Source organism: Prionailurus bengalensis, chromosome E2 (assembly GCF_016509475.1).
Source record: "Prionailurus bengalensis isolate Pbe53 chromosome E2, Fcat_Pben_1.1_paternal_pri, whole genome shotgun sequence".
In the NCBI taxonomy this organism is placed as follows: Eukaryota; Metazoa; Chordata; class Mammalia; order Carnivora; family Felidae; genus Prionailurus; species Prionailurus bengalensis.
In genome coordinates, this window is record NC_057352.1 from 37613102 (window position 1) to 37685190 (window position 72089).

The window sequence follows — 72089 nt, forward strand, 5'->3', positions numbered from 1 at the left end:
GATCCTCACTGTTGTTACCTCCAAAATGGCTACAACAATAGACACATTCTGAATCCTAAGAGTAGATATTTCTCCAAAGAAAAATGACCAACAGGTATGTGAGAAAACACTCAACATCACTAAATGTCAAGGGAAAAGAAAAAGTAGTAGATCAGATTGAAGAACAGGAACCCTTCTCACTTTGGTGACCATGTAAAATGGTACAGTTGTTATGGCGAATATTAGGGAAGTTCACCCAAAAGTTGAAACTAGAACTAGTATATGATCTGCCAGGCCCACTTTTGAAATCTGGTCGTCAAGGACATATCTGCATCCCATGTTCATTGAGCCTTTAATCAAAACAGCCAGTATGTTAACCCAAATGTCTATCAAGAGAAGAATAAAGACAATGTAATAGTTATATTTACGTACACATATATATAATTGTGTGTGTGTGTGTATAGAGGTATATTCAGCCTTAAACAATAAGGAAATCCTGCCATTTGTGACCACATGGATAAACCTGTAAGACATTATGAAAAGTGAAATAAGTCGGTCACAGAGGGACGAATGATTATGAATAATTCCTCTTCTGTGAGGCATCAACAATTGCTAAACATACAGAAGTAGGCAATAAAAAAAAGACTGGTGGTTACTAGGAAGATAATAGGAGAGAGTATGGCTATAAATTTATACAAGATGAGTAAGTTCCAGCGATCTGCTGTATAATGTAGTGCCTATATTGAACATTAAGTTATAGTGGGCTTAAAAATTTGCTGAAGGAATAAATCTCATGTTGTGTTCTTATCACCCCTCTCCTTTTAAAAGAAGGGACACAAGAAAACTTTTGGAGATGATAAATATACTTACTACCATGATTTTGGTGATGATAACATGGGTTTATGCATATGTCCACATTGACCAGATGATAGAAATTAACTAGTTAGAATTTATTGATGTATAACCTATACACAAAAAACCCAGGGGAACAGAGAACAGAACTAAGAAAGAAAAAAAAAAGTTGCCAAGAAGATAAAAATGGAAAACCTGTATTAAATCAGTTAGCATAGTACTTAGCAAATATGTAATAAGTTGATTTATATTTTATATCCTCCCTTTCTTTTTTCCTTTTTACCTTCCCTTCTTCGTACGCTGCTTCTACTTCTCTTTGCTCTGCCCATAGTGAGAAAAAGAAAAAAATAAAACACATCATAATTTACAGCATCAACTTGTTTACAACACGTAAAAATTTAAAAAAAATCTAGGGGCGCCTGGGTGGCACAGTCAGTTAAGCGTCCGACTTCAGCCAGGTCACGATCTCACGGTCTGTGAGTTCGAGCCCCGCGTCAGGCTCTGGGCTGATGGCTCAGGGCCTGGAGCCTGTTTCCGATTTTGTGTCTCCCTCTCTCTCTGCCCCTCCCCCGTTCATGCTCTGTCTCTCTCTGTCCCAAAAATAAATAAACATTGAAAAAAAAATTAAAAAAAAAATCTAAAAAACATCTTTTGGAAAGTTTGCAGATAATCTAAAGCTACTTTTTAAGTGACAAAGTTCATCTATGATCCTGTCAAACATGATTCTTACAATATATTCAGTGCAAGAAAATAAATGACAAGTGACATAATGAATAAAGACACACTTATCCTTAGAAAACACAAGGATAAAGCAGATTTGTGAGGAGGCTGCTAATGACTGCAGTCAGTTGCCTGCAAATCAGAATGGCCAAGGTCAGTAGTGAAATAACGTTCAGTGAACTAACCTGGAGATACTTCAAGTCGGAAAGATCAAGTTTGAAGTGCCTTGATCACTGGTGGTGTCCATCAAAAGAGACTGTTCTTAAAATATGACCTGAGTTCACCCACTGGCCAAAACCAGGATTTTACCAGTAAGAAACAATACTAATCAAAGAACATTTTGTAGTTCACCCTAATGATCCCTCATTTTCAAAAAAAAAAACTATTATTCATTACATTATGATTAGAACTTTTTTGTTAAATTTCCCTTTACCCTAAACCCCTTCCTGTGTGAATGCATTGAGCACATGATGAATTTAAATTAGCCTTTATTAAACAACATTATCTCTGTACTCTGGGGCTTTCATTTTACATAAAAGGCCAAAATTGACATATATTCCTTTTTAAAAGAATGAGCTCTAAAATCTGTTAACCTCAACTTCAATTTTAGTGCAATATTTTACAACATAAAACAAGACTCTTAAGAAAATGTCATGCTGCTCTGAAATATGCACCCCAAAAATAAAATGACCCTTCTAGACTTTGGATGGCATTTTTAGGAAGTGTTTAATTTGGTTTATGAGTCAGATTCCTGAGTTGAAACTTCAAAGATTTTAGAGTTTCTCAACTTTAAAAATGTAGTTTTTAATAATGATGTTTGTGAAGTTAAACTTAACGTTGGCTCAAAGTTAACCGACAAAAATTTTATGTATCTTAGAGTATTCTAATATAAGTTAATGCTAACATTGGTGCCATTGTGATAGACTCTGAATATCTCAAAAGTACATGAAGGATGGTATACAGTTGTGGAACTCCAACTATTCTGCCTGATGTTTGAACATTCTCTGCTCTGGCCCTAAATTGTGGTTGCCTACTCTCTGTTTGAACATCCCAGTGTCAGGGGTGGCTAAGACATCCTCTACTTTGATAATAGATGTTTACTGTGAAAAAAAAAAAGTTTTTCCTTACCTTGGGATGTCTGTAAATTCTATGTAAGATAGTAGTTAAGAGCGCAAACTTTGGAGTACCTTCTGTAGATTAAACCAATGCTGCGTAGGTTCATGATTAACAACCTTAAATGAGTTAAAGTTACAGGGGAGAGGTTGACTTGTTGCATCTGGCAACATTTGTGGTGTAAATATTTCTCTCAGGTTTAATTTCAGGCTATCAGCATGACTTTGCTAATAAGTGTACAGGATTGGGAAGAGGTGTATACAGTCAGTTGTTGGGAGACTCTTGGAGGTGGCACCAGCACACCACTAGTTAAATTTCAACTCTACCATCTGGAAAATGTGTTATCTGGGGTAATTTATATAAATATTAATTGTGTTTCACTTTTCTCAAACGTAAAGTGATAGAAAAAAGCACCTGTGTCATAAATGTTCTGAACAATCTAGCACAGAGTAATGCTAAGTGCTCACTGTCATTACTAGTATCCTGTTCATCTGCTGATGCCCAATACAGAATACTTAAGATCCTCCTTCTACTTTATGATCTTGCAAATACTTGAATCCAGATATTATACTCCCTCTAGATCATCCCTTCTGAAATAGAAATCTTAGTTATTGTTCTCCTAAATTTTTATATGCTTTTCACATTCCTCTAATTGGTTGCTCAAAGACAGAGTCTATATTACAGCCTTCCCTCCACCCCCAGCTTAGATGCCAAAATTTTTGTGATAATGCAATTTCATCCTTATCTTGATGAGATTGTCAATAATCAGCTCGACTGTCCTTTTAAGTCAGGATATGCACCAGGTGTCTCCAACACTGTTGACTTCATCTGCAATGCTGGCTTTACCACTGATTTTCTCTGCTTTGTTCTCATTAACAGATCCAAATTTTCATGTTGCCAATTTAGTAGATATCTGTCTTAATGTAGGCCACTCTGAAACAAATACAGCATTCTTGGTTGATGTAGGGAGGTGAAATAAAGCAGAATCATCATTGGCTTCATGCTGGGCCATGTATTTGTGGTGGCAGGACCTAAATTTACTCATATTTTACCTTTTTGTTGCTAAGTTTGTTTATTTTGAGAGCGAGAGCAAGCGAGAGAGAGTGAGAGAGCTCACAAGTAGGGGAGGGGCAGAGAGAGATGGAGAGACAGAGTCCCAAGCAGGCTCAAATTCAGGAACTTTGAGATCATGACCTGAGCTGAGACCAAGAGGTGGACGCTTAACGAACAGACTCCCAGCTGCCCCTAGTCATATTGTACTTTTGAATCATCTGAAAAAAAAAATATTTCAGAAATAATTCTCCCTTTTTCCTGGAAAATTATGAGTTATTTTAGAAACACATTTCTCCCCCCTAATATTCCTCAAGTTTAGCATAAGATGGTCCAAAGAAGAGAATGTGTTTTCTTAACCCAAATTCCTTCAAAAACACAAATACTGAAACTACACCAGAAGAAATCTGAAAAGCTGTGTTTATTTCAGAGGAATTGTGTTTATAGCCAAGAACCTTTCTAGGAAGAATGAAAACCTGGGTGGCTTCATAAGTGAATTCAATCAGACGTTTAAGGAAGAAATAATAGCAGCCCTGCCCATTGTTTCTTTAGAAAATAGAGAAGGGGAATCTTCCCAACTATTATTTTTTTTTTACAAGAAAAGCATAACAACCCAGATGCTAAAATTTGAAAAAATCATTACAAGAAAAATAAAATGACAAATTAAAATCCTTGAACATAAATGCAATAATCTTAAAAATAATTGGTAAATAAATCTAGGAATATATTAAAAGTGAATTTATTACAGGAATGCTTCTGCATTAGGAAAAAAATGTAAATGACAAAATACAACAGGATAAAGAAGAAAAATCATAACCTCTCAATACATGGAGAAAGAGTTCATCCATTGATAATAATCCTCACTGATTTGCTAAAAAAGAAAAATTCTCAGTTTGACAAAGTGCATTAGGAAGAACCTACAATTAACATTCCTAATGGTGAAATAAAACCGCTTAAGTGTTGGGGGAAAATGCTGGCACAAATAATTCAAAGTCTGTTTCCAAAGCTGGACAAACTAGACCTGCAGTTTTAAAGAAATGAACCAATTAATTTCAAAGAATTGATGAATTCCTAGAGAAATCCTTTCGATATTTACTACAGAGAAGGCAGTGTCCTGCATTTATTGAGGCAAAATTAGTAAGAAAACTACTGCTGGCCTCAGACTTCTCCTCTGAAACACTTAAATTCAGAAGGCAGTAGAGCATTGCCTGGGGAGTTTGTCAGAAGATTCAATCAGACGTAACAAAGGCATTCTGTGTGTTCAAAATTAAGGGTACAGAAAAGGTTCTTTGAAATATGCAGAAGTGCTTTAAAAAAGAACAATGGAGCAATTTAATATAGAAAGGATATCTTGGTTTGATTTCGGGCTTGGATTTACATTAGAAAATATTTACTTATAACTAAATCTGGATAGGAGTGTCATTTATATAGAATTACCATATTTGAAAGCATAAAGGTCATTTTTGCATAATAACTGCACTTAAGCTTGAGAATCAGACGCTTGTCATTTAGATATGGCTCCTGTGTGGATTTGCTGAATTACTTCCATCTTTTGACTTGGGCACCAAAAATAAGCGTATCAGCTGGGGGCACTTGTGATGAAGGCTGTATTCTCAGCAAGCATATGTAAGCGTTTCTCCCCCCCAAAATGATTCATCATTTTCTATCAATAATAACTTGTTTACTTGAAGAGACCCAAGTTTTTTATTCTAATTATTTAAACTCATTATAGTATATCTGACTAGTTTGTACTATTTATCTTACATCCCTCACATACATGGCCTTCAGAAGCCTTCACTGGCATCTAATCTATCATCTGTATAATATGTATTTTTTATATTACAGACCAAACACAAGTTTTCTTGAGAAAATTTATAAAATATTTAAAATGTAGGAAAAAGAACAAAATTAAAAATACATATCCTAGCATCTAAAAAAAGAACAAAGGAAAGCAAAATAAACCTGAATAATTTTGGCATATTTATGCCACATATTTTTTTCTCATTGATCATTAAGTGGAAGTATTCTTTTTTTTAATGTTTATTTTAGAGAGCTCCCAAGAGCAAGCATGAGTCAGGGAGGGGCTGACAAAGAGGTGGGCAGAGGATCCAAAGTGGGTTCCGTGCTGACAGCAGAGAGTCTGATACAGGGCTAGAACTCACAAACAATGAAATCATGCCCTGAGCCGATGTCAGACACATAAGCACCTGAGCCACCCAGGTGCCCCAAGTGGAGGTATTTTTCTCAGCATGTAAAGCAATATTTCCAGTATTTCTCCAACTTACTTCCCCTCATTTTACCTGATTCTTCCCTATAATCCGCCTACATGTTTTTTTCAAATATGCAAGTCATTTCTTGCCACAAATCTTTGCCTAGGATTATTACTCCCATGTGATCTCTGATTTGCCCACTGAGCCCCATATAAATGTCTTTGTAATCACCCTATCTAGTCTTAGTAGACTTTTATATAATAGTGTTGGGGTAACTTGTCTTCCTTCTCCTACTCTACCTTGAGCATCTGAGGAATAGAGGCTATCAACCTTCCTAAACAGGACCAAGACAGAGGCTTGGCACATAGTCGACATGCTAATCAATGTGTATTAAAGGATAAGTGAAGACGATTCGAGTCAAATACAGGCATGCACACATCTCAAACTAAGACAAAAATAAATAAAACCCATACACATGTTTAAATCTATCCACTAAAGCCCTCTTCCCATGACATTTCAGATCCTGGCTTATGAGAAGCCTTTGCATATTTCTGTGAGAGCTGGCATCATGGACTATGATTCCCTTCCGACGGAAGATTGAGAATGGTTTAGGTTTTTTCAAACAGGATGCTGTCAGAGAATGCTCATCTGAGCATCAGACTACTGGGATCTTTATATATCTCTTCTTCTCTCTCACCTACACCAGATATGCAATTTTAAAGAATCCCACACCCCTTGTACCATGAAAAAGTATCATAAATTTTGTAAGAAACTTAGTCTAAGAGCTCTGAGAGGCTGGATATGGTAACAGAGAATTTCATTAGAATTTCCATATTTGTGTTCTTTCAGGTCTCTGAGCCTCGCTGTGGGTAACATTGTTGCCTCGCTTACTGGGCATAGAGTTTTACATTAGGCCTTTGCTAATTGCCTCCTTTTACTGCTCAAATCTCAACTCCTATGAATGGGTGAATCCCTCCATGTGCGTTCCCAGAGCATCACTTGTGCGATTTTGCCAAACCTCTTGTCACACAGTCTTGCAGTTACCTCTTCTGTGTATGTGTCAGTCGGCCCCCCATGAGACCCTGAGCTCTCTAGGACAGGTGGGTGGGTCTTACTCAGTGCTCATTCTCTAGCATCTCACATGGCTGGTAGAACATAGCAGACATTCAAGTCTCCATATCTCCTTTGCTACTCATTCCCTCAGCAAAAATTTCCTGCTTGGACTTCTTCCATGGAAAAGTGAAATTTAACCACAGTTCACTTAAGGCAAAGTTAGCAGACCTACTGCTTTGGGAAGAAATCCCCAACATAGCTGAGCAAAACGACAGAAGGACTTTGGGATTTTGTCAGCTCACTGTTCTGCAGACCTTTTCCCATCTCAAAAGGAGTCAGATGTTTGATGAGTCTAGTTTGATGGTGATATTAAACACACACACACATAAAGAAGAAATTCTCTTCTAGAGGGAAAATCAGTGTTTTACAAAACTCTTGATTAAATTAAGCTAATCAATTTGGTTAGTAACCGACTATATGCTTTGATATATAGCTATACATATACATTCTAGCTTTGAGCTATACTGTTTCCTATCGCTAGATCTGTTTTCTCATTTATAAAAGAAAAAAGGTTGCGCTAAGTGTCTTTTAATCCATTTTCAGCTCTAACTTCTTATGATATAGGGCAAGTAAATTGCCTACACAAGATATACATAATTACTTCTTTTAAAGTTAAGAGTGTATGAGTTGTAATAAAAGAAACTTCTCCTCCCCACCTTTTAAAGTTCTTTTGATTTTTCAAATAAAACCAAAGCTACATTTTCTCTTTACTGTCACAAAAGTCACTGTAAAGTAGGAAAGAGAGTTTTTCATTCACGCATGATTTTCATTCACTTAGCAATTATTGAGGACCTACTATGTATCAGGCACTAGGTTAGGTACTAAAAGTATAAAGGCAATGGAAAATCAAGCAAGTGAGCTCTGCTCAATAAATGATGAAATCAAATGGTAAGCCAGGAGTAGAATCTATGAGAATCAAACCTGATCTCTTTAAGTCAATCAACAAGTCAACTATTATTCCATAAAACTTTGAAGCTCCTTTCATTTCTGGGTTCTGTTTTGGGAGTCAAGATTTAAAAAAAAAAATAGATATTTTTAAAGATGGTACTTAGCCAGAAATATATGTACTCGTCTGAAAACTTGGCCTAGAAACAGATTCCACTTGGAAACTGGCTCTACTCCCCAGTTGCCAAAAGAGCCTCATAGCAGGAATGTGACCCCAGCAAGAGAGACATCGAGTATGTGTGAGTGAAATCACTGAGGGGTTGGTGCGAAACAGCTGTGTGATTAAGGAGCCAAACTTTCAAGTAAAAAATAGAATTAATGGGATAGTTAGCCTCGTTGAAAAGAAATTGAAAATGAAACATGTAACAGGCTTGATTTTCTTTTGTAAATGCCGGAAAATGAGTACGTTACACCTGGTACAAGGGCAACATACCAATGCTGTGAGCAGTGTACAAATTCTGCATGCATTCTGCTCCAGGAAAAAACAGAAGGTAGAATTTTGCCCCTTCTTTGTTTCTCACCTTGCTTATTTCTTCTTGACTTCACTTCACATTCATCCTGCTGTATTTTTTCTCCTCTATTCCCTTTTTATTTCTTAAAATGAACATTGAAAACCTATTGCTAGACCCTATATTAATCCTGTAGAACAAATGTGTAACACCGAGTCAGGAAGAGGCACCTGGGTGGCTCAGTCAGTTAAGCATCCAACTCTTGATTTTTGGCGCAGGTCATGATCTGAAGATTCATGAGTTCGAGCCCCATGTCAGGCTCTGTGCTGACAGTGTGGAGCCTGTTTGGGATATTCTCATTCTCATTCTCTCTCTCTCTCTCTCTTCTCTCTCTCTCTCTCTCTCAAAATAAACAAACATTAAAAAAATACTGAGTCATAAAAAGACCCTGCCTTCAAGAATGTCATGATCTATAGAACAGATGAAACCTATGTATGCATAAGTATGGATGCAACCTGTATATAACTATGGCTTCTCATGGTCAGTCTTTGACCACCTGGAAAAAAATCTTGATATCTAAAAACTGTAAGTGAGTACACATATTTTAAATAACCTTAACATCTAAGAAGTTACTAGAATTACTATAATGAATGATTTACTTCCATCATTCTCAAAAACTGGTAAGAATTTATGCATTTGGATGTAGGAGATCTATATTTAGTACCCAGAAAAAACTTTTTCTAGAATTTTCTGGTGAATCTGTTTCATTTTCTCCAGTCCTTTATGTTCCCTTCTTTAGCATTCTACTCATCAGTTTCATACTTTGCTCTTCTACTCTGGTTTTGGCCATGAGGATTTTTTTCCCCACTTACCAAACATGTCAGGTTGCTCTAGGAAGAACAGATACCTTAAAACTTGAGCTCCCCTGTCCTTCCTTGCTTCTCAGGGAGGAAATGGTGTAGGATACTCCATAATTCTCTCCCTGATCACCTTTTCTGTGAGAATTTGCTTATACTTTCCAGTGATTCTCCACTTATTTCTCCTACCTTTATGTTTATTTTTCAATGTGTCACAGAAGGAGGAGAAGGTGAATGGCAGGAGTTGCAAATGGTTTCCTAGTGAATGTGGCCTTAGAGATTACAGTGGACCCTGAAAAGGGCAGGGGATGATAGCTCAGGAGAATTTGTCAATGCTTGCTTTTATTTTATGGAAACCTTATTGAAATGTATAGTGAACTGCTATTGGATTATATGACCTTGCATGTTATTTTCTGGGAATAGCCTTCACCCACTGTAGAGAATTAGATATGTGAAGTACATGTGGAAAGATACAGAAGAGAAGAGAATCTTGAGAGTATCCAGACCCTTGCTACATCTACCCGTAAAGCCCAGCCGTTCCTGGCTTTCCATGCTGTGAAACAAATGCACTTCACCATGAGAAGTGAATTCCTTATCACTTTTTTTTTAAAATTTTTTTTCAACGTTTATTTATTTTTGGGACAGAGAGAGACAGAGCATGAACAGGGGAGGGGCAGAGAGAGAGAGGGAGACACAGAATCGGAAACAGGCTCCAGGCTCTGAGCCATCAGCCCAGAGCCCGACGCGGGGCTCGAACTCACGGACCGCGAGAGCGTGACCTGGCTGAAGTCGGACGCTTAACCGACTGCGCCACCCAGGCGCCCCGAATTCCTTATCACTTTTAATTCAGAAGGTTTTAACTATTTCAAAACCAGTTAAAATAAATCCTGGTGGGATGACATTTTTATCCTGATTTTATAGGTGGCGAAATTAAGGCTGAGAGAAATGGAAATTATAAATCATGTGGAAGGATTTGTTCTGAGTGTGTTGTGTAGACATGAGAATACCTGCAGAGTTTGTTCAAGGAAAATATATCTTCATTTTAGGGAGTGTGGGTGTTGCTATGTTTGTGTGTTTCCAGGTGATTGCATCTCTGTCCCTTTCTGTGTGTACGCATGTGTGATGAAGAGGTAAGAAAGAAAAATGGGAAGGGGAAAGAGTGAAGTGCAATTTGGAACAGAAGAAATGAAGGCTATGTGTGAAATAATGCTAATCTTGTGCTCGACAAAACGAAAAAAAAATCTGTAAGTCATTGTAAAGGTGTTAGCAATGTCCTTATTTTCCAAGCCACTTGATCTTCATGTTATTTCTTTCTACCCATCGTTCAAGTACCCAGTAATCTGGAGGGGAAAAAAAAAAGATGATACACTCACTTCTCTCTGTCCCTTCTGACAAATGAAGACAGCTCTCAACAAGATGGTAATGGCAGTTCCTCCAAATTATTCTAAAAATACTTCCAGGGTATCAGCCTTTCCCTGAACTGCCTTGTTATCCTAATGCAATTATGTAACTTTCTAATCTTTCTGTCAGTGCAGTAGTCAGGAGGCAGGAGAAAAAAAATACCCTGAACTAGAAGGACTGAACATTTAAAGTGGAGGTGACTGATTAACCACTGCCTCTGCTTTCTTATCAAATCTATTAGCTACTGGTGTCTGGACCTCTAGCTTTTTAAGGTTCCGGAGCTGGTCAACAATTTCATATTCAACAAATTCGCTTCAATGCTCATGTATGTTATAACCTTCCTAAGCCAGCTTTCTACCCCCACTTCCCGCCACTCCTTATTCCCCACTCTAATCATCCTAAGTGTGGCCAGGGGTATTTGACACAGCTGCATGTTCAGTGGTCACTAAAATGAAGTCTGAGCAGGTAATGAGGAATGGATGGGATGCCACGCAATGTACAAAGAAACACTTTTGCTGACTTTGTCATCCCTGTACGGGAGGAATTGAACTGTCCATGGAAATCTGCCTATCTTTCTGTGTGGATACATTTTTTTTTCCATTAAGGAAACTAAAATATGAAAGCAGAATCAGTTGAAGGATAAAATGATAGGATTTGAAAGCTGTGAGGAACTGAAGAAACACTATGCTTTTGCTTCAGTTTAACAGGTGAGAGAAGAGAGGATCTCAGAATTTCAGTGAAGGAGGCTTGTGTACTGAAAATAACGTGAAGGATATATACGCAGAAGGCTATCTCTAAGTGGTAGATTCAAAATCATTTAGACTTTACTTTTTATCTGCAGTTCTGAAATTTTCTAAAATGAACATGTATCACTCTCTAAATAAAGTGTGTCTATTTAGGTTAAATGACATACTGAACAATTGTCATTTCCTGTTTGGGCTTCAAATCTCCTTTTACAACCAGACAGCCTATTGCAAATCCCTTGGACCACACAGGTTCAGGTAGTGCTTATGAATGATGCCGTTTTCATCACTAAGACAGAAATCCTTAACTAAATTAGACTTTATGACAGCAGCCCGCTGAAGGCCAACAGATTTCTTTTGCTATTAAGAGCTGTGTCTTCCGGGGCACCTGGGTGGCTCAGTTGGTTAAGTGTCCGACTTTGGTTCAGGTCATGATCTCGCAGTGAGTGAGTTTGAGCCCTGCATCAGGCCCTGTGCTGATAGCTCAGAGCCTGAAGCCTGCTTCAGATTCTCTGTCTCCCTTTCTCTCTGCCCTTCTCCTGCTCACACTCTATCTCTCCCTCTCTCAAAAATATAAAAAAAATACCAAAAAACAAAACAAAAAAACTGTATCTTCCTTTGCACAGAAATGGGGTGCGGGCCTAATGCACAGGTCCTCTGGGACAGTGAGTGTGACCTATGTAATAATAAAGAGGATAATAAAATAGCTGACATTTATTGAGCACTTATATGTCCTTGGCCCTATGCTTAGTACTTTAATAGTATCTGTGTAATCATTGCAATATGCCTGTGAAGCAGTTAGTATAATCTTTGCTACACTAAGGGTTAGTGAATCATTCAAGGTCATGAAACTATTAAGTGGTAGATCTGGGAATGATCCCTGAGCTCTTGGATGCCAGATACTATTATGCTCTTAAACCACCAGTGTATCACCTTAACCTTGTTGACTGTGATTGGAAGGCTTAGGGGGCAGAATAATTGGGGACGGGATTCTGAACATGACTTGCAATGTGACAACTGAGAAAAAAGATTACAGCTAATTAGAGTGTAATGTTAATATTGAAGAAAATGTCAGCATAGGGGCCCAGTTCTCATTGCTCATTCAGGTTTTTCACTTTGTAACTATTGAATGTCTACTAATCATCAAGCCTATGTCTAAGAACTGGAGATACTATGAAAAATAAAGCATGGTCCATACTTAGAGCCTACTCAGTGTCAAGGCCTTAATATTTACTTGCTGGTGTCAAAAGAGAATTGCCTGATGTATTTTACCTAAATTTCAAGTATTATTTTATTGATTGCTCATAATGACCACATGAAGGATACAGTATTGCCCTCATTTTATAGATGAAACTCTAAGGTACTAAAAATGTTGCCAGTTGACTAGGTTGGGACTTTAAGAGCTGTGTTCTCAACTACACATCTGTGCTGTCTTTTGATTTATGAAAGGAAAGGCTCATTCTTGTGCCCAGAAACTATGCTTCCTCATTCAGTCTGGAGGAAGGGATGGGGTGGGAGGGGAGGTTTTATTTAACATCAGTAACTGAAGCAGAGGAGCTGAAATTACCTGAAAGTTTCTAGCTCAAATGTTCTATGTATCTGTGGCTTCATATTAATCCATTTATTGCCAAATAGTTTATTCTTTTAATTATGTGTCATTTCAATTATAATGTGTCCATGCCCCAGATGTAGTAGTTTCAGAGGTAAGAGTAAAAAGAGTAATTCAGGGCCAACAAAGAAAGACAAATTGCAACATAATTTTGCCTTGCCTTGTCCTTGGGCTTATCTGAGTTAATAGTATCTGAACATATAAATGTGAAGGATAATGATCTAGAACAAGGGTTGGCAATTTTTTTTTTTTCTGTAAAGGGCCAGCTAGTATATTGGAGGATATCATACAAGCATTTTTATAACCTTTAAAATGCAAATACTTAAAAATGTAAAACGTTCTTAGCTCTCAGGCAGTACAAAAACAGGATAGATTCGGACATGGATCGTACTCTGCTGGCACTTGATCTAAAAGATTAAAATTTATTCCAGAGACCTTTGCAGAAAGGTTTTTGGCTTACGAAGTAAATAATATGTAGGCAGAACTGAAAAGTAGTTCAAACAATAATAAAATAGTTTAAAATTCATAATTGAAGAATTTGGAAAATGGATTTAAAAATTTAAGTGCCTGCTTGTTAAAGTATTTTTTGTTAATTCACTTGGTCAAATGAGGTCATTCAGCCTTCCCTTTATGGAAGATGTTGCTACTATCTGGACTGGAGGAAGTATGTGTGCAGCACTGTATCCCAAGTGAAGCCAGACTGCTGGAGCCTGACTCTCATAGATGATAAACCCCTTTCTTGATATGACCTTTCTAGAGACTGTTCTCCACATTCCACACCATGAGCATCCTTTCCATACACAGTTTCCTCTGTAACATTCAAGCTTTGTTATTAGAAGTCTCATGAATATATTACTTTAAAGTTTTGGGATTTTAAACAGCCTCCTGATAATCTATCACCTGGGGTAAAAGGAAAACAGTTGAAATGGAGGTCAGTTTATGCTGTGAAAACTCCAAGGGCAGATAGGAGATTTGCCTTTTATTTTTCCCTTTTTACAAATAGAATTGTTTCATTTAGGATATGGCCATTTCTTTCTTGAATACCTTTTGGGAAAGGGTGTGTGATTTGAAAGTCCTATGAATAAAGAAACTGAAGCTTCACTTAATTCTTGCATTTTTCCCTTAGGGAATGCAGAATTAATGGATTAAGACTGATGCTGAAAAATTATAAATCCTTTTGCTCAAGATTTGGTAGTCAATTGGAGAGTTCTCTATATTCACTCAATTAGCTATATTTCTATCACCTGAACTAAACCACTTTAAAATACATTCTTGGGGTGCCTGGGTGGCTCAGTCGGTTAAGCATCTGACTTCGGCTCAGGTCACGATCTCACGGTCTGTGAGTTCGAGCCCCGTGTCGGGCTCTGGGCTGATGGCTCAGAGCCTGGAGCCTGCTTCCGATTCTGTGTCTCCCTCTCTCTCTGCCCCTCCCCCGTTCATGCTCTGTCTCTCTCTGTCTCAAAAATAAATAAAATAAAAATAAAAATAAAATTAAAAAAAATACATTCTCATGTCTGAAAATAACACAAGTTCCTCCTTTATGTCTTGATTCTATTCATATATATTTGTTCTCATCTTCAAAGATGAGCTGATCCCCTCTGGGCTTTCAAAACCCATTCACTGGGCTTTAATTACCCTTTCAAAACCATCATGAGTCTCAGGCCAGTGACCTACTTAGCCAACCACACTGTGTTAGAACTGTCCCTCAAACGGGCTGCTGTCATTTCCTGCTCCTACTTAGTCATGGTGGCTACTTCCATTCCAGTGCTAAGAAGCACGAATCAGAACCTTACCAACATACCTTAGTGGGCGAGTTACAAGCAAGCAGGGCCGCATCTTTTAAGCTTTTTTTTTTCACCTCTTGTTTTTAAATGTATAAGACTATAAACGAAGTCAAATTGCAATACTTGAGAGATCCAGAATATTGTCATGGGCACTATTGTTAAGATAATAAGGAATGGAAGTTTTGGTCTCTTGTATCATAGCTTTATAACCAGCCAGGTAGTGAACCTCTCTACATTCAGTGATATGAGTGGTCTGAGGTAACGAGTACATATATTATTACTATTCTTTCCTCTTGAAAACCTAGAAAATGCCAAATATCTCCCAAATTACTATATTCTCTGTATCACTAGCGTGAGCTTTAGTACAAAACAGTCTCCCTCTCTCCCTCCTTCTCTCCCTCCTTCTCTCCCTCCACACGCACATACCCCAATAGGAATATCATCCTGCTTTGGTCTCTAAATATTTTGTGCCATTTATGGCTCATTCTTTCAGTATTCACTCCATTCACAGAAACAGGATATACAGTGCCTGCTGTGATGAGGGAAATCATGATGAAAGAAACATGCGGAACCTATCCTCATGGAATGTGAAGACCTTCTTTTTCCACTATTCTCCTTTTGCTACTGCTTGCTACCTTCTTTTCCTGGCTTCCCTTATAACACTTGTTTTCTTTTCTTCTCCTTTTGATACTTCCTGCCCCGAGCAGAGCTGCAGTGCCCAAGTACCAGATCTCTCTGGGCGTTTCTGTTGATAGGTGGTTTCACCTGCTGTGGTTACGGTGTGTGAAAAGCACACATATTTTTGAAGGAACGGAGATAATTGGAAGAGAAAGTGGAGAGCAGTTGAAGGCTATACCATTCAAAAATGGGAACATTCTCTTCAAAACTATTATTGGTTGAAAACATGAAGTCAAATAACTCAAATCCCTGACTGATTCCCTCTTTTCACCTCTCATCCTCAGTGGTGATAATAGCATAACATAATGTGTTCTAGGCTTCGAGTAAAACATACTCTAAATAGATTAAAATGTACCAATATCCTCTTGCACTGTTGGTGGGAATGCAAATTGGTGCAGCCGCTCTGGAAAGCAGTGTGGAGGTTCCTCAGAAAATTAAAAATAGACCTTCCCTATGACCCAGCAATAGCACTGCTAGGAATTTACCCAAGGGATACAGGAGTACTGATGCATAGGGGCACTTGGACCCCAATGTTCATAGCAGCACTCTCAACAATAGCCAAATTATGGAAAGAGCCTAAATGTCCATCAACTGATGAATGGATAAAGAAATTGTGGTTTATATACACAATGGAATATTACATGGCAATGAGAAAAAATGAAATATGGCCTTTTGTAGCAACGTGGATGGAACTGGAGAGTGTGATGCTAAGTGAAATAAGCCATACAGAGAAAGACAGATACCATATGGTCTCACTCTTATGTGGATCCTGAGAAACTTAACAGGAACCCATGGGGGAGGGGAAGGAAAAAAAAAAAAAAAGAGGTTAGAATGGGAGAGAGCCAAAGTATAAGAGACTGTTAAAAACTGAGAACAAACTGAGGGTTGATGGGGGGTGGGAGGGAGGAGAGGGTGGGTGATGGGTATTGAGGAGGGCACCTTTTGGGATGAGCACTGGGTGTTGTATGGAAACCAATTTGTCAATAAATTTCAGAAAAAAAATAAAATAAAATAAAATAAAATAAAATAAAATAAAATAAAATAAAATACAGTACCATAAAAAAAAATAAAAAAAAAAATAAAATGTACCAATAAAAAGTAGATCCTATGAAAAATGTTGTATCTTCAGAACTAAATGAAGTCATGGGTCAGAACCAAAGACTTCCTAGGAGTACATTTTGAGTGTTATCTATAGTTAAATTATAATTTAACAAAAGGCAGCTGGTCAGTGCATGAAAGAGAGTAATAAAAGCTACAAGACTAGTAACAAAGTTGACAAAAGAGGTAACAGACCAAAAATACAAGAATTTCCTAAACCTCTCTGTCCCTGAGGTTTTGCTCTTTGATGTGTATCTAAGTCATTTTTTTCCTCAGCAACTAAATCATTCTTTGGTCACAGACCAGAAAACCAGCACTGGGGAGTATTCATCTGGGAGACACAAAATAATGTGGTTTGGGAATGGCATTTTCTCTTATTTTTGAAAAAAAAACTATCTTAAACTATCCATCTGGGGCACCAAAAAATCTGTCAACCGTTATCAAAATGATTTACTTAAGAGCCATTTAATGAGATTCATTAATTTAAAGAGATTAAAAATAGTCTGTATTAAAGGACATTTTGACAGGAAAAAAATAGGTTATAATAAAAGCTAAAAATCAGCAGTCTCTCTTTTTATCAAAGATGATGCAGAACTTATGGCAAAGTCTTCTTCATTCAAAATGAAATTCAAGATCTGATTCAATTAATAGCACTCTTTAAACCGAAAATAAAGTTTGCAGTAGGTCAGAGTGCTAACTGTAATACTGACAAGAGCACACCATGCTTGGTTTTTTCCTACAGAGACATCTAAAATGAGATGGAAAGGGTGAAAATGGAGGAGGAGTAAGCCTATACACATTTAACAATAGAGGGAACAAACTGTCCTAGAAACAAAGTTAACTTTTGACAAACTAAAAAAAAAACAAAAAACAAAAAACAAAACGAAAAAACAAAAACCCCAACTTTCCTATTCCTAGTAAACTTTGAAGAAGCAATTGTTTAGCGACAGCTTCCTTTTCTGAGACCTGTGTCTTGAGAGTGTATTAAATACATTCAACTCCTTCAAACAGTAACATTTACTTTCTTTTAAATACAGTACAAAAATGTGTACTAAATATACAAGAATTTACAAGAATGCCTATGTGAGGATAGTAATTATGGAATAGATACATGTATGTGTACGAATAAACACATGAAACTTGAAACATACTGACATATGTCAATTCATACTCATCTAAATTACATGCACATGTATGTATAAATATGCATATGTACATAAAACTGAAAAGTTGATGTATGTGGATCTTTAAGAAAGAAGGCACTGTATTAGCTGGATCCTCTGGGAAACAGGTGCTAAAATGGAATAAGGAATGCAAAGCTGTTTTGTGGAGTCATGTTTTTTAAGTTTTTATTTAAATTCAGTCACCATACAATGTAGTATTAGTTTCAGGTGTCCAATATAGTGATTCAGTACTTGCATACATCACCTAGTGCTCATCATGACAAGTGCCCTCCTTGAACCCTATCACCTGTTTAAACCAATCCCCCACCCCCCCCTCACCTCTCTTTTGGTAATTATGAATTCTCTATAGTTAAGAGTCTGTTTCTTGATTTGCTTCTCTTCCCCCACCCCCACCCGCCTTTGCTTATTTCTCTTGTTTCTTAAATTCCACATAGGAGTGAAACCATATGATATTTATCTTTCTCTCACTGACTTATTTTGCTTAGCATCTATTCTAGCTCCATCCATGTCAATGAAAATGGCAGGTTTTCATTCATTTTATGGCTGAATAATATACTTTGTGCGCGTGTGTGTGTGTGTGTGTATACCACATCTTTATTCATTCATCAATTTATGGACACTTGAACTTCTTTCATAATTTGGCTATTCTAGATAATTCTTTTATTCACATAGGGGTTCATACACCCTTTGAATTAGTGTTTTTGGATTCTTTGGGTTAAGTACCTAGTAGTGCAATTGCTGGACATAGGGTAGTTCTATCTTTAACTTTATTTTTAGGGAAAAAAGTTCCATACTTTTCTCCAGAGTGGCTGCCCCAGTTTGCATTCCTGCCAACAATGAAAGAGGGTTCCCTTTTCTCAACGTTTTGTTGTTTCTTGTGTGATTTTAGCCATTCTAACAGGTGTTGGGTAATATCTCATGATAGTCTTGATTTACATTTCTCTGATGATGAGTGATGATGAACATTTTTTCATGTGTCTATTGGCCATCTGGATGTCTTCTTTGGGGAAATGTCTGTTCATGTCTTCTGCCCATTTCTTAACTGGATTATTTGCTTTTTGGATGCTGAGTTTTAGAAGTTCTTTCTATATTTTGGATACACTAACCCTTTATTGGATAGATGATTTGTGCAGAAGCTTTTTATTTTGACATGCTTACAATAGGTTGTTTTCCTTTTGTTCCCCTTGTCTCAGACATATCTAGCAAGAAGTTGCTATGGTCAGCGTGAAAGAATTGACTGCCAATGTTCTCTTGTAGGAATGTTATGGTTTTGGGTTCACATTGAGGTTTTTCATCCACTTTGAATTTATTTTTGTGTATGGTGTAAGAAAGTGGTCCATTTTCTTTCTTTTGCTTGTGGTCCAGTTTTCCCAATACCGTTTATTGAAGAGACAGTCTGCCATTGGATATGCTTTCTTGTTTCATCAAAAATTAATTGACCATATAATGATGGGTCCATTTTAGGATTTTCTATTTTGTTGTATTGATCTATATGTTTGTTTTTATGCCAGTACCATACTGTTTTGATGACTATAGCTTTGCAGTATAACTTGAAGTCCAGAATTGTGATGCTTCCAGCTTTGTTTTTCTTTTTGAAGACTGCTTTGGCTATTTAGGGTCTTGCATGGCTCCGCACAAATCGTAGGATTATTTGTTCCAGTTGTGTGAAAAATGCTGTTGGTATTTCGCTGGGGATTCCATTAACTTCAGATTGCTTTGGGGAGTATAGACATTTTAACAATATTTGTTCCTCCATCCATGAGCTTGGAATGTATTTCCATTTTTGTGTGTCCTCTTCAATTTCTTTTATCCGTGTTATATACTTCTCTGAGTATAGGTCTCTGACCTCATTGTTCAGGTTTATTCCTAGGTATCTTATTATTTTGGGTGAAATTATAAATAAGATTGCTATCTTAATTTCTCTTTCTGCTGATTCATTATTGGTATATATAAATGCAACAGATTTCTGTACATTGATTATGTGTCCTATGACTTTACTGAATTCATGTATCAGTTTTAGCATTTCTTTGGTGGAGTCCTTAGCGTTTTCTATGTATAGTATCATGTTATCGGAAAATAGTGAAATTTTATTTCTTGCTTACTTATTTGGATGATTTTTCTTTTTGTTTGGTTACTGTGGCTAGGACTTACAGTACTATGTTGAATAAAAGTGTTGCAAGTCAACATCCTTGTCTTATTCCTGCCATTAGGGGAAAAGTTGTCAGGTTTTCCACATTAAGGAGGATGTTAGCTCTGGGTTTTCCATGGATGGCCTTTATTATTTTTAAGTATGTTCCTTCTAAGCCTACTCTTTTGAGGGTTTTTACCATGAATGGATGTTGTACTTTGTCACGTCATTTTTCTTTGTCTATTGAAATGATCATATGGTTGTTACCCTTTCTGTTACTGATGTGATGAATCCCATTTGTTGATGTGCAAATATTGTACCACCCTTGCAACCCAGGAATAAATCCCACTTGATCATGGTCAATGTTTTTATTAATGTATTGTTGGATTCCATTTACTAGTATTTTGTTGAGGATATTTGCATCTGCATTTATCAGGGATATGGGCCCATAGTTGTTTTTTAGTGGTGTCTTTATCTAGTTTTAGTATCAGGGTAATGTTGGTGTCATAGAAACAATTTGGACATTTTCTTTCCTTTGCTATTTTTTAATAGCTTGAGAAGAAATGGTGTTAACTCTTATTTAAATGTTTGGTAGAATTTGTGAAGCCATCTGGCCTTGAACTTTAGTTTGTTGGGAGTTGTTTGATTACTGATTGAATTTCTTTGCTGGTTATTGATCTGTTCAAGTTTTCTATTTCTTCCTCTTTCAATTTTGGTAGTTGATATGTTTCTAGGAGTTGAACCCTTTCTTCAAGGTTGGCCTATTGTTTGGCATACAGTTTTTTCATAATCTCTTATGATTGTTTGCATTTCCTTGGTGTGAGTTGTTGTTTCTCTTGTGTGTGATTTTATTTATTCAGTTTCTTTTTTCTTTTGTATAAATCTGGCTAGAGGTTTATCAATTTTATTGATTTTTTTGAAAGAACCAACTCCCAGTTTCATTGATCTGTTTATTCTTTTTTTAGGTTCTGCAACATTTATTTCTCTCTTAATCTTTATGCCCTTCCTTCTGCTGGCTTTAGGCTTCATTTGTTATTCTTTTTCAGTTCCTTTAGGTGTAAGGTATAGGTTATTTATTTGATATTTTTTTTGCTTTTTGATATAGACCAGTATTGCTATATACTTCCCTCTTAAAACTGCTTTTTGCTACATCTCCAATGTTTTGGACTATTGTTTTTTCATTTTCATTTGTTTCCATGTTTTTTGATTTCCTGGTTCATCCAATCATTGTATAGTAGCATGTTGTTAAACCTCCATGTATTTGTGATCTTTCCAGACTTTTTCCTGTTCGATAATTTACCTATTGATGTAAGTGAGGTGTTAAAGTCCTCTACCCTTATTGTATGACTTTCAGTTAGTTCCTTTTCTGTTTGTTACTGTTTTAGATACTTGGTTGCTCTTAGGTAGAATGTGTAAATATTTTCAATTCTTATATCTTCTTGTTGGATTGTTCCTTTATTATTGTATAGTGTTCTTTGTTGCTTGTTTCAATCTTTGTTTTAAAGTCCATTTTGTCTGTTACAAGAATTGGTACTCCAGCTTTGTTTTAACATGCATTTGCATGATAAATGTTTCTCTATCTCCTCACTTTCATTGTGCAGGTGTCCTTAAGTCTAAAATGAATCTCTTATAGGCAGCATATAAATGAATCTTACTTTTGTATCCATTCTTACACCCTATGTCTTTTTATTGGACTGTTTAGTCCATTTATATTCAAATTAATTATTGATGGATAAGTATTGCCAATTTATTCCTTGTTTTCTGGTTGCTTCTGAAGTTTTTCTCTGATCCTTTCTTTTTTCCATGTCGTGCTGATTTTCTTTGTGATGTGTTTGGATTTCTTTCTCCTTACACTTTACATGTTTATTAGTGGTTTTTGATATACAGTGACCATTAGATTTGTATATAGCCTCTTCTGAAAATAAAAGTCTATATTAGGTTGATGGTTGTTCAGGTTTGAACTCATTCTTTTAGCCTCTCCTCACCATATTTTAGGTATATGTTATTATAATTTATGTCCCTTTTTTGCGAGTGAGTTCCTTGCCTTACTTTTACAGAAAGAATCATTTTTTTTTAAATTTTTTTTTCAACGTTTTATTTTATTTTTGGGACAGAGAGAGACAGAGCATGAACGGGGGAGGGGCAGAGAGAGAGGGAGTCACAGAATCGGAAACAGGCTCCAGGCTCTGAGCCATCAGCTCAGAGCCTGACATGGGGCTCGAACTCACAGACCGCAAGATCGTGACCTGGCTGAAGTCGGACGCTTAACCGACTGCGCCACCCAGGCGCCCCAGAAAGAATCATTTTTAATGCTTTTATGTTTTTCCTGCCTTTATACTGTCACTATTGGTGTCTCTCTTCCACTCAAAGAACCCCCTTTAATATTTCTTTCAAGGCTGGTTTATTGGTCATGAACACCTTTAGTTTTTGTTTATCTGGGAAATTCTTTTTTTTAAATTTTTTTTTTATTTAAAAAAAATTTTTTTTTCAACGTTTATTTATTTTTGCAACAGAGAGAGACAGAGCATGAACGGGGGAGGGGCAGAGAGAGAGGGAGACACAGAATCGGAAACAGGCTCCAGGCTCTGAGCCATCAGCCCAGAGCCTGACACGGGGCTCGAACTCCCGGACCGCGAGATCGTGACCTGGCTGAAGGCGGACGCTTAATTGACTGCGCCACCCAGGCGCCCCTATCTGGGAAATTCTTAATCTCTCCTTCTATTCTGAATGATAGTCTTGCTGGATAGACTATTTGCTGCAGTTTTTCTTTTTCCCATTCAGCCCTTTGACTATATCATGCTACTCCTTTCTTGCCAAATTTCTTTAGAAAAATCTCAAGCTAGCTTTATAAGTTTTCCCTTGGAAGTTAATAACTTCTTTATCTTGCTGCTTTTAAATTTTTTATCTTTATCACTGTATTTTAAAAATTGCAATATGTCTTGTTATTAGACTACTTTTGTTGATTTTTATTGGCGTTCCCTGTGCCTCCTCAGTCTGGATTTCTGTTTCCTTCTCTCAATTAGGAAAGTTCTCAGCTATTATTTCTTCAGATAAACTTTGTGCATCCTTTTCTCTCTCTTGTTCTGGGGCTTCTGTAATAAGAATATTATTACATTTAATGGAGTCACTAAGTTCCCTAAGTCTATTCTCATTTTGCATAATTCTTTCTCTCTTTTGTTCAGCTTCATTACTTTCCATTACTTTGTCTTCTAGGTCATTAATATGATCTTCTCTTTCCTCCTCCTGTTGTTTATTGCTTCAAGCATGTTGCTAGTGCCATTTAGTTCACTCTTCATCTGATTGATTTTTGTTTTTAATCTTTATCTCTGTGGTAAGGGTCTCACTGATGTCTTCTATTCTTTTCTCAAGCCTAGTGAGTATACTTGGAATAATGGCTTTAAATTCTTCATCAGGCATATTACTTATGTCTGTTTTGCTTAGATCTCTGACCATAGCCTTATCTTGTTTCCATTTGTTATAAATTCCTCTCTCATTTCATTTTGTCTAAGTTGCTGCCTTCTTCTCTGTTAGAAAACCCAATAATGTCTCCTGCTCCTGAAAGTAAAGACTTTTTGAAGTAGAGTTCATGTAGTGCCTACAACCTTGTGCTTCAGGGAGTCTCTGATGTGTGCCCCATACACTCTGCTGTTATGTTCTGTCTGCTTTATCCTTCAGGCCAGTAGTTTGCAGAGGCTCTGTTTGCCTGCTGTGGGCACTGTTTGGCCCCTGGCCTGAAGGTAGTGAATTTTAAATAAGTGTGCTCTGGTCTGCTTGTGAAATGAGACCTGTTGTCACCTACACCAGAACTCATGCCCTGTAAAACTCTCTTGTCAGGAAACTTGGTACGGGCATTACTTTGTGCAGGTCTTCTGGGGGAGGGCCCTGCCCTGCTGATGCTGAGGCAAGCATGACTGAGAAGCCCAGTTTCACCAGAATGCAGAGGGGTGGGGCTTGGTGTAAGCAAGTTTGACTGCCACTGTTGGTGTTGTGTTGCTTCCCTCAGGTGGCTTTATGTAGGGGAGGGAAATGGCACCTGCCAACTCCTGTGTTAACAGAGAGGTGTGTCTGTGAATGCTGCCTCTCAGGGAAGTGCTCTAAGAAGAGCAAATAATGTCCCCACTGTGTACTCTTCACTTCATGTACCTGTTTCCATGCTGTATGCCTTCAGGTTGTTTGCCTGCCTTCTCTCCAGAAGCAGCATGGTGCCCTCCAGTCTCTATCTGAGCCACACCTACTGAGTTTTAAAACTCCAGTATTTAAGCACCACTAGTTGCAAGAACTGAGGAAATTCAGCTCTTTTTGCTTTCCGATCCAGTGACTCTTGGCGAGTGTTCTCCTTGTGTGTTGCCCTGTGTGCTCCTCCTTCTCTCAACATTCTCTGTGGCCATTGTTCTCTCCCCTCAACAGCAGCCACAGTGCATGTCTCCCCCAAACCTTATCTCCACACTTTGTATCTTCTTCATTGTGGCCCCCTTTAGTTGTGGATTATCTTCTGTCAGTCTTCGGTATGATTCCTGGGGTATTTAGGATGATTCGATAGTTATCTAGCTGTGTTCACAGGATGAGGCAAGTCTACGGTCCTCCTCCTCTGCCACCATTTTTCTGCCCTTTGAAGGTAATGTTTTTCAAAGATCAGAGAGGGCAGAAGTGGTATTGTGCAGGGAAGCTCCAAACCATGATGTGGATCCTTTCCTGTGAGAAGGAAGAAGCATGATGACAGAATTGGAAAGGAAAAACCTCAAACTGCAATGTAGATTTGGATATTTCTTGGGGAACCCGAGGGGGAATCCAAAGGAAATCATCTCACTGGATGAGCCCAAGATTGGATAGAAATAGTTAAGTCTCAGTATCTCTGTCAGGTTTAGTCACTGGTGAGGGCTTTCCAGGAGGAGCATGGCCTTGTTAGGAAAACTGAGACAGAGCCTGAAGACATTAGCAGGTGGAGACTTTTAGCTAACTGTACTTGTTGCCTTTGGACAGAAAGTTCTTTTTTTTTCAGGGGAGGTTTGAGTAACACATTTCCATAATGCCACTGCAAGCTTTCTTCTCCTTCAGTTTCATGGCACTTTATTCCTTTGACTTGAAAGAGCATGTTAGACGGGAAACACACTCTCACTCTGTACTTTTTGTCTTATTAAACAAAACTGCATTTCAGGCAGATTGAATGACTTGGATAGGATCTCACATAATTTATTGGAATCCTTTAGCAATTTTAACATCATTTTCCCACTTAATCACACTTCCTTCTTCCTCAGAAAAACACAATGTGTTTGATGCTCATGAGACTATTTTTTTTAAGTAATGCGTTTTAACTATGCCTACTGTCCTAGCTAATTTCTCTTTTTCTTTCTTTACTATATCTTAACCAGACATCTTACTAGAAACTATACCTATATTAACGTTTTTTCTTTATTAAGATTCCTGCTATAATATTAAACGTCTGAAAAAGGAAATTAAATATTCAAGCATTGAAGAAAAAATTTAAATGGGAATGCTTCTTGACTGACATCCACTCCCTTCTTCAATGATTACTGATTTGATCATTTCTTCTTTTAATTCTTCTGGTGGTTCTAACACAATTCTAAAATAATAATAGTCTTTTCTGTTTTCTTATGTTATACTTGGCTATAAGCTATGAAGGATGATAGATTTATCTCTTTTTAAAACATTACATTTCCTCTCCATTCCTAGTGTTTGAAATTTACAAATAATATTTAGGTGATAAAATGTGACTATTTCCTTATCTCTCAACTATAGACAATACATCTTGTCTCTTTATTATATAATCTATAAACCTCTTCTTCACTTCTCCCTTTTTTGTCTTCCCAACTCTGTCAGCTTTACCACCGTTTTTTAATTTTATGGTATATGACATTTACCTCTGCTAAACCTCTTGTTCACTTTTCCCTTTTTTGGTCTTGCAAACTCTGTAAGTTATACCACCATTTTTTAGTATTATAGTTTATGACATTTACATTCTCTGCTACAATCTAGAACAATTGTCACCTTTTCTCTGAATTTTCAATACCAAAGTGCTAAGCAAGAATGTAATATAATCTTCTGCTTCTAAATCTGTGACGCTCACATGTGAAGGTTTAGAATGTCAAGGTCAAGCATTTCTCTTCTTTCAGTACTCAATAGGTGGAAAATTATGCAGCATTTTATTTTGATGTCTATAAGCACGGCAGGTTACTGCTATAGATTTTTCTTTCTTGCAGTTCTATTTTTCACCCCTTGTGGACAGAAATATATAAATATAGATACATTTATTCAGTTACATACTTAAATATCTTCAAAAGGTTTATTTTGTGTGTGTGTTTTAAAAGTAATTTACTCATTATTACTGTTTCATAAATATTTTAAAATATGGCCTTTTTTATTTCAAGGGTTTTAAGTCTAGGATCTCTTTTTATTGTGCTTCTATTTATTATTTGAAGACTTATTTCTTTTTTCCAGGAGTACTTACTGAAATAGATACATATTTTTTTAATTCTAAGGAGAGGAAAAAATTTCTGTGGCAGTTCCTGATTGAAAACATAAAACTTGGGTGTGGACAACATTATAATTTCAAAACCATTTTACTTTTTGTTTTATTTTTTATTTATTTTTTAATGTTTATTTATTTTTGAGAGAGAGAGACAGAATGTGAGTGGGTTGGGGCAGAGAGAGAGGGAGATACAGAATCCAAATCAGGCTCCAGGCTCTGAGCTGTCAGCACAGAGCCCGATGAGGGACTCCAACACATGAACTGTGAGATCATGACCTGAGCCAAAGTTGACGCTAAACCGACTGAGCCACCCAGGTGCCCCTACTTTTTGTTTTTTAATATAATACTCAACAATCTCTTTTTCTTAAAGCGTTTTTTTTTTTATTTTGAGGTAATTGTAGATTTATATGCATAGCTGTGAGAAATAATTCAGGGAGGTCTCCTGTACCCTTTACCAATTTTCCCCAATGTTAACATCTTACAATATCACAACCAGGGTATTGATGATGTTGTATACATTCAAGAAACAACATTGTCCATCACAGCAAGGATCCCACCCCTTGCCTTTTTATAACCACTCTCCTCTCTTTTCCACGCCCACTGCTGCTAAATCATGGCAACCACTGACCTCTCCTCAATTTCTGTAATGTTACCATTTTAAGAATGTTTTATAAGTCAAATAATACAACTTGTAACATTTTGAGGTTGCTGTTTTCACTCAGTATAATTTCTTTGACATTCATCCAGTTGGTTGTATTTATGGTAGTTTGTTGCTGTTGTTATAGTTTGTTTCTGAACAGTATTCCGTGGTATGAGAGTACTGTAGTTTGCTAACCATTTACCCATCGAAGGACATTTGTGTTGTTTCCAGTTATTGGTTATTACAAATAAAGCTGTTAGGAGCATTATTGCATGTAACTATAATTTTCATTTCCCTAGGATAAATGTTCAAGATTGTGATTGCTGCTTTGTGTGATATGTGCATATTTAGATACATAAAAAACTGCCTAAATGTCTTAGAGTAGCTTGAGCATTTTACATTCTCAGCATCCATGTACAAGTGATCTGTTTTCTCCATCTCCTTGACAGCACTTGGTTTTATCATTTTTTTATTTAGTCATTCTGATAGATCTGTATGGGTATCTCCTTGTGGTTTTGACTTGTGTCTATCTGGTAACTAATGATACTGAATATTGCTTTTTGTTTTAATTTGCCAGCTCTGTATCCTCTTTTGCGAAGTGTTTCTCCCTGTGTTTTTCTAATTGTATTGCTTGTTTGTGTGGGTGTGCCCTTTACTGATGACTTGTATGAATTATTTACATTTAGATTTAGGAGTGATCTGTTTTTGGATATGTAGTTTATAAACATCCTTTCTCTATAGTTTGTGTTTTCATTCTCTTAAGATCTTTTCTAAACCAAGTATTTTAATGCTGCTGAAGTCCAGTTTCTCATTTTTCCCTTTCATTGATTGTGCTTTCTCCTAGCCTTGTGTCCCGATGAATTTTTCCTTTTATTTTCTAATGTCATTGCAATTTCACATTCACAATTTTCCTTTATGCCCATGATTCGATTTGAGTTAATTTTATATAGAATATGAAGTTAGGTTGGAGTTCCTTTTGGATGTCCATTTGCCTCAGGACCGTTTTTTTTAAGGCTGTCCTTCCTTTGTGAATTGTTTATACATGTATCAAAAATCAACTGAGCATATTTATATGGATCAAGCCACTGTTAAAGAAGGAGTATCTACATTTTACGTGTTAGGAAAAAGGAGGCAGTTCATGTTCATACAGCTAATCAGTTCAACATCACTTTGAAACCTGGCTTATTGAAATCAAAGGGGTTTTGTTTCTCAGGTTTTATGGGCTGTGTCTAAGTCTTTTTTCAATTCCCACAGTTACTTGTACATAGTAGATACTCAAAAATGGGGGGAAAATGACTCAATGTATGGTTGATTAAATGATCACTAGAGTACATTGTATCTTTTAATTGGTTGGAGGTCTTCGAGGAAAGAGGACCTCTGTCTCTAGGTCTCTGCATTACAACTGAAATATCTACAAAAGGTACCTGGCTTCACAAATTTCCTTTCCCTTCACTTCTATGGGTTCTCTTGGGAAGATGCCTTACAAGGTAGCTGTGTTTTTAGAAACCTGACAGTACTTGTCCATCTTGAACACAGAATATTAGAACAAAGGTGAAACCTACCATTGCTGCAAAAGTGAGTTTTCTACAGTCACTAATTTAATGAATAAGTGGTCTCCTACTGTGAGACCAAATTTGATTTTTTTTTCTTTCTTATTATCAATCCATACAGTTCTCTCTTTTTAGGGAAATATTGACAATGGTGGTATAGTCACTACTTGATGTTACTAAGGCCATGTGCCTCAGAACTCCTGGAGTGTTGTTAAAAAAGAAAATTAAGCCGTTCTCCCCAAGACCACTTAATCTAAATACTGCTGTTAGGTCCTGAAATAGTCATAAATATATTAAGCAGATGATTTTTTTTCATGACAGCATTTGAGAAACATAATCCCACAGGAATGTGCTAGAAAAATTCACCTGCTTGAGATGAAGATATCTGGATTACTTGTTGATATAAAATCCTTAAATAACTGGACATAGATAGGAAACTGTACACACCATGTGGCATCTAATTGTTCCAGAACCATCTGCTTTATGATACACGTTTAGTGATGATGTCATTGCTGCAAAATACAAATAGCAAAACAGAGATATTAAAAAGGCCACATGAATTATTCCACCACCCCTGCCCGTGGTATCTGAGCCTATTTAACCAGGTAGGCAGATACAATGGCATTTTTTACAGAAAATAGAAAAAAACAATCCTGCAAATTCATATGGAACCACAAAAGGACCTAAATCAGTAAAGCTATCTTGATCAAGAAAAACAAAGCTGCCAGCATCACACCTCCTGACTTCAAACTGTATTACAGAGATTTACCATCAAAACAGTATTATTCTGACATAATTCTGACAGGCAGATAGACCAATGGAACGGAGTAGAGAGCCCAGAAATAAACCCACATATATACAGTCAACTCATTTTCAACAAAAGTGCCAAGGATATGTAATGGGGAAGGGAAGGTCTCTTCAACAGACAGTGTTGGGAAAATTGGGTAGCCACATGCTAACGGATGAAACTGGATCCTTACCTTAAACCATGCACAAAAATGAGCTCCACGTGAAGCCTTAAACATAAGACCTGAAACCATAAATATCTGAGAACAAAACATGGAGGAAAATCTTAACAGTAGTTTTGGCAATAGATTTTGGGTTTGACAAAACCACAAGCAACAAAAGCAAAAATAAGTGGGACTACATCAAACTACAAAAGCTTCTGCACATCAAAGGAAACCATTAATACAATGAAAAGGCAACCTACTGAATGGGAGAAAGTATTTGCAAATCATATATTTTGATTGATATCCTAAATACACATAGAACTGATACAAGTTGATAGCCAAAACAAAACTATCTGATTAAAAAATGGATAAATGAACTGAATAGACATTTTTTCCAATGTCACTATGGTCAATCCTCCATTTGATCTCTGACTTAGGAGTCTGAAACAACATTCTTCCTTAAGTTGAATCTCCTTCTGTAGCATCCTCTTACATAGTAAGATAAGAGGACAAATGTATAATGGGTGTCAATTATGTTCCAGCCATTTTGTATTGTTTATCACACTAATCTCCAAAATAATATTCAAATAGGTATTATCGGTGTTTGTAAATGAAGGTGCTATAATTCATCAAAGGTTACACAGTTGGTAAAAGATGATATCCAATTGTCTGATTGTGAAATTCATTTTTCTTTCTACTACATAATCCTACTCGTGTCATTCATCCTATGAAGTGGCCTTATCAGAAAATCACCTTTGGCAAAATCACCCCCTCTTTTTACTCAGAGCAGTTTCCTGTGAGTTAGTTTCATAGAGAAAGCTCAGGCTGCTGCCACGTTGTTTGAATCAGGTTTTTTTAAGTCCTTAAACTGAAGTTGAGTGGATGCCCTACTCCTTTGTATTTTCAGAGTGTCAGGAGCATTTAAACACAAAGTAAACTAGGTTATATACAAACTAAGCATTTAATATTTTCTCCAGATGACTTTATAAGAGAAAAAGAGCTCAGATCCATGAAAGTGGCTCGTTTGTCTACAAATACCAGCATATTGTAATTTCACAGCTTCTTTCCTTAAGTTCCTTTTCTTTTTCCCCTTTTTATTTAGCAAAATACTCCGACCATTTTTTTTTAATGAAAATCTGTGGATAAAAATAAATATGATTTTGAAACTGGTTGAGAGGTTTGGCAGTGTTGTTACCTTAGCAACACTTACCACGAGTGCACCAAAAATTTTTAAGTAATAACAACAACAATAATAATAATGAAGGGCATAATCCTATTCCTGAAGAAAAAAAACGGAAATAAGAACTTATGAAAAACTTCAATGAATCTGTGAGAGAAATCTACAAAGTGGAACATGGGGCGAATTAACATTATACAGTGAAGATTAGTAAATTTCAATACAAGTGCTACTACATTGTTATAACACCATTAAAGCAATTCTGAAATCAGACCTAGGACAAGTAAAAGTAAATACGTAAATAACAATGCATACATTTTACAAAACAAAGGTGGGGGATTATATTCCAGTTATGCCTTGAAAAGTTAGGAAACTCTTTTTCCAGGGAAAATGACAATTAAGTTGATCTTTGAAAGGTTAAGAGTTGACTAGCAGGGCATGATGGAGGGAGGATAGTTCTTGGTACTGCCAGTACAGTGAGATGGCTCTGGGCTGAAGCTAGAGTCATTAATTATGGGGGCACAGAAATTAGCTCTGAATACTTCTTGAGCTGGATACTAGCTTGGTTGAGCCTTCAGTCTTATGACTTCTTAGAAACTAGCAGGCTGGATACCTACTGTAGGTATAAAACTCAGGATGAGGATATGAGACTTGACAAGGTCTTGCTCGTACAGTCAGAGATTGTCATTATGTGTGCCTGGATTGGGGAATATGACTAATTTTTAACAACTTCCTAAGGTTACAACGATATATTTTACCAGTAGACTGTATTTTGTACAAGTTCATTGAATGCCGTGGAGTAAGAGCTTGTAAATGGTTTTGAGAAGTTTTTTGTTTAAGTACTCCACACACATTATACCCACTCAGCCACACTAAATAAGTAAGAGCACACCATTTCCTCTAGAGTATTTCTACACAGCTTACTATGGGTGTTTACAAAACTGTGTTTTACTTATTTTTATTTTATGTCAATGTCCCTTAGAGAAAAGAGTGTATTTTATTGATCTTTGCTTTCTGCATAGCCCCTAAAACTTAATCTATGTGTGAGCAATAAATAGGTAATGAAGGGAAGTTATATTTTACATGGGAATGCTGATCATAACGAGGTAAAGGGCTCAGCTGGTAACCGGAACCAATCAGGCTACCTGAATCATCATGGACTGTAAGTGGGTCACTCTCATCCATTGACTGTGACACAAATCAGTGAAGTATTCTCTGCTGATGAGTTGAGGTTTAGAAACAAGCATAGGGGTATCTGGGTGTCTCAGTTCAGTCTCTGACTTTGGCTTAGATCATGATCTCACATTTTGTGAGTTTGAGTCCCACACTGGGCTGGCTGCTGTCAGTGTGGAGACTGCTTTGGGTCCTCTGTCCCCCTCTTTCTGCCCCTCCCTGGCTTGTGCTCTGTCAAAAATAAGTAAATGTTTTTTAAAAAAAAAGCCTATAAAATTGGGTGGGTTGGACCTGAGGGGACAGAGAATTAAAAGGCAGCCTTAGCATTTGCTTCTGTTTTGTCAAGACCTAATGTTGGAGATCATCAGAAGATATTTAGGGTTATGAGAACTGAAAAGCCACTGGAAACAATAGATTTAAATGGTAGCTAAGGCAGAGAGGTGTCAGATTTGTTATGGGCAAATATCTTGGGAGGGAAGATCATCAGAGGCAGCAAAGAACTACCTGCTGCTTGAAAACAAGAAAGGGTGTCTTTATATGGAGGGAAGAGGCCATTCTCGAGGCCCCAGGGATTGGATGATACCACATAGGAATGTAGGATATGGTGAAGTACAACCATAAAGCTGAAAACCTGGAGTAAGAGTCTGTGTCTTTAATTGGTCTCCTGGTCAGAGATAACCTAAAACTACACTGAGGGCTGGAATAGTATTGACATGGTCTGAGAGTAGTCTGAACTGAAGACAAAGTAATTCAAAATCTCATCTCTAGATCTTTTCCCACCCTACTTCCTCCTTGGATGCAGTAACCTCACATAGTTTAAACTCTTTTTCTCCTTTCTTTACTTAGTATTTTCTAACAAAGTCATCTTCTAGATCTAAAGTATTTCCTCCCCCTGGAGAGATTAGAATAAAGAGGGTGAAGATTCATAGCATAGATTTTAACTCAACAAACCTTGTGTAAATTCAGTGGTGAGATGCTTCTCAGGCTCCCCCCACACCCCCCCACACACATACACACACACACACACACACATATATATATGTGTGTGTATATATATATATATATATATATATATATATATATATATATATACCTACATAGACACACACCTGGGTGGGGTGGGACTATTTATCTCAGTTTTATTCTTAAACTCGTTATTTCACACAAGATGAATCATTGTGAAGAATCATTGAAGGATATTCATTAATTTTTTAAATACAGTTTTTTAAGTAATCTCTACACACAATGTGAGGCTCGAATTCAGGGCCCTGAGATCAAGAGTCACATGCTCCACTGACTGAACCAGCCAGGTGCCTCAATCCTTAGATTTTCAAACTTGAAATCAATAGAAATTTGATACTGGAAAATGTGTGCCTGCAATTTGCTGCTTCAGGTAGACAATGGGGTGTGAGGAGAAGCAAGGAGATGACATGGTTACGTTTGCAAGAGTAGGTTCTAAATGAAGCTTCAAGCATTTACTAGCTGTGCAACTGAACTAGTTGCTCAACCTTTTTCTGCTTGTATTTTTATGTATACATGTATGATTTACAAACAATAAGATGTTAGTGACACATAGCTTCTGAAGCTAGAGAGAGTTAACTTGCATAAAGCATTTTGATTGGTGCCTGACCCATAGTATACTTAGTGCCAGTAAGGATACCAGTAATTGTTACTTTGAGAAATGAATGGCTTACACATTACTGGGGCCTGGTCTTTGTCAAGCATGGCTATGACTACATGCTATGTCCACTAAGTTATCATTTGGTGCAGTCAAAACTGTTATGTGGTGGTAAAGTTCTAAGCACCAGGCATAGAGCAAACAGAGGCAATGTAATTTAACTAAGTAAAGTTGCAAATTTCTCTTCCATTGTTTGCCTTATTCTCTGTATCTATAAGATGAGGACCATAATAGCTCTACCTCATTACATATTTGTGGGGAGGATTAAATGAGATAATGAGTGTTGGTGCTTAGTGCTGGATTGAGTGCCGTTTATTTATTCTGTCATATAATCTTCAACCATCTGAAGTAGGCATTGCTGATGTCTCCCTTTTAAAGATGTGGAAGCTGAGGCTTGTAGTAGTTTGACAAGTTTATCAGTGCCATACCTCTAATGAGCTGCAGGATTCAAAACAAAGATCCTCTTAAGTTGAAATAAATCCTGTACTCAAAACAGTGTCCTTGAATTGCATCCAAGTGTTGGGGTACTCAAGGTTTTGTGGGTGAATCAGCTGTTGTAATCCTCATGTGCTACAGATCTAGGAATAGAATCAGATTGACACAAGGCTAAGCTGTAAAATGAGTAGCTTTTTCATCACAGCAGATCAAGTGTTAGGTCTAGGTTGGCTTGTCCTTTGATCTGGTAAAGGTGAATAAATGGCCTTATTGAGAAGCGATCTGTCTTTCCCAGTAGTACACTTCCAAAAGAAGTTCAGGATCCTCTGTCCTTAAACCATTCTTTGAATCGAGTTCTGACAGAATCACTCACATGGCAGGTGTTCGAGGCCATTCATTCTGTGTGTGCTTATTTGAATTCTGCATTTCTAAACATTTGATATAATTATTGACATCTTAAATTTGGTACTCTAAAAGGCTAGGCACTTATTTCTGTATTTCTTTACATGGACATGGGTGGTATAATTCTCCTGTTGGATATGCTTAACACTTGAGCCACACAAGAATCCAGAAGCTCTCCCTTGCTCTGTCATACTTGGGACTTGGTTGTTCACTAAAACTTAATGATTGATACTGTGGGATGTAAAGCCATATTTTCAGATTTAAATCTCACATACTCCATGTGAGAACTGTGTCAACTTGAGTAATAGGTTGAAACTATTGGTACCTCACTGTCCTTACCTAAAAAATGGGCTACATGGCAGTACCAACATCATAAGACTAGGTGAGGTTCACCTGAGTTACTAACCACAGAATACTCACTCTAGTACCTGGTATATAGCAAGTGCTCAATAAATATTCACTATTATTACTGTTTCAGCAATCCTAGAATGTCTTAATTTCATGTATTTACTGATGTGCAAACAGTTAAATATAAATATAAAAACATAAAATTGTACAAACATTTTTGTGTTTGGATGCCAGGCAGATTGAAAAATAGAGCCGGCCTTCCATTGGCTTACATAGGAGCAGGAAAGACAATATGTAAACTGATAATTATATCACAGAATATGTCCCCTGACTCAGATTCCCCAGAGTGTTACTGGGAATGAAGGAGAATGAGCAGACTTTGAAGGAGTTTGGAAACTATTGCTGGAGGATGTAACATATGAGCTACGTGTGCTAGAAGAGTGAATCAAATAGAAAGGCATTCTAAGAAAATTAAACGCAAAAAACATCAAAAAAAAAAGTCTGCTGTGTTTGGTGAGCGTACATTTGATAGTATTGGAAAAATGGGAGGACAGCTTGGGAGTGGTGAATGTGGGCTATAGAAGTAGCCTGGGGCCTGAGCGAGGACACTTGTGTCTCACTGTAGATACACATGGTCTCTCATGAAACTTCTTGAGATTCATAGTAGGAGTTCTTAGTGACAGCAGTGTATTGCCTGGCTATAAAGCTAGACTTCTTCTTGAATCCCCATTCTGTCATTTCCCAAATGTAGGCACATCATACTCTTTCTGCCTCAACACCCTCATCTGTAAAATGAAGATGATAAAATCATACTTATCCCAAAGGGCTTTGTGAAGATTTGATGACACAGAAATTAATGTAAATCCTGGTGGTATTGTGTTCTTATGTATTAGTGATTCTGAATATAACTCCAGTTGCACTACTGGCAAAACCAAGGATGTGTAACTTGAAACATTAAAGTCAAGATTGGAGCCAAGAACTGATGCCAAAATTCCTGGTAGTTTTTTTTTTTTTTTTTGCCACAAGCTGCCTTTAAAAAAATACATGCTTTGTATGTTTTTATTTTTTTTATTTTTTTTTTGCTTTTTTCAAATAGAGAGACATTAACCTTTCTCCAGAGCCTGGCGAGGAATGTGATTATTTTTCCTCTGGAGCAATTTCTACTGTTACTCTGATCCATTCAGTGAATAGCATTTGGCCACTTCAGAAGCATTTTTGCACTTCCATGTAAATGGTATGATTAGATGTGAAAGGTAATCTTGAGTGCTGCCATGTTATGACATTAAAATAGTAATTCAATTGTTAGCAACCCCTCACAAATAACTATGCAATCCACTTGTGTTTAATATCTCAACGTCCTTGCATGCCTTTCCTTTTTGAAACACAAAGCAGTATTGATTTCTCTTTATAACCAACTAAAAGTATTTTGAACAGTTATATCGTTTCATTATCCAGCAGTAAATAAGGAAAATAACTTGCAAAAATGAAAAAAAAATCCAAGTTGATGTGCTTTTATCCCTTTCCCTGCAAAACTCAAACGCAGACAAGGGTGGCTTTTTGATGGATTTGAATATCTTTATATTTGAAGACATCTTGGCGATCATCATGAAAGGCAGCTTGCAGTGAAAGGCTCTGAACATAGAAATGGAAGCGCCAATGTATTCATCTGCTTGGGCTGCCATAACAGATTACTACAGACTAGGTGGTTTAAACAACAGAAATCTATTTTCTAATGGTTTTGGGACTGGAAGTCTAAGATCAAGGTACTAGCAGAGTTGGTTTCTGGTGAGGTATTTGTTCCTGGCTTGTAGATGGCTACCTTTTCACTATCTTCTCACAGTCTTTACTTTATGTGCAGGACTCCTGGAGTCTCTTCCTCTCTTACAAGGACATAGGTCCTGTTGAATTAGGGCTTATGACCTTCTTTAACTTTACTTCCCTAAAGGTCCTGTATTCAAATATAGTCTGGGTGGGGGTTAGGGCTTCAGCATATGGTTTCTGGGGGAGACACAATTCAGTCCATTACATCCAGTTTGAGAACCATCCCTGCCATTTACTGGCTGTGTAACATTCAGAAAGGTATTGGTTTCTTTCTCTGTGCACTTCTGAGTTTTTTTCAAATATAAATAAAGGACCCAGACTACAGCTGTGAACAGGGGAACATTTCCTACTGAAATCAGGAACCTCTAGAAGGATTCCTTCTGGATCAGGAACCAAGATCTTTATTACTCACAGCAGGCTACATGAGCTTCATGTTTATGTCAGTTCCCCTTGTCCAACAAAACCTGTAGAGGTGACACAGAGTGGCCTAGGAGAAACTGGACATACAGTGAGCTTGTGTGTTCACACTGAGGAAACTCAAGCTTAAGATGCTCGTGGTCTTAAAACAGGCAAACCTGTCCAGCTTCCCTGTAGGAAGACATTGTCTTCATTACAATGGTCAGGAAACAATCTTCCCTCTCTCTGGTAGTACCTTTATCTTCGAAGGTTATTTGCTATGGAAATACCATGGGAAATATAATTGAAGATAAAAATGTTCACATGTGGTAAAGAAATATCATTTAGGATTTTCCTTTCCTTACAACTGTTTGTGCAGACTTACCTCTTGCCCCATTTTTTAGATAAATCTCATGTTATTGTTCATTTCTGATGTCTTACTAGTCTCCTGTGTCTGAGAGCCATGGTCAATTGGAATAGACTGTGTGGCTACTTCTTTTCTTCCTGTCTCAAATGTTTTCCTTCTCCCTGAGACAGTCTTCTCAAATCACACATTGTCTTTCCATTCCCCGGTGCTGCTCTGACAAGGTTCGTGACACATTTTTCCAAGCAAGAGTTGTTCAAAAAACACACTTTTCTAGAAGTCATATCAGTAAATATTTGTCTGAAACCACTGTGAAGGAAGAAAGATCTTTGGCCAAACACAGGGAAGGGGCATATAAGCCACACCCAGGAAATAGGAATTTATGAAACCTATTCTACTTCTTACCTAGAATACAAGGCTTGGGAGATTGATTTTCCCTGTGACTTCTATAAACCTCTGCTTCCTAAACATGGAAAATGAAGCAATTTTCAAACTACCTACTAACCAAGAGATTGTTGTGGCTACAAAAATGAACAGACGAAACAAAACCTTTTTTTCAATGTAAATTTCAGCACTAGCTAGGCACCCTTGTGAGTGAAGCATTTAATCATGTTATTGTCCATTATCTATATAAATATCCTAAGGCAAATTGGCCATATTGTTGCCTTTAATTCTTATGTGAAGTAAAGGAAGGGTCATACCCCCCATTTGAAGGGTCCAAATTTGAATGCCAAAAGTGGCTATGCAGAAAATGTAGATGAGTAAGTTGGCTGTAGTGAGGGGAATGTGGAAAATCTGAAAATGTAGGTCTCATCAAAAGGGGCAGATCCTACTCCTCTCCAACTGAGAATTGCTATGTAGGAATGCTGGCTCAGTGTTTTCTGATTTCTCTACCTTTCAAATAACTGGATGTTGGGTTTCTTAAGTAAAACACAGATTTGCTTTGTAGCTAATTAAATTTGTGAAAACATTTGGAATATCAAAGAACCTATATATCTTAGTTAACAGGCCTTCTTAATGAACCAATCCCAAATTTAATAGTGTTCAACAGTGTTTATTTTGCTCACAAAATAGTAATTCAGGTCAGGCTCAGTGAAGTCAGCTCCTCTCTCTTCTACATAGCTGTAACTGAGGTGGCCAGGAAGCTAGGGCTAGAATCATATGAAGGTGTGTCTAACTAGTACACAGACTGGGAAAATTGAAAATCAAGTTCTCACAACATGAACTTGAGGCATCTCTATTTTTAAGTAGTCTTGCCACATGGCCTCACGAACAAAATGGTAACTGAGCACTCAGACTTTCTCCATGTCAGCCTAGGACAGCTCAAGATGAATGTCTGAACATTCATGATATGGCTCTCAGAAGCCATATCATCTTTCATGAGCTAGCCTTGTAAGTCACTCATCATCACTTTTGTATTATAATAGTCACATTCTATTGATTCAAACAGTTGAAACATCTACTCAGTTCAAGGAGAAATCTTCCCTATCTTCCAATGGAGGGATCTTAATGTTACACTTTGAGAAGAGTATATGGTATACACATATACATAGGAGTATTTGTATTAGTATGGACATTTTTGGAAAATACAATTTGCCATAACATATATTCACTACATTTGGCTCATTGGCCATCACTTGGCACCAGCTTGTACTTAAGACTGCTTGGTGTGCTCTAGAATTTGAGGAAGTACTGCTGAGATGCCTCTAGTGATACCTGAAACTTTGTTTTCCTTAGTACAACCTGATTATGCAGAAAAATATGATTCTACCTAAGTGTACTCAACAGTCTGATTTCTTTCTTGTAGAGGTATGGCCAATTCTAGTAGTTACCCAAAAGTCTAGACAAATGCTGCAATTGGTTTTGGACATGGGGCTGGATCGGATCAGGAAGTTACTGCAGACAGAAATAGATGGATAACTAGGATGGTTACTAATATATATTCCTTGAAGAGAAGTAGGTCAAATTGGGAAAGGTAATTACATTCTTACCTCAAGTGTATGGGACAGGTACTAGGACAGGAGGTTAAGCCAAAGTAGCAAGAGAGAGACTGGTGATGGCAACAGATAAATAATGGAATACTTTAATGTACCTGGCATTGTGTAGAAGCAGATAGGGAGCAAGAAGCCAAGATGAGATTTCTTGTGGGAACTTTACAAGAAAGCGGAGAATTTTTGTTAGGATCAGCATTGGGGAATCCAACTCTACATCTTTCTGTAGTCCGCCCACATGCCTTGTGGTTGAACTGTCTGAGCAAATGATACCACAGGTATTCTTTATCGTGAGAGCAGACAACTTTCAGGTGATTTTTTGAGATGTCTGAAATACAAAAGCTACAAAATTGAGTTAAATGGTAAGGCAGTTCATGTGCCCACATTACAAACAAAAACAAAGAGTGACAATAGTTCCTGATGGAATAGGTTTACAGAAATGACATTCTGATTCTGAATGTGTGTTGCTCTCCTTGTACATTATCTCTATATAGATACATATACACATTCTTCATAAATATTTATCTGGCTCTCAGAGGCATGGTGACCAATCACTATACTTTCCTTTAAATTAAAAAAATAATCAGACTTAGGAGAGAGGAAGATCATATAAGACTCTCAGGAGGAAATCTTCATGAATTACTCATGTAAATTGTATTATCTGTTGTATTGTTACTACTTTTTGGTGGGTATGTTTGATGTTAACATTTTTATTCACAAATCTACTTCTCTGTTGTGCTTTGCTATTGAAAGAGAGCCTGCTTTATTTTATCTTGGTCTGGCCTGGGAGAAATCCCTCAAATTGTGTGTGTGTGTGTGTGTGTGTGTGTGTGTGTGTGTGTGTGTGTGTGTGTGTTTTAAAGATACAGCAAAAATAGTTCACTTTGAAATGGGTTCTTATGAAAACAAAATGTGATACTTATTTTTATACCCAGCTTTTGTCCATAGGATGATAAAAACAATTTTAGGATATTTTTTCTCTCTTGCTGCTGCCTTTATTTATGTATGCATCTATATGGAGTAGAAAAGTAAGCAATAATTCAAGAATCAGCAATCTTTGGTTTGGGGCCTCTCTGTGCTGCTTATTAGTGGCATAAAATTAGAAGTTCTATAGGTCTTTAGCCTCAATTTCCTGAATTGCAAAGTGAAATGGATGGTCTTGGATGGTCTCTAAAACCCATTATTTTCTAACAGATAATACTATGTAATATATCATTAAGTGAGAAGGTGCCAGAGTTTCTTGCCATCATAAAAATACTGGACTTCCTGGACATTCTCATTTAATCCCCCGAATTTAGTTTCCAATAAAGGTCAACAGAGAAAAGATAGCATTTGATATAAGCAGGGTAGGGGAAAAAAGACCAAAGGTAATACTACGAGGTACCAAGATAAGTTAACTCATTTAATTGCAAGGACAAGCACAGAAGCCATTAGGTCTTGGCCACTACAAGGCAGCTTTCTCTCCAGGGTTGGAACCCTTTTGTCAATTTAATTCCAGAAAAATCTATCTTGAGAGGTCTAGACTGACAATATTTGTGCTGAATGCCTTTAAGATTTGTGACAAATCTGTTTTCTGCAATAGAAATCAAGGATTAATTAGAGCCTTTTGTACCCAAAGTGGTATCTCTATGATGATTCCCTTCATTCTGCCCAGTTTTCTGACAAATTATCAATGCATAGTGATAATGTGTAAGTATATACACTCTGTAATTAAACATATGTACAAAATACATCTATAAAATGCTGTGTTTGTCCCTCTATCAAACTTTAGGTTCTGTGGAAGATAAACTGGTAAGAGGTTCCAAATAAAATTTAGGGGCCAAGGAGGGTGAGTCAAACAAGGCTGTCACTTATTTAACTTGTCATAGAAGAAGCTCACAAACATTAGGAAATTTACCTAAATTTTGATCAGAAATCTGTAGATACATTCAACCAATCAGAAAGCACAGGGAAGGTGGCAAGTAAATTTGTGATGTGTGGAGGAAAGAAATGGTAGGATTATCTGTTTATGCAGAATTCCATTCCCAGGCCAACTTAACTCTAAACCAACTCATTTTTTAACTGGCAAGATTTAAACTGTTTACTTGTATCTCTGGGGAATAGATAAGGAAAATGAAGAAATGTACTGAATAGAGACCCACTGATTTCTGAAATGGGTGTCTGTGTGGGTGGGTGGGTGGGTGGGTGACTGTGTACTTTTTCATTGGTGCACAGAGAGATCAGTATAAAAAGGCATTTTTTAGAATGCCAAAGCCAGAATTTCTACATTAATTTTGAGCCTATGCAATGAAAAATTATAGGAATGACAAGATAGCAACTGGGAATATGGAAGGAATGAGTCTTACCAGAAAGATGAATGATAGGCGTGGAGGACAGGCAGTCAAGGACGACAGTTTCTGCTCTTAAAAAGACAAGAAAAGAGAAACTTAATGAAATGACTTACAGGGGGAAAACATTTAAAATATATTAAAATACCAACTTTCTCAGAGTATCAGTGGTGTTTAAGTGAGTTGCCTAGTGGAAATGTTCCGGAAGTGATGGGACCCATTTTATGACACTCAGACTCTCTTTAACAAAACAACAAATGCCAGAAGAACCAAGGACTGTGATTTCAGCACAGCAAAACATAGAAGCAGAAAAGAAAACAAGGGGGCTATTCCCTACCTGCATTTGCACTGGGCTGTTTCTCCTGTCACTCTCTAAGTTACTTTCAAAAATGAATGACTTTTTCACCATACATATTTTGCATATTGAAGATATCCCTGTATTAGAACATACTTTTAACTTTGATATTAACTGGTCCTGATAAATACTTAAATTAAGCCTATTTTGTTCACCAGTAGCTGTCAACATATTGGTGTCGAGTATCAGAAAGAAGCCAAGAATCTGGAAGGGAAGGAAATGTTTGCAAATTAATCTTAAGGACTTAACTAAGTTACGGATGTCTCTGTAGACAATTAGGATCTGGACATGGAGTAAACAGTCAAAACAAATTACCAAAGCCTCAACATTGAAATCCAAATCTTGATATGGCAACACTAAGCAGTGCACTGGAGTTGGACATATCCCAAAAAGGTCATTAGGAGAATGAGTTATCTATGTATTTTTTTCATGTGCACAATTTACTCCTGAGGAAGCTTTTATTTCCTAAGGATAACCACATGATTCAGACATCATTTAGTGAGTTCTTAATCATAATTTTGAACAAAAGCCAAAGTTAGATGCTTTAACTATATAATGCTTAATACCAAAAGAGAGCTTAGACATAACCTGTGAAGAATTTTTTTTGAAGGAAATAGGCCTATTCAAGTGGAAGAACTCACGGTGGTTAGAAAGCTGTGATCTTTGGGGGCGCCTGGGTGGCTCAGTCAGTTGAGCATCCGACTGCAGCTCAGGTCATGGTCTTGCAGTTCAAGGGGAGTTCAAGCCCTGTGTCAGGCTTTGTGCTAACAAACAGCTTAGAGCCTGGAGCCTGCTTCAGATTCTGTATCTCTCTCTCTTCGTCTCCCCTGCTCATGCTCTGCCTCTCTCTGTCTCTCAAAAATAAATAAATGTTAAAAAAAAAAAAAAAAACTATGATCTTTGGATATTTTGAAAACTATGAGCAGTAAAAGCAATACATCTCCTTCTCTGCCTTAACAAGACAAGATTAATCATTCATTGGAAATTTCAGATGAGGGGGTGCCTGGGTGGCTTAATTGGTTAAGTGTGTGACTTCAGCTCAGCTCATGATCTCCTGGTCCATGATTTCAAGCCCTGCATTGGGCTCTCTGCTGGCAGCATAGAGCCTCTTCAGAGCTTCTGTTTCCCTTTCTTTATGCCCCTCCCTTGCTCATGCTCTCTTTCTCTCTCAAAATAAATAAATTAAAAAAAATAAATTAAAAAAATGAAATTCCAGAAGAGAAGATTCTTAGAACAGGACCTCACCACCTTTGAAGATGCAGCATTAAAAACAACTCATTAAAAACTGGGCAGCTTTAACAGTTAAGAAATGGGGTTATGAGATGAACAGAGAAAGTAGGCCTTGTGGCCAGAAACAGGAATGTATGGCCCTGGGTAGATGAAATCTCTTAGGCATGCCTGTAGAGGCTGGAGCCAGCAGCACATAGGCCCAAGGTCAGAAATGTTACACATGTCATCTTGTTCCTTTGCCTTCCAGTCCGATCCTCACCTTCCATTGTCCACACTCAGCCAGAAGCCAACTGACTTGGGAATTGGGGAAACAGTCACCAGTGCATCTTGATGCACAGCAAGGCAGGGAAAAGGCAAGGCTTCTCCTAGCCAACATGACAAAGATTCGCAAGGTGATCTAGAGAATTCATATTTTCATTCTCTTTGGGTTGGGAATGACACCAACTTGGAGATGACATAGAAGGAAGGCATCTAGTGTGGCTGGGTCATTGTGTAAGGGTGTTGGGGGGAGTGTGTTAAGGGAGAGGCTGTAAATAGACTTGAACCAGATTATTCTAGCCATGATGAGATGTCCACACTTGCTCTAAGAGCAACAAGTGTTCCCTGAAAGGGATTTACTAGGAGGATAATGAAATCTGATTATTTGGGGCGCCTGGGTGGCGCAGTCGGTTAAGCATCCGACTTCAGCCAGGTCATGATCTCGCGGCGGTTAAGCATCCGACTTCAGCCAGGTCACGATCTCGCGGTCCGTGAGTTCGAGCCCCGCGTCGGGCTCTGCGCTGATGGCTCAGAGCCTGGAGCCTGTTTCCGATTCTGTGTCTCCCTCTCTCTCTGCCCCTCCCCCGTTCATGCTCTGTCTCTCTCTGTCCCAAAAATAAATAAATGTTGAAAAAAAAAAAAAAGAAATCTGATTATTGTTTTGAAAATATCACCCCAGTTGCACAGAAAGAAAAAACAGCTGAAGGCACAAAAATGAGAATAACTGTGGGCCATGCTTTCATTAGTATTTATTAATAGACTTTAGAGCAAGTTAATTTATTCAAAAATATGATTGAAGTAATAATGCAGTTATATTCTAATTTAAAATGTGAATGAAAAAGTATAACATTTCTGTGATTTGGAAATATTTAACATTTTTCACTCCATAGTTAGTAAATTGGTACACCAAAAATTATTTGTAGGATTTATTTTTAAATCAGGTTATAGTTTTCTTTTCACATGTTATAATATATGGCAACATAAGTCCATGATTTTAGAACATCAGTAATATCTGGTCCCAATATCAAGTGGATCATAGATGTATTGTAAGAATCATATTTGAAAATACATACAGACATATTTTGGTCTTAACTGCTATTACAGGAAAGACAAAAATGAAGGTTTATTTGGGGTCTTCCTTAGTGGAATCTTTTTGACTATTTGTGTTTTTTTTCCCTTACCACATCTATCTTTAAAATGCAGTATTATTATAGTCGAAAACCTTATTTTGACTATGTTGAAAAGATGTGCACAGTTGGACACATGAATATGCAGAAATCTGTGGGTAGAGCTTTGAATTTTGAAATCAGGATTTTAAGGTTCTAATGGAGGAGAATGTCATGCTTCTCGTAAAGGTGTCTGTTTAAATATTGATCACATATTCACCCAAAGGAATCAGATAGCAAGGTCTTCTTATCTTCCTGCTAAACTATAAACAAGTATTTATTGAGATTCTGTTAGATCTTGTTAGTTATTCTTAGGCAGGTGCATAAGCCTAGGTCTTATCTTTTACATAAGTACATCAACTGTGAAAAGAGCTTATCTCCCCACTTGCTGTTATGGGGAAGATGTAGGTAGTTGGGGATAAAACTTTTGTTTCACTCTTGAAATCTACTAGATCTGAGGCTTAGGGAAAGACACTGTTGCCCTAAGAAGCTGTGGTTTCTCTATCTGGAGACAGATGATATATCTCAATTGATACCTCACAATTTTATTGAAAACTTAAAAAAACCACCCCAAACATAGGAAATAAAGTTCACACCAAATCTACCATCTCCTTCTCCCTGGTGGATTGGAATTTTTATTTGCAAATCTGATATTCACTCCTCAGTTGAACACGTTTTGATGGCTTTCTCGTGCCCTACAATAAAGTAAAACAGCTTTAATGTGGTCTCATATCTGATTAATCCCCATCTTTTCTCTTGTATTTTCCTCTCTCCTGTATCTAGCCATATGGACCTACATTTGTTCTTCAAATACTTTATGTATATACCATTCAGTAGCAGTTTGGGGCTTATATTATCTTCTGGATTCTCTAATGGGGACACAGTAGTGAAGAAAATAATAAAAATCCCTCTTTCATGGCACTCAAATACCAGAGCAGTAGTTACTCATACAGTTGTCTAGGCAAGTAAGTTCATAAAATGAATGTAAAGTGGAGCATGTGGATTGTGGCATGGGAAACAGAGAATAATAGATCTGAAGAAAAGGCTGGTATTGTTCAGTTGATCTGTGCCATGAAGGCATGTGGTTCTAGTATTGCCCCTCCTCGTATTTTCCTACTGAAAGCAGATAGTTTTCTGTGTTCTCCCCTGTTCTATCCTGTTCTAGGCATCAAGTCTGTCTCAGGACCTTTTCCCATGTTGTTGCTGTGACTCAAAACATTTCTTGCTCTCTTCCTTGTTTGTTTGTTTTTCATTCCCTACTCCCTCCCTTTAATCCATCCTTCCTTCCTTCCTTCCTTCCTTCCTTCCTTCCTTCCTTCCTTCCTTCCTTCCTTCCTATTAATATAGTGTCATATTAGTTTCCCATGTACAGTATAGTGATTCAACACTTGAGTACATCACCTGTTGCTCATCACAACAAGTGCATTCCTTAAACTGCATCACCTATTTAACCCATCACCCCCGCCTCCTTTCAGGTGGCCATCAGTTTGTTCTCTGTAATTAAGAGCATGTTTCTTGATTTGCCTCTCCCTCTCCCCCTCCCTCTCTCTCATTTCCTCATTCCTTGTCTGTCTTATATTCCATATGAGTGAAATCATATGTTAATTGTCTTTCTGTAACTGACTTTGCTTAGCATTACACTTTAGCTCCATTCATGTCATTGCAAATGATAAGATTTCATTCTTTTTTATGGCTAATTTTCCATTGTATGTTCTTTACCCATCAGTTGATGGACACTTGTTTGGGCTAATTCCATAATTTGGCTATTGTAGATAATGCCTCTATACATGTAGGGACGCATGTATCTCTGTGTATTAGTGTTTGTGTATTCTTTGGGTCAATACCTAGTATTGCAGTTGCTATATCATAGGATAGTTCAATTTTTAACCTTTTCAGGAAGCTTCATACTGTTTTCCAAAGTGGCTCCACCGGTTTGCATTCCCACCAACACTGCTTGAGGATTCCCCTTCTCCACATCTTGGTCATTACCTGTTCATTCTTGTTTCTTGCTGATTTTAGCCATTCTGACAGATGTGAGGTGATATTTCATAGTAGTTTTGATTTACACTTGCCTGATGATAGTGGTGCTGAGCATCTTTTCATGTGTCTGTTGGCCATAGGGATGATTTCTTTGGAGAAATGTCTGTTCATATCTTCTCTCTATATTATATTTAGATTATTTGTTTTTGGAGTGTTAAGTTGTAGAAGTTCTTGATATATATTTTGGATACTAATCCTTTATTAGATACTTCTCCCATTCCATAAGTTGCCTTTTAGTTTTATTGACTCCTTCACTGTGCAGAAGTTTTTTATTTTGATGAGTCCCAATACTTTATCTTTGTTGTTGTTTCCCTTGCCTCAGGGCCTCAGGAGACATACCTAGAAAGAAGTTGCTATGGTCAATGTGAAAGAAGTTACTTCCCATGTTCTCTTGTAGGAGTTTTGTTGTTTTAGGTCTCACATTGAGGTCTTTCATCCATTTTTGAATTTATTTTTGTGTAAGGTGTAAGAAAGTGGTCCAGTATCATTCTTTTGCATGTTGCAGTCCAGTGTTCCCAACACCATTTATTGAAAAGACAGTCTTTTTGCCATGGGACATGCTTTCCTGCTTTGTCAAAGATTAATTGACTACATAATGATAGGTCTATTTGGGGTTGTTTTGTTACATTGATCTATATGTCTGTTTTTGTGCCAGTATCGTACTGTTTTGATTACTGTAGCTTTGGATTATAACTTGAAGTCCAGAATTGTGGCACTTTGAACTTTGTTTTTGTCTTTGAAGATTGCTTTGGCAATTGCTTTGGTCTTACATGGTTCCATACAAATTTTAGGATTGTTTGTTCTAGTTGTGTGAAAAATGCTGTTGGTATTTTGCTAGGGTTTACATTAACAGTGCAGATTGCTTTGTGTAGTATATATTTTAACAGTTTGTTCTTTGAATCCATGAGCTTGGAATGTGTTTCCATTTTTTTGTGTGTGTCTTCTTCAATTTCTTTTATCCGTGTTTTATACTTCTTGGAGTACAGGTCTCTGACCTCATTGGTCAGATTTATTCCTAGGTACCTTATAATTTTGGGTGTAGTTATAAATGGGATTATTTTCTTAATTTCTCTTCCTGATAATTCATTATTGGTGTAGAGAAATGCAACTGATTACTGCACATTGATTGTGTATCTTGTGACATTAGCAAATTTACTGTATCAGTCCTAGAAATTTTTTGTTGGATCCTTTGGGTTTTCTACATATAGTGTCATGTCATCTGAAAATAGCAATATTTTAATTCATCCTTAATGATTTGGATGTTTTTTTGTTGTCTGATTACTGTGGCTAAGACTTCCAGTGCAATGTTGAATGAAAGTGTTGCAAGTGGACATCCTTCTCTTATTCCTGATACTAGGTGAAAAGTTCTCAGGTTTTCCACATTAAGGTTGATGTTAGATGTGGGATTTTCATAGATTGCCTTTATTATGTTTAGGTATGTTCCCTCTAAGCCTATTTTGTTGAGGGTTTTTATCATGAATGGATGTTGGACTTTGTCATATGGTTTTTCCATGTGTTTTGAAATAATCATGTTTGTTATTGTTTCTCTTACCCATGTGATGAATCACACTGATTAATGTACAAATATTGAACCGCCATTGCAACCCAGGAATAAATCCCACTTGATAATGGTGAATTTTTTTTAAATGTATTTTTGGATTCCATTTTCTAGTATTTTGTTAACGATTTTTTCATCTGTGTTAATCAGGAGTATTGGTCTATTCTCTTTTTTAGTGGCGTCTTTATCTGGTTTGGGTGTCAGGTTATTGCTGGTCTCATAGAATGAATTTGGACATTTTCCTTCCTTTTCTATTTTTTAATAGTTGGGGAAGAATACGTATTAACTCTTCTTTAAATGTTTGGTAGAATTTGTGAAGCCATCTGGCCTTGAACTTCTGTTTGTTGGGAGTTATTTGATTACTAAATGAATTTCTTTGCTGGTTATCAATATATTCAAGTTTTCTCAGTTTGGGTAGTTTATATGTTTCCAGGAATTTACCCCTGTCTTCTAGGCTGTCTAATTTGTTAAAATACGGTGTTTCATGAGCTCTTAGGATTGTTTGTATTTCTGTTGGATTGGTTGTTGTTTTTTCCTCGATCATTTGTGATTTTATTTGTGTCCTTTTTTTCTTTTGGGTAAGTCTTGGCTAGAGGTTTATCAATTTTACTGATTTTTTTGAAAGCATGAGCTCCTGGTTTCATTGATCTATTGGTTTTTGTTTTGTTTTTAGTTTCTTGATCATTTATTTCTGTTCGAATCTTTATTTTCCTCCTTCTCATGCCATTAGGCTTCATTTGTTGTTCTTTTTCAGCACCTTTGGGTGTACTTTCGGTTTGCTAACTTGAGACTTTACTTGAGTCTTGAGGTAGATCTAGATTGCTATAAAATTCCCTCTTAGAATTGCTTTTGTTGCATCCCAGAGTCTTGGAAGCATTGTTTTTTCATTTCATTTGTTTTCATGCTATTTTGTTTCTTTGAATTCCTGCTAGACCCATTTACTGTTCAATGGCATGTTATTTAACTTCCATGTATGTGTGGTACTTGTAGATTTTTTCTTCTGGTTGACTTCTAGTTTCACGGACTTGTAGTCATAAAAGAGGCACGATAGGACTTAAGGGTTTTCGAATATATTGAGGTTTATTTTGTGGGCTAATGTATGATCTATTTTGGAGAGTGTCCATGTGCACTTGAAAAGAATGTGTATTTTTCTGTTTTAGGATGGAATGTTCTGAATATATCTGTTAAGTCGGTCTGCTCCAGTGTGTCATTCAAGGTCACTGTTTCCTTGTTGATTTTCTGCTTAGATGATCTGTTCATTGATAAAAGTGGGGTGTTAAAATCCCTACTATTATTGTATTGTTATTTATTACTTCCTTTCTGTTTTTTATTAATGGCTTTATGTATTTGGGTGCTTTATTTTGCATATGTAAGTATTTACAATTGTTACATCTTCTTGTGGGATTGTTGCCTATATTATTATATAGTGTTCTATTTGTCTCTTGATACAGTCTTTGTTTTAAAGTCCTTTTACTGAGGGGCCGGACGGAGTGTGTTCTGACAGCAAGCAGGACCTGACATCTGGAAGGTTATAAGCTAACAGCTCTGCTCGGAGAGCAGGAGGCCTGGAGGACAATGGGAGGGAGAGTTGTTGAGCCCCGGATGACAGAGCTCAGCTTGGCGGGGAACAAAGGTGCTCGGCAGCACCATCTCCCTCGCCCATCCCCCAGCCAAAATCCCAAAGGGAACCAGTTCCTGCCAGGGAACTTGTTTGCACCAGTCACACACCCAACGCTTGCTTCTGCAGATCCATCCCTCTGGCGGGTCTGACTCCTTCCTGGTGCTGCAGGGCCCCTCCCGCAGCGGATCTCTGAAGGAAAAGCCAGCTGAGCCTGCCCCTCCTGCCCCTATGCACCTTGCCTATCCACCCCAGATAATACGACAGATCCCCAGCACCACAAGCCTGGCAGTGTACAAGTAGCCCAGACGGGCCATGCCACCCCACAGTGAATCCTGCCCCTAGGAGAGGGGAAGAGAAGGCACACACCAGTCTGACTGTGGCCCCAGTGGTGGGCTGGGGGGCAGACATCAGGTCTGACTGCGGCCCCACCCACCAGCGCAAGTTATTTAAGATAGCACAGGGGAAGTGCTCCGCAGTCCCGCACAACTCCAGGGACTATCCAAAATGGCGAAATGGAAGAAATACCCTCAAAAAAACGTCCAGGAAATAACAACAGCAAACAAACTGATCAAAAACGATTTAAACAATATAACAGAAAGTGAATTTAGAATAATAGTCATAAAATTAATTGCTGGTCTTGAAAACAATATAAAGGACAGCAGAGAATCTCTTGCTACAGAGATCAAGGGACTAAGGAACAGCCAGGAGGAGCTAAAAAAAATGCTATCAGTGAGCGGCAAAATAAAATGGAGACAACCATGGCTCGGATTGAATAGGCAGGGGAGAGAATAGGTGAACTGGAAGATAAAATTATGGAAAAAGCTGAGAAAAAGAGAGATAAAAAAATCCAGGAATATGAGGGGAAAATTAGAGAACTAAGTGATGTACTAAAGAGAAATAATATACGCATAATTGGTATTCCAGAGGAGGAAGAGAGAGGGAAAGGTGCTGAAGGTGTACTTGAAGAAATAATAGCTGAGAACTTCCCTGATCTGGGGAAGGAAAAAAGGCATTAAAATCCAAGAGGCAAAGAGAACTCCCTTCAGACGTAACTTGAATCGATCTTCTGCACGACATATCATAGTGAAACTGGCAAAATACAAGGATAAAGAGAAAATTCTGAAAGCAGCTAGGGATAAACATGCTCTAACATATAAAGGGAGACTATAAGACTCCTGACCGATCTCTCTACTGAAACTTGGCAGGCCAGAAAGGAATGGCAGGAGATCTTCAATGTGATGAACAGAAAAAATATGCAGCCGAGAATCCTTTATCCGGTAAGTCTCTCATTTAGAATAGAAGGAGAGATAAAGGTCTTCCCAAACAAACAAAAACTGAAGGAATTCGTCACCACTAAACCAGCCCTACAAAGGATCCTAAGGGGGATCCTGTGAGACAAAGTACCAGAGACATCGCTACAAGCATGAAACCTACGGACATCACAATGACTCTGAACCCATATCTTTCTATAATAACACTGAATGTAAATGGATTAAATGCGCCAACCAAAAGATACAGAGTATCAAAATGGATAAAAAAAAACCAAACAAGACCCATCTCTTTGCTGTCTACAAGAAACTCATTTTAGACCTGAGGACACCTTCAGATTGAGAATGAGGCGATGGAGAACTATTTATCATGCCACTGGAAGTCAAAAGAAAGCTGGAGTAGCCATACTTACATCAGGCAAACTAGACTTTAAATTAAAGGCTGTAAGAAGAGATGAAGAAGGGCATTACATAATAGTCACAGGGTCTATCCATCAGGAAGAGCTAACAATTATAAATGTCTGTGTGCCGAATATGGGAGCCCCCAAATATATAAAACAATTACTCATAAACATAAGCAACCTTATTGAGAAGAATGTGGTAATTGCAGGGGACTTTAACACCCCACTTACAGAAATGGATAGATCATCTAGACACACGGTCAATAAAGAAACAAGGGCCCTGAATGATACATTGGATCAGATGGACTTGACAGATATATGTAGAACTCTGCATCCCAAAGCAACAGAATATACTTTCTTCTTGAGTGCACATGGAACATTCTCCAAGATAGATCACATACTGGGTCACAAAACAGCCCTTCATAAGTATACAAGAATTGAGATCATACCATGCATACTTTCAGACCACAATGCTATGAAGCTTGAAATCAACCACAGGAAAAAGTCTGGAAGCCTCCAAAAGCATGGAGGTTAAAGAACACCCTACTAAAGAATGAAGGGGTCAACCAGGCAATTAGAGAAGAAATTAAAAAATATATGGAAAAAAAAACGAAAATGGAAATACAACAATCCAAATGCTTTGGGTTGCAGCGAAGGCAGTCCTGAGAGGAAAATACATTGCAATCCAGGCCTTTCTCAAGAAACAAGAAAAATCCCAAATACAAAATCTAACCGTACACCAAAAGGAAATAGAAGCAGAACAGCAAAGACAGCCTAAGTCCAGGAGAAGAAGAGAAATAATAAAGATCAGAGCAGAAATAAACAATATAGAATCTAAAAAAACTGTAGAGCAGATCAACGAAACCAAGAGTTAGTCTTTTGAAAAAATAAACAAAATTGATAAACCTCCAGGCAGGCTTCTCAAAAAGAAAAGGGAGATGAGCCAAATAGATAAAATCATGAATGAAAATGGAATTATTACAACCAATCCCTCAGAGATACAAGCAATTATCAGGGAATACTATGAAAAATTATATGCCAACAAACTGGACAACCTGGAAGAAATGGACAAATTCCTAAACACCCACACGCATCCAAACTCAATCAGGAGGAAATAGAGAGCTTGAACAGACCCATAACTAGTGAAGAAATTGAATCAGTCATCAAAAATCTCCCAACAAATAAGAGTCCAGGACCAGATGGCTTCCCAGGGGAGTTCTACCAGACGTTTAAAGCAGAGATAATACCTATCCTTCTCAAGCTACTCCAAGAAATAGAAAGGGAAGGAAAACTCCCAGACTCATTCTATGAAGCCAGTATTACTTTGATTCCTAAACCAGACAGAGACCCAGTAACAAAAGAGAACTACAGGCCAATATCCCTGATGAATATGGATGCAAAAATTCTCAATAAGATACTAGCAAATCGAATTCAACGGCATATAAAAAGAATTATTCACCATGATCAAGTGGGATTCATTCCTGGGATGCAGGGCTGGTTCAACATTCGCAAATCAATCAACGTGATACATCACATTAATAAAAGAAAAGATAAGAACCATATGATCCTGTCCATCGATGCAGAAAAGGCCTTTGACAAAATCCAGCACCCTTTGTTAATAAAAACGCTTGAGAAAGTCGGGATAGAAGGAACATACTTAAACATCATAAAAGCCATTTATGAAAAGCCCACAGCTAACATCATCCTCAGTGGGGAAAAACTGAGAGCTTTTTCCCTGAGATCAGGAACACGACAGGGATGCCCACTCTCACCGCTGTTGTTTAACATAGTGTTGGAAGTTCTAGCATCAGCACTCAGACAACAAAAGGAAATCAAAGGCATCAAAATTGGCAAAGATGAAGTCAAGCATTCGCTTTTTGCAGATGACATGATACTATACATGGAAAATCCGATAGACTCCACCAAAAGTCTGCTAGAACTGATACAGGAATTCAGCAAAGTTGCAGGATACAAAATCAATGTACAAAAATCAGTTGCATTCTTATACACTAATAATGAAGCAACAGAAAGACAAATAAAGAAACTGATCCCATTCATAATTGCACCAAGAAGCATAAAATACCTAGGGATAAATCTAACCAAAGATGTACAAGATCTGTATGCTGAAAACTATAGAAAGCTTATGAAGGAAATTGAAGAAGATATAAAGAAATGGAAAGACATTCCGTGCTCATGGATTGGAAGAATAAATATTGTCAAAATGTCAATACTACCCAAAGCTATCTACACATTCAAAACAATCCCAATCAAAGTTGCACCAGCATTCTTCTCAAAACTAGAACAAGCAATCCTAAAATTCATGTGGAACCACAAAAGGCCCCGAATAGCCAAAGGAATTTTGAAGAAGGAGACCAAAGCAGGAGGCATCACAATCCCAGACTTTAGCCTCTACTACAAAGCTGTCATCATCAAGACAGCATGGTATTGGCACAAAAACAGACACATAGACCAATGGAATAGAATAGAAACCCCAGAACTAGACCCACAAATGTATGGCCAACTAATCTTTGACAAAGCAGGAAAGAACATCCAATGGAAAAAAGACAGTCTCTTTAATAGATGGTGCTGGGAGAACTGGACAGCAACATGCAGAAGATTGAAACTAGACCACTTTCTCACACCATTCACAAAAACAAACTCAAAATGGATAAAGAACCTGAATGTGAGACAGGAAACCATCAAAATCCTAGAGGAGAATGCAGGAAAAGACCTCTCTGCCTCAGCCGCAGCAATTTCTTACTTGACACATCCCCAAAGGCAAGGGAAATAAAAGCAAAAATGAACTACTGGGAACTTATAAAGATAAAAAGCTTCTGCACAGCAAAGGAAACAACCAACCAAACTAAAAGGCAACCAACGGAATGGGAAAAGATATTTGCAAATGACATATCGGACAAAGGGCTAGTATCCAAAATCTATAAAGAGCTCACCAAACTCCACACCCGAAAAACAACCCAGTGAAGAAATGGGCAGAAAACATGAATAGACACTTCTCTAAAGAAGACATCCGGATGGCCAACAGGCACATGAAAAGATGCTCAACTTCGCTCCTCATCAGGGAAATACAAATCAAAACCACACTCAGATATCACCTCATGCCAGTCAGAGTGGCCAAAATGAACAAATCAGGAGACTATAGATGCTGGAGAGGATGTGGAGAAACGGGAACCCTCTTGCACTGTTGGTGGGAATGCAAATTGGTGCAGCCACTCTGGAAAACAGTGTGGAGGTTCCTCAGAAAATTAAAAATAGACCTACCCTATGACCCAGCAATAGCACTACTAGGAATTTACCCAAGGGATACAGGAGTCCTGATGCATAGGGGCACATGTACCCCAATGTTTATAGCAGTACTCTCAACAATAGCCAAATTATGGAAAGAGCCTAAATGTCTATCAACTGATGAATGGATAAAGAAATTGTGGTTTATATACACAATGGAGTACTACGTGGCAGTGAGAATGAATGAAATGTGGCTCTTTGTAGCAACATGGATGGAACTGGAGAGTGTTATGCTAAGTGAAATAAGCCATACAGAGAAAGACATGTGTTCACTCTTAAGTGTATCCTGAGAAACTTAACAGGAACCCATGGGGGAGGGGAAGGAAAAAAAAAAGGAGGTTAGAGTGTGAGAGAGCCAAAGCATAAGAGACTCTTAAAAACTGAGAACAAACGGAGGGTTGATGGGGGGTGGAAGGGAGGGGAGGGTGGGTGATGGGTATTGAGGAGGGCACCTTTTGGGATGAGCACTGGGTGTTGTATGGAAACCAATTTGAGAATAAACTTCATATATTGAAAAAAAAATAAAGTCCTTTTAGTCTGTTATAAGTGTTGACACTCCAGGTTTCTTTTGAAATCCATTTGCATGATAAATATTTCTACATCCCCTTACTGTCAATGTGCAGGTGTCTTTAAGTCCAAAAAAAAAAAAATCTCTTGTGGGGTGCCTGGATGGCTCAGTTGGTTGAGTATCCAACTTCGGCTCAGGCCATAATCTCACAGTTTGTGGGTTTGAGCCCTGTGTCAGGCTTTGTGCTGACAGCTCAGAACCTAGAGCCTGGTTCAGATTCTGTGTCTCCCTCCCTCTTTTTGCCTCTCACCTGCTTGCTTGCTCGCTTGCTCTCTCTCTCTCTCTCTCTCTTTCTCTCAAAAATAAACAAATAAAACATTAAAATTTTTTTTAAATAAATCTCTTGTAGTCAGCATATAGATGGGTCTTTTTTTTTTTTTTTTAGTATCCATTCTTTCACCCTATGTCTTTTGATTGGAGTTTTTAGCCCATGTACATTCAAAGTAATTATTTACAAGTATGTATTTATTAATGTTTTATTACTCATTGTGTTGACTTTCTCTGATCCTTCTCTCTTTCATGTTTTGCTTATTTAGTATTCTTATTTGGATTTGTTTATTTGTTTTCTTTGCGTGGTTATTGGTGGTTTTGATACATGGCTATCATTAGGTTTGTATACCTCTTCTGTATATAGCTGTCTATATTAAGTTGATGATTGTTTAAGTTTGAACCCATTCTTTACTCCTCTCTTCCCCAAGATTTATGTATGTGTTGTCCTATTTTAAATCTTATTTTGTGAGTACTGTGAGTGACTTTTACATAGGCATTTATTTTTACTGCTTTTGTGTTTCCTGCCTTTATACTGTAACATTTGGTTTCTCCTTTCCACTCAAAGAGCCACCCCCCCATCCCACTTTAATATTTCTTGCAGGGCTGCTTTAGTGCTCATGAACACTTCTAGTTTTTGTTTGTCTGGGAAACTATTTATCTCTCTTTCTATTCTGAGTGATATCCTTGATATAATATTCTTGGCTCCATATTTTTTAAATTCAGCACTTTGAATATACCATGCTACTCACTTCTGGCTTGGAAAGTTTCTAATGAAAATCCCTTATTTGACTTACAGGGTTTTCCTTATGTATTATTGTCTTGTTTGGTCTTAATGCTTTTGAATTTTTTCTTTATCACTATATTTTGCAAATTTAGTTGTACAATGTCTTGATGTGGAATTTTTTTTTCCTGTTGGGGGTGTTTATGTCTCCTGGATCTAGATATATGTTTCTTTCCCCAGATTAAGTAGATTTGCAGATAATATTTCTTCAGAAATTTTTCCTCCTCTGTTTTCTTACCTTTTTTCTTCTTCTGGGACTCCTGTAATACAAATGTTACTATGTTTGATGGAGTCACTGAATTCCCAAGTATATTCTCATTTTGCACATTTGTTTTTTCTCTTTTTTTTCAGATTTATTATTTTCCATTACTGTCTTCAAGGTCCTTAATTTGTTCCTCTGCTTCTTCCAGCCTGCTATTCATTCCATCCAGTGTGTTTCTCATTTTTATTATGAGCCCTTTATGTCTGCTATGTTATTACTTACCTCTGTGTTAGTTTCTCACTCTTTTCTCCAAGTGTCCTCCACTCTTTTCTCAAGTCTGGTGTGTATCCCTATCATTATTGCTTTATTTTTTTTTAAATTTTATTTTTCAACGTTTATTTATTTTTGGGACAGAGAGAGACAGAGCATGAACGGGGGAGGGGCAGAGAGAGAGGGAGACACAGAGTCGGAAACAGGCTCCAGGCTCCGAGCCATCAGCCCAGAGCCCGACGCGGGGCTCGAACTCATGGACCGCGAGATCGTGACCTGGCTAAAGTCGGACGCTTAACCGACTGCGCCACCCAGGCGCCCCCTATCATTATTGCTTTAAATTCTCTATTAGGTATGATACTTATATCTGTTTCACTTACATGTCTGGCTGTGGCCTTGTCCTGTTTTTCATTTGGGATACATTTCTCTGTCTACTCACTTTGTGTAAGTGTCTGTGCTTTTTGCTGTGTATTAGAGAAGTCACCTACATCTCCTGTTTTTGAGGGTAATCGCCTTAGGAAGAAGAGGTCGTGTAGTCCCCTGCCAAGTAGTGTTTCCCATTCCCTCAAGCCTGGTGGTTCCAAGAATATTTCCAGTGCATGCTGTGTGTTCTGCTGTTTGTCCTGGCCAGTGGCATGCAGAGGCTACCTTTGCTTGTTATGAGCAGTGTTTGGTCCCTAGCCTGAATGTGGCACATTTTAGCTAGGTATACTCTCGTCTGCTTGTCTGATAAGACCTGTTGGTACCACCACTGGAATTGAAGCTCTGCAACACTCGCTTTTTAGGAGACATGGGATTGGCAGGGATTTAGGTTGGTCTTCTGGGGGAAGGATCCTGCTGCTTTAAGAATAAGGAAAGCATGACTTGGGTGGGCAAGTCCACCGAAGCATGGAGGTAGCAGGGCTTGGTGTAGCCAAGTGAGGTTGTGGGAATCAGCACTGCACTGGTTCTCACACGTAGCCCTGTGATTGTGCTAAGTGATGGGGGAGGAAAATGGCAGTTCCTTTATTACTGTAGGAGCCTTTCCATGAAAGCTGCCCCTCTCGGATATGCTCCAAGATGAGTGAATAACCTCTGCACTGTAACCCAGTTGCTTTTCAGATCACTGCCTCCATGCTATTTGTCCATAGGTTATTTGCTTTCCTCCTCTCAAAGAGCAGTGCAGTGCCCTCTGGGCTCTATCCCAGTCAAACCCTCTGACCTTTAAAACTCCAGGCTTTAAACCCCACTGGTTGCAAGAACTGCAAAATTCGGCCCCTTGTGCTTTCTAAGCCACTTGCTATGGGGATTTGATTGCCCCTTGGGCTTCCCTGTGTGTTAATCTGTCTCTTGCCCTTCTCTGCAACCATGGTTCCCTCCTTAACACAGTAGCCATGATCTGTTTCCCTCCTAAACTGTGTCTTCCCATTTCCTACCTTCTTTGATATGACCTCTTTTCTACCCCTGGCTGTGAAGTTTGTTCTTCCAATGTTTATGTCAATTTCTGGGGTATTTAGGAGGATTTACTGGTTACCTAATTGTATTTGTGGGATGAGGAGAGCCTAGGGTCTTCCTTCTTCACTGCCACCTTCCAATCTCCTACCTCAAAACATCATCACGTACCATCAGCAACATTCTTCACTTTACTTGGGTAATTACTATTCATCCTTCATGTCTCAGGGGAAAATTCTCTGATCTTCTAGACTAGTTATTGTTACATGCCATATTCTTTATTTTACCTTTATAGTATCACATTTATTTTGTTATTAATTATTATTAACCTGTGTGCTTAGTTCTCTAAATCCTTCAAGGCTGGGTCTCTGTTTATCCTGAACACCAACCCTAATATCTTCTTCTTAACAAAATTTCAATAAAAATCCAGGAGCCTAACATTAAGGGATATCTGTTCCCTAAAGATAAAACACTTGCCTTTCTAGAATTTATCCTCAAATGAACCCATGATCAAGTTAGGGATAAAAATTTTTTTATTGCAAATTAGGCCACTTGATGGGATGACTTCATTGCTGTGTGACTTAAAAAGTAACGAGTAAAAAGCTAAAAGAATTGCTTTATTGTAAGGTGATTGTCATTGAATAACTTGGTCTGCATGTAACATCAAGACACTGGTTAAAGAGCACTCATTCAGGAGCCCACCACAATCGGACCTTCTTTTATCAGTCTCTGGAAAATTCCCATGTGTTTGTAACAACTTGGAATCCAACAGCCAGGCATAAAGTTCATCACATCTCAAACCTTGTTCAAAAGAATAAGAGCTATTTTTTTCAAAACGACATTGTGACCTATAGTTTTCAAACTGGGTTATAACACACCTATAGAGATGTATTGTTGCACGTCAGGTTGTGACAGCCACAAGAGGACCCTGGAGGAATGGGTCACCTTCTTGGAGAATCATTTTTAGCAAGAATATATTTTTATATTGATTAGAAAAGTATTATTCTGAAGTTGAGAAATTAAGTGAGAAGTACATAAAACGTGCTTGGTTAAAGGCTTTCCAGAGGAAAATATATAATCATACAGTTCCATGTGTTTGGAAATACTTTGCATTACATTAGTGCAAGTGGAATACACTAAATCAGTAGAATTAGGTGAACACGGCTCAGTCAGCAAACTGTGCCTGTCTCACTCAGCAAGAAATTTGGGAATATAAAGTTGACTGAGGAAGAATGCACGGTTCTATTTTTCTAGGTACTATATGAAGTTAGAGGGACTGAGTTGGATTTTGGCAGGAGCTTGTACTGACACCACAACTGGAATTTAATAAGAGACCATTTGAAGGGTAGATCTACAGGATGAACTGGGTTGTAGACTCAGCACTTTCTCAGGCACCATTTCTCATCTCATTGTCATGGGCACCACATGTATAGGAAAACCAAATGTGAATGGATTGTGTCTGATCTGCCCTGCCTGGCTGGCATTGGTATTTGGAGGAAATTTTGGATTGATTAGCTTAGTTCTGTCAGTGACTTTTATAAATTGGTTGGATTAGTTAACAAGTGTGAGAATAGACATCGATCTAGCTATCTATCCTCTATTTGGATCATCTATCAATATCTGTCTATATAGCAAGATAGGAACATTTGTCAGTAGTCAAGTAGTACTTAAGGGCTTGACAATGCAGAGCAGTTTGTTTACCTTATTCTTATCCTCTGTGGATTAATCATTTTAATATCCACTGATTCATTTCATACCTACAGATATGTATTAATTTACATTTCTCCCAGAAGCAGATCCTGAGACAAAGAGTGAAAAGCAAGTAGTTTATTAGAAAGGTGAAAGGAAATGAGGAAGAGACACAGGGAAGGACATAGAGCTATCAGAGAATGTATTGTTAAGTCAGTCACCCTGATGGGGGAGTAGAGATTAATCCTATAGGAAAAATCCAGGAAAACTATATGCAACACATACCTCACAAATCGCCTACTTGCTGTTGGAAGGAGCTGGCATATTTGTACACCTTTTGGCATCAGGTAATTGTTGAGTTCTGCTCTTGGGTGGTTGTTAATTCTTTTGCACTTCTGACCTACCCCAGCAGTGGGCAGAGTGACCTCCTGGTAAAAGTCCTGAGGCACAGACAATCAGGTAACTTTTATCTGGAGTATATGCAAAGTCCAAAGGCATGTGGGCAAGACACTGACAACATCAACTCCAGTATACTTAGGCTAAATATCTTAATGTTAATTATTTTTCCTAATTGATTATTCTGCCTTGAGAGTAAAGATCGAACCTACACGATAGTCTTCAATTAATTTTTTTTGGCTCCCCAAAAATTCATTATAGTTTTTGTTCCTGTGTTGCTTAGCCTTGTATGTTTATAATAACGCATATCCTATCTGCCTGCTATAGCTAATATGTTTGGTACCCTCCTTTATATGTTCTAGCAATCTAGTGTATTTGTAAGGGGATTAACTATTCCAGTCCAACCTACTTCTTTCTCAGAATAATATAGAAAATTCCCTTTGAGATGAATACATTAGAACCACTTACTATCTCCGATAGTTATCGATTCTTTGCACATTCCAACTCCTGTCTTTTGTGTATATACTTTCATAATCTAATTAATTTCCTATATGTGACATTGTGCTGTATTTCTGTACTCTGCTGTAACATTTACCTTGTAAACAGTTTGCTTATAGGTTGAGTCTGTAATTTGAAAATTAATAATACCATAAGATACATGCAATCACATTCCAAATACCATCCAATATAGATTGTTGTTAAATATCTGTAACCTTCTGCTTTACTCTGGTTTGATAACTTTTTATGCTTGATCTGCAGTTTTCAACCTGGGAATTTCTTTTATTAGTGGTTGTTTTTTTGTTTTTGTTTTTTGTTTTTTTTGTAGTTGGAACTATTATTTCCTAGATTCCCTATATTTTTTCTATTTTACTTGAACATCTTCTCAAATTACTTCCTAAGGAAAGGTGTACTAATGGAAGTGTCTGAGTGCATAAGCCTGCATATATATGAAGACATATTTTTTCTTAATTTACATGTTTGATAGTTTACATTAGCATATAATTCTAAGTGGTACATTATAAATCGTTAAAACATTCAACACCTTTTTCCACTCTGTTCTAACATTATGGTTTCTTTGTAAGGGACTTACTGTTTCACTCCACACCAACCTCCATCTCAGAATAATTTAAAATGTTCCTTTTATTCACTATGATTCTGAAATTTTGCAGTAATGTCTAGCCAAGAAGCACTTCAGTTACTAGACAGGCCTTTTAATTCTGATGACGAATGTTCTTTGACTCTAGGGAAATCCTTTTTTTTTTTTTTTTTTTTTAATTCTTGAATCCAGTTTTTTTCTTGGTTCTCTTTTGGGATGATTAATAGTAAGATATATTTTAGATTTTTAGTCTGTATTCTGTTCTCAAAATTTTTATGTTTATGATGAAGTCACAAGACTTTGTTGGCTTTGTCTTCCAACTTATTTTTGTCTTAATTTTAGCAGTTTTAATTTTTAAGACTTCTTTTTTGTTGTTGTTTTGTTACTTTTCATAACATTTTGTTCTCGCTTTCTGGATGCTTATATTAAAACCTCTTTCAGAGCACAGGGACCAAAACAGGGAGAAAAAAAACCTGTTGAGGCTATGACAAAGAGATTCATTTGTTTCTGGATCTTGACTTTTTTTTTTTAATTGTTAATCTTCCTTGAAACGTCTGGTAAGCCCTGGAAAGTTATTATGCTTATGAGTGAGAACATAGCACATGTTATTTGAAGCAAGGTAGTCAACAGAAAGATACCCTATTAGGTTAAGGAGGCAGGAAGCTATCCATTATTCCTTTAGAACCCACCCCACTTTGTTCTTTTCATTTTGAGTATTAAGCCATTAAAAACTATTTTATGATTATTAGTATTGCAAGTTAAATCTGTGTCCTCAATCTAGTTTTTTTGATCTAGTAGTTTTATATATTTAAAAGATAATCTTCCATTTTTTACCTGAGCTGGTCATGTTAGATTTCACCCTTCACAGCTTCTGTGTATGTGCATCTCATCACTCTTTGGTTATGGATCCTTCAGCAGAAATAAATATTGAGAAGTACTATGAGATAAGGAAACCTGGGGGCTGATACAGTTTCAGCTCTTTTTAAGATTACAGTTGACCCTTGAATAATATAGATTTGAATGGTGGAAGCACACTTACATGTGGGTTTTTCAATAAATAGAGAACAGTACTGTCAACGTAACTTTGCTTTTGTATGATTTTATTAATAACGTTTTCTTTTCTCTAGCTTTATTTTAAGAATATATAATACATATAACATAGAAAATATGTGTTAATCAACTGTTATCAGTAAGGCCTCTGGTCAACATAAGGCTATTAGTCGTTAACGTTTTGAGGGGTGAAAACATATGCATGAATTTTCAACTGCAGGGAGGCAGGTACCCCTACCTCTGTGTTTTCAAGGGTCAAGTCTACTCATTTTAGAATCTTGAATTCCTCACTTTTTTGAGGTCAGTTTCTTAATTTGACAAAGGACAGTAATAATACTTGCCTACTTCATCGGGATTTTCTGTACCAAAAATTATATGAAACTATTTGGAAAACTTTTAATATGGTGCACTAAATTAGGGATATAAAGGTAAATAAAATACAATCCCTCTGAAAGAGCATGACACATTCCACCTTAGAAGACCATCAATAATGTCAGAATAGAGAGCAATAAATGTTAATAGAAAGTAATATTATTTCAAGCAGTTATCACTTACAGAAATTTTATCGTTGGCAATCTACTTACTATAGGGAAACACATCCTTTTTTAAACTGATTTCCTTTGGGAGAATATTTCACTGTGTGTATAAGTAGATAAGTATAGCTTCAAAAAAGTAAAAGCGTTTGCTCAAAGTCAAACATCAAATAAGTGATAGAAGTAGTACGTAAAAATAATTCTGATTAAATCCTTTTTTCTTGCTTCCTCATGGAAGCTTTACAAGAGCATATTATATTTCAAAAGAAAATTTGCAAGATTTACAAAATGTGTTACAGAGTAGACAGGAAAGAATAAGCTCTAAAGAGCAAGCGCTTGTCATAAAATGAAATGAAATTTATATTTAAAAAAAACTCATCAGTTGATTAGTGAGTTTCTTTAAAATAATGTCAAATATAGATGTCAGGTGAATTTCTTTCATGATGATCATCATGACTTTTCTAGCTAGGAAAGTAAAATTGGAAAATCAGGCTTGCAACCAGGATGATCTGATGATTCAGACTATAAGAAAAATAGAATAGCATTAGCTAAAAGCAGAAAGCTGCTGTCCCTTCACTTCTTAAATATGAATCCTATCGTTAGAGATTATATAGGATCATGTGCATGGATATCAAAACGGGAATAATTTATAAAGACAGGTGTATTATCATGAAGATTCACCTTCTGCATTCTCCAGGAACAGCATCCAAAAAATCATCATGAGCAAAATCTCCAGAAAATGAGAATTATAATAATCCTGGCCTGAAAATCAGAAGCATTTACCTATAATGAAAGTCTTTGTGCTGATCTTTACCCATAGACTGGCTAGGTTTATTTTAGCAGAGAAAGTAAAAGAAATAATAGTTTCAACCTCTACAAATAATCCAGGAGAAGATGAAAATTCAGGTGTTTAGTTGAATATGATGTAACATTTTGCTAACTATCTTGCAAGTGGACCATTATAAAAACAATGATGTAACTTACTGGGTCCTAGTTGCTACTGTGAGAAAACTTACTAGTTTGACAGTGGTGACTCTTTAAATAACTGGCATGTTATGGTATGATTTCAGATAGTTCTGATTACTAGAGTGCTAACACATTTCTGTACTGAAATACCCCAGGCAAAAGGAAGAGGCATCAGGTAATTAGAAATAGTATTCTGCAATCCGGAGTGGCACACTCTACGAGAATTTGTAGAATTCTTTTAATGGTTTAATGTTGATAATCAAGTAATGTGCATTGTAGGGCAAAGAGAATATGATTGGATTAAAAACAACCTGAATTTCGGGGTGCCTGGGTGGCTCAGTCGGTTAAGTGTCCAACTTCAGCTCAGGTCATGATCTCCTGGTCCGTGAGTTCAAGCCCCACCTTGGGCTCTGTGCTGACAGCTCAAAGCCTGGAGACTGCTTCCGATTCTGTGTCTCCCTCTTTCTCTGCCTCTCCCCTGCTTGTGCTCTCTGTCTCAAAAATAAATAAAAACATAAAAAAAAACCTAAATTTTAATGTCAACGCTGTTCTTTAATCAGGTAATTGATTGGGTCTGATCATACCTATTACCTTATTTTACCTGGTGAGGGGATTGAAATACTTGTCCCATAAGATTCCTTTAAGCTATAATATTCTAAGACCAACTCTATAATCTAAATGTCAGTACCATTTGTTGTAGATTCTTCCAGTGATAACTCCCAATGAATCATGAATTCAGGTAGCCATAAAGTTATATATTCTCCCTCACATTTACTCTTGGCTTGGCAACATTACTGTCTTTGGCCAGTGGGAACATCAGCAAACATGTTGCAAGCAGAGGCTTAAAAGCTATTTATGCCTTATGTCTTGCCTTCTTGGAATACGAAAGAAATCCTGTCCAGGTTACTGAAGGATAAGAGACTGACATGGAATCATCTGAGGCACCTTAGCTGATAACCACGACCAACTGCCAGACCTGTGAGTGATGCCTTCTTGAACTTCGGAGCCATGTAAGCATGGTTATATGATCAAGCCTAGGCAAAACCAGCAGAGAAACCACTAAGTTAATTGAGAATATCATAGGAAATAATCAGTCATTGTTTAAGACACTAACTTTTAGCTTGCTACAGAGCAATGAATATCTGACACACCATTCAAAAAGGATTTCCCACAAATAGAATACTGGGCTATTTCTAAATTTAGATGAGACCATTTTTTTTTTTGATTACTAGAATATGAGCAGTAAGAGCGAGCGAGCAAGCTTGCTCATCACTACATTGCTAGCACTTAATACAGTGTTAGCATGCATTAGTGATATATTACTACATGACAAATTACCCCAAACCTTGTTATTTTAATACACCTTCTATGTATTATCTCACAGATGTTTTGGTGTAGGAATTCTGGGATGTCATATCAGCATCCTCTGTTTCCGAGTCTTACAAAACTAAACTGCAGTCACTATATTGAGGAGGATTGTGGTCTTATCTCAAGGCTCAAGTGGGGAAAGATCTGGATCCAAACTTAGTACCAAGGTTGTTGGCAATGTTCAGCTCCTTGCAGGCTGTTGGCCCATTATGGCCAACCATCCTTTGCCATATGGACCTTTCCAACATGGCACCTTGCTTCATCAAAGCCAGAAAGAGAGAGAGGGTGCCAAGGAGATGGAAGACTTAGTACTGTGTGACTTAAACATGGGAGAGACACCTTATCACTTTTTCTGTATCCTATTTGTCAATCTCTAGGTATAACCTTCACTCAAGGGCAAGGAATAACATAAGGATATAGATTCCAAGAAGGAGGGATCATTATAGGTCATCCAAGGGATCTTCCTATTATTGGTCCATAGTAAATGCTGAATAATTTTTTGAAAAGGTGAATACATAATTGAATAAGAAACCATGTTTTGATCAACAAATATGTGTCAGGCATTGTGTTATGTGATGGTGATACTTAGGTGATAATGACACTGACCCTGCATTTCAGAGCATACAGTACAGTATGGAAGACAGAGTTATAAAATTTAGTGCAATACAATAAAAAATGCTATATATCTGTGGAATACATAAACTAAAATGGAATTTAAATAGAAAATAATTTTCTTGGATAAGGATAGAATTTTTTAAGAGTCTGCTAACAGAGTTATGGTTTTAAGGATGATGCATCCTTTTCCATCTCTAGAGTTAGAAGGAATGGAGAGAAGTACTTTTCACATACAGTAATGTTATAAAGGGTGTGTGTGTGTGGGGGGGGCAAAGAGTGAGGGACAGACAGATAATTGGATTAGCAGGAATTTTCCCCCTTGTTTTTCCCAAACAGTATATGCTCTCCTATAAAGTTTGTTGAAGAATGACCTGTCCCATAGTCTTTAATTGACCCAGTGAAGGTTTATAAAGAAGGCAGATAGCCCAGTTGATGAGAAGATAGTATACAGATGCAAAGAGGAACCCAGGTGTAATTGATTGCACAGTTGCCCTTATCTCCAGAATTGTTCAGGTTAATTACACATTGGAGAAAATTGAGTAAGTTAGAATCTTTGAGCAAAACTGTTCTAAAACCAGTCCTTTCAGATGGAAAAGAGGAGGTCCTTTGACACCAGGGCATTTTTAAGGATGGGTTGTGGAGGAGAATTTAATGATGTGTAAACTTTCACATCTGTTGACAGTTGCTCTCCACTGATATCACAGAGAGCAAAATGAAAGTGTGACTTTTAAAATGAGCCTTCCGAAGGATTTATTAAAATTATGAAAAGAAATAAAGTGCATAAAGCTATCGAAGTGTCATCTGGGAAGGACTCTCTTACTATATTTTGTATTGGATAAATGATACTGGTAAAAGTAGATTTAGAATATTCAAGAGCATGACTCAGATTCATAACCAAATTCAAATCCTGGCTCTATGAGTTTTTAGCTACAGGCCTTGGGGTAAGTCCCTTAACATCTATGGGATTAAGAACCGTCATCTATAAAACTGGGATATAACTACTAACTAATTTGTGTTAGGAAGTCACTGAGAATTACTGTAAAAGTGCTTTGATTTATTTTATTTTATTTTTTTTAATGAAATTTATTGACAAATTGGTTTCCATACAACACCCAGTGCTCATCCCAAAAGGTGCCCTTCTCAATACCCATCACCCACCCTCTCCTCCCTCCCACCCCCTATCAACCCTCAGTTTGTTCTCAGTTTTTAACAGTCTCTTATGCTTTGGCTCTCTCCCATTCTGACCTCTTTTTTTTTTTTTTTCCTTCCCCTCCCCCATGGGTTCCTGTTAAGTTTCTCAGGATCCACATAAGAGTGAAACCATATGGTATCTGTCTTTCTCTGTATGGCTTATTTCACTTAGCATCACACTCTCCAGTTCCATCCACGTTGCTACAAAAGGCCATATTTCATTTTTTCTCATTGCCACGTAATATTCCATTGTGTATATAAACCACAATTTCTTTATCCATTCATCAGTTGATGGACATTTAGGCTCTTTCCATAATGTGGCTATTATTGAGAGTGCTGCTATGAACATTGGGGTACAAGTGGCCCTATGCATCAGTGCTCCTGTATCCCTTGGATAAATTCCTAGTAGTGCTATTGCTGGGTCATAGGGTAGGTCTATTTTTAATTTTCTGAGGAACCTCCACACTGCTTTCCAGAGCGGCTGCCCCAATTTGCATTCCCACCAACAGTGCAAGAGGGTTCCCGTTTCTCCACATCCTCTCCAGCATCTATAGTCTCCTGATTTCTTCATTTTGACGACTCTGACTGGCGTGAGGTGATATCTGAGTGGGGTTTTGATTTGTATTTCCCTGATGAGGAGCGAAGTTGAGCATCTTTTCATGTGCCTGTTGGCCATCCGGATGTCTTCTTTAGAGAAGTGTCTATTCATGTTTTCTGCCCATTTCTTCACTGGGTTATTTGTTTTTCGGGTGTGGAATTTGGTGAGCTCTTTATAGATTTTGGATACTAGCCCTTTGTCCGATATGTCATTTGCGAATATCTTTTCCCATTCCGTTGGTTGCCTTTTAGTTTTGTTGGTTGTTTCCTTTGCTGTGCAGAAGCTTTTTATCTTCATAAGGTCCCAGTAATTCACTTTTGCTTTTAATTCCCTTGCCTTTGGGGATGTGTCGAGTAAGAGATTGCTACGGCTGAGGTCAGAGAGGTCTTTTCCTGCTTTCTCCTCTAAGGTTTTGAAAAATGCTTTGATTTAATAGGCATTTGTGTTTCTTTCCTTTTTTGCTGTATGACCCAAGATATGGGGAAATGTATCTCAGAATTCTTCCTGTCTTGGCCTGTTCATATACTTCACAATTTACAGTATTGTCTTTGGCAGTGTTGTCACTTGACCAAAAATCCATTATCAAGAACATCCCCCAAAACCTAGATTGACTCTAAGTCAAGGCAGCACAGGTGATTATATCCCAAGACCTCCAACACTAGTTAAGTCCTGAGTTGCATTATTGAGATGGTGATGCAAGGAGATGACCTACCTAATCCAAGAGAGGCCCACTGAGTATCCAATCATGGCTGGCCAATTTTGTAATTTTTCCAAGAACAGGTATACTAAAAGTTTGTCTAAACCATAGACCCTGAAACCAGTTTATGGGAGGTGACATTGGTTCTGGTGCCTTAGAGGAAGAGGTTATGTATTCATACTCTAAATGTCAGAATTGTGCTGCCTGACATCTTAAACAGCACATGTCTGGCTAAGAGAAAAACTCAGCATTAGCAGATAGAAAGTATCTAGGTTCAGGATATGGGGTAGGGCAAGGGTGAGTGAAGGTGGAGAAACTAGAACCACCTGAAAGTCTTTGAAGGAAACCTGATCTTATAAGTAGAACATCATTTCTGAAGGCAAAGGCAAGAGACCGTGGTAATAAATTAAATCAATCAAATAGTGTTACAAAATGTATGTGCATAATGGTCATAGTTTAAAATGAATGAGATGTACCAGTGGATAGCAATGTAGGGGGAAGAAGGCATTTTCTTCCAATTTCTCATAGTGTCCAGTCTCACAGTTAACATTTTTAGGCAGAAAAGTTTAAAAAACCACAAAATTGATAATTACTAATGAAAAGTTCTTGCTAGTAAAATCTTCCTTAGAAACTGCACCCAGAGGGTACCTGGATGACTCACTTGGTTAAACATCTCACTTTGGCTCAGATCATGATCTCACAATTTTGAGAGTTCGAGTTCTGCATCGATGAGCTCAAGCCCCACTTCCATTAAGCTTGTGCTCCCTTAGGATATACATGAATCCTGCTTCAGGTAAACATTAACCCCCCTTGGAGTGAGCCTGAGTCCTCTCTGTTTCTCTCTCTCTCTCTTTCTCCCCTCCATGGTATTCTCTCTCTCTCTCTCTCTCTCTCTCTCTCTCTCTCTCTGCCCATTGCTCACTTGCACCCTGTCTCTCAAAAAACAAACAAAAACACCTGCCCAATGACCATGAGCCCATAATTCTTGGTTCTTTTTTCCTCTTCCATATACAACTTTGTAGACCTTCTACTCTGTGCCGTTCTCCCATCACCATCACCACTAACACCCCCACGCTCATAATCTTCTGTCACCCAGGCTTTTTGCCTCACATTCCTTAACCACTACATGTATTATGGTTTCAGGATGTCTCATCATGTACCTGTCTTTGTCCAGAAAATGGACAAGAAGTCAGATATCCTGACTCTGCTACTTCCAGACAGTTTCCTTAACTTTTCTTATTTTCACTTCCATATGAAGCAAGTATATAGTTATTGCATACCTTGCATCTGAAAATTGTTGCAAGGGATGATAGAGAAGGGTGTGTATGAGGAAACTGTAAAATGTCTAGGATAGAGCAACAATGAAATGATGGTCAATTATTACTGTTAAGGCTGATGTTATTAGTACCGTAGCATTATTATCATAACTATGACTATCCCTGCTTTCCTTTCTAGAGTCCAAGCTTCTTGAGGACAGAGCTTTGGTTTTCCTCATACATGTCTTAGTCATTACCTAATGTGGGACCTAAATGTATAAGGTGACCAAACATTTTCAAGTCAAACCAGATTTCATGGATTCTGAGACTGAAGCAACTAATTGAACATTAGCTCTCTGGGTTGTTATGTGGAGCCAAAGTTTGAATATTCTTGACTGGGAGTCCACCTTATATTCAGATTTGCTGAGCATCTTCATAGGATTCTCTTGCTTTTGAAGGCAAGCCCGGGCTAGAGGATACAGAAAGAGTCATACTTTACCTATTAGGCAGTGGAGGACAGTGTTACAGTTCATCATCACACACAGGTCCCCTGGGCTGTCGAGGTAGAGATAGAAACCACACATAAGCAACTCTCCAAGCCAATAATTCAGTGGTCCTTTTTATTGATAATTATCTCTTACGTATCTGAATAAGCTTAGGCTTCTGAAGGTGTAAAAAATGCCCTGGAGGTATAGCTAGCAAAAATTAACACTCCACTGCACATCCTAATTAGAATTTAATTAGGGAATTAAAAAAAATGCCGAGCACATGTTTTTAGGAAGTGCATAATCACTGACTTATTGCTTGTAGGTTTTTTACATATTTTTCATTGTAAATATCCAATTATAATTGTCATTTAGGTCAGACTTTAAGAATTCAAAGTCTTATTCAAAATAATGAGAATTTGTTTCTTTAAGCATAATGTCCTCTAGTATAGTTTTTATATATTTTAATTTACTATGTATTCTACCCAATTCCTTCTCCTAACATAGAGTCTGGGTGGTATTCTCCTCATGATGTGATGTATTACTCTTCAACAAAGCCCCACATCTTGTATTTACAACTAGTGCATAAGAGAAAAAAAAAAAAGTGACAGCCGCATCTGTGTTCTTGTTCCTGAGAGATTTGTAACAAACCATGACTGTAAAACTGCAGTCTCTTTTTCATAGTGAATGTTGTGTGTATGCCTCCAACTCTGACCAAACTTCTGGAGTGATTTATAGCACATCTGTTTTGACCTGCCCCTGATAATATTCAAATTAAAGTCACAGTTGGAAAAGAAAGTGGCCTGTGCCATATGAGTTACACTAAAGGTATAGAAACCATTCCAAGCTTGATTCGTGACCACTGCCATCAGCTTTTAAAAGCCACAGCTGATGGAGAATAATGTCTGATGTTGATTTCTTAATCACACCACCATTATGGAAATAATACGTTGCTACAGTGATAATCATTACCCCTTTCTGATGGTATTTCAGTGCCTTTTACAGCCACTTCTAATGACCATTGAACTGTTTGGTCTAATGAGTGAGAAGACTCCAACATCTTTATTCAAAAGTCACTAATGATAATTGCCACCTATCACCCCGTTCTCCAGAGCCCAGAACGTATGTCCACTGAATCCCATTATCATCCCTGCAGGTCCCCATCCCCAATCTTACTCGACTCAAGTAATTAGACCTAATTTATATCTGTTCCAGTGAAGGCTGTAGTCATTTTTCTCAAATTGATGTTTTCTGTTGTGTCTGCATATCACCCAATGCTAGAAAAAATTTTAAAGTTTTTATTGAAAAATCATACATATGATTAGTGACAGCTTTAATGTCAGCAAATCAATGAAAAATTCATAACTATTTTCATTTTTAGAGTATGGAGTGATGGTTAAGAGCAAGGCCTTTTGTAGCAACGTGGATGGAACTGGAGAGTGTTAAGCTAAGTGAAAGAAGTCATACAGAGAAAGACAGATACCATATGTTTTCACTCGTATGTGGATCCTGAGAAACTTAACAAAAGATCATGGGGGAGGGGAAGGAAAAAAAGAAAGAGAGAGAGGGAGAGAGCCAAACCATAAGAGACTCTTAAAAACTCAGAATAAACTGAGGGTTGATGGGAGGTGGAAGGGCACCTGTTGGGATGAGCACTGGATGTTGTATGGAAACCAATTTGACAATAAATTTCATATTTAAAAAAAAAGCATCAGAAGTGTAGTAGAATTGGCTTTAAAATTTGGTTCCATCTCTTAGTAGCTATTGCGATCCCA